General features: G+C 40.2%; 1 protein-coding gene across 1 annotated transcript; it reads right to left on the reverse strand.

Moving 5' to 3' along the window:
* Nucleotides 1-39,594: 39,594 nt before the first annotated feature.
* Nucleotides 39,595-41,079, reverse strand: LOC137265923 (dopamine receptor 2-like). Its single transcript, XM_067801403.1, has one exon. It carries the CDS (start codon nt 41,077-41,079, stop codon nt 39,595-39,597), a length of 1,485 nt encoding a protein of 494 aa, XP_067657504.1.
* Nucleotides 41,080-60,948: the final 19,869 nt, after the last annotated feature.

Genomic DNA, 60,948 nt, shown 5'->3' on the forward strand with positions numbered 1-60,948 from the left:
ATTCGGCTTGGCATTGATAATAAGAAGCTTGCAGTTTTGGTACTTCTTGATTTATAAGCAGTCCGTTTGAAACCATCGACCGCTGTAAACTCCTGGAAAGTCTGGGATTGGAATTTCCCATCGAAGGCACAACTTTAGAGTGGTTTAAATCGTACCTGTCCGATAAATGTCAGTGATCCACAGATCCATAGAGTCAAGGCCACCACAGCGCTCCGAGGAAACCTAGCACACGTTTAGAGCACATCAAGGCGTGTATGTATTACAACAAGCTGAAACTAAATAGTGAAAAGACAGAATGCAATGTCCCGGGGCCACAGAAAAGGAGATCACAGTGTGGTCTTAACGAGTTGGGTAATACAAACTTCCATATTACTAACAAGGCCAAGGACCTTGCTGTGATCATCGTCTCAGACATATCGACTATGTTTTCCAACTAATTCAGAGCTGGCGTTGGACATATCTGACCATTTCTCACAACCGTATCTGCCACCACTCTTATCTTGACTCCAGTCATGAGCCGAATAGATTACTGTAACTGTGTTCTCGCTGGTGCTACTAAGACTCATGAAACTACAGCGCATACAGAACGCTGCTGCACGTGCAGTGATAGCCACGCAAATCTGATGTTGCTCTTCCTATCCGTAATTCTTTACACTGGCTGCCCATTCACTAGAAGATTCAATTTTAGCTTTTGTGCTTCATTTTCCGTTGCTCCATCGTACCTGGCCCAGTCACACAGCACCTCCCATTTCACTTTCTACGTTCTCAGGATAAACATCTCTTCATTATGCCCACTGTGAGGACTTCGCATATGGTGAAAGGCCCTTTTCGTATGCAGCCTCTACAACCTGGAATCTGCTACCTCAGTATCTACGTGACTGTACAGAACTTTCTGCTTTTAAATCCTTACTTATGAACTATTACTTTAGATTAGACTATTAGTGTCTCTTTTGTATATATACTTCTGTCTTGCGCTTTGAGTATATTATACATGATGATAGCGCATTACAAACATGCTGTTATAATCTTTCACAGAATATTAGTATTATTTAGTATTGAAATGCAGCAGAGAGGGTTCGTGTGATCCTGGCACAGTCAGGCCGCTAAAGCTCATCATCAGCTCACTGCCCCCGCCCCCTCTACACGCAGCCCAGACAACGAATGGGCCGTCTCCCATGAAACGCTACCTAGTTTAACCCACCAAGAACTTTCCGGAGAATGTGGAGGCTCCCCAACACAGCAGCCATCTGCATTACCCAGACTGCCAGAAGGGCTGTGCTCTCAGTGGAGAACCCGGGCACTCTCCTGATCTGCGCCAAGCGATCAGGAGGAACCAAACCAAGGGGACCGAGAAAAATGGGGAGCCTGACGACAGTGTACTTAGGATGCAAGCGAGACATTTCAAAGACGAGGTCCGCATATTTATCATGCTTTTCCTGAATCTGGCCAATCACATTGTCGTCAAAAGGGACAGAAAATTCAATGATATAAATAATTTCATTGGCTTTATCATAAAGGACAAGATCAGGTTTGTTGGCAGGATTTTTTCTTAGGCTGTATATTGGCCTATTCCATTGAAGTTTAAAACTGTCATTTTCCAGGACGCCCTGGATATGTTCAGGGTCGTGCCGTGGATGGACCTCGGGATCAAAACCACAGGCATGGCGGAACGATGGTTAAAGCAGCGAGCCATGCCATCATGCCTTGTAGGATGTGCTGTTTGTGCCAAGGAAGGGCATCCGCTGACAAGGTGTTGGACAGTCTCTGTAAATTCTTTGCATAATCGACATTTCATGTTAACATTTTGATTAAGAATCACACTCTGGCGATTGCGGGTGGAACGTGACTGGTCCTGGCCAGCAAAAGGGAAGCCCTCAGTTTCACATTTGAGACCAGTCGACTTCATCCAGGCGAAGGAGTCGGTTGGATTCCTGTTCTGTTCCACACACTGCATGTACACATGATGCAATGGTTTCTCAGATAGCTTTCCCACAAAGGACCGACTCTGGGCAGACTTGGTAAAGGACTTCACCTGGTTACTCCCATCGCTCCACCGTCCAGCAGTACATCGCCATCAACAAAATCAACCTGACATTTCAGATTGTGTTCAACAAAATTAGCACGTTTAAAATAGCTTTGGAATTCCTTGCTTTCATCTTGAGTCTTGACGTGCATCGCCAGAGGATCATCCAAAAAATAAATATGTGCAAAAGTACACAATAAAATTCTAAAATTCATGGTGAGCCTCTACATTAATCAAAACCCGACCTCCAGAATTGATTGGCATATATAAACGATTAAGAGAGGAACGGGGGTGGTGTGCTCTGTTATCAGACATGATCCTTCTGGTCAGGCGGTCAAGACTCTGGATGTCCTGTTTTGTCCAATCCACTACCCCAAAGGAATAGGAGAGGACTGACACAGCAAAAGTATTGGTGGCTTTGACCTTGTTTCGAGCATTTAGCTCTGAACTCCAGATTTTCTTTAAACGATATTTATACTCGACCCGAAGTTTATCTTGAATCTAGGCATTCTGGAACTTGTGTAGGTGTAGGCCTGATCTTCCACGAGATGCTCAATAACTCCCCCCAACCCCCAACCCCCACCCCCACCCCCTCTTGTAATATGGCCGATCCATCATTGGTTACCTTGCAACGTTTTAAATGAAGAGTATTACAATTTTTTAGTCCAAATGTGATGCCAATATCAGTAGAAAAGGACTCGACAAGGAGTACCTGCTCTTTCAAATTGGTATCTCCCTTAGCTCGATGTCATCCTTGTAGAGGAGATGAGTAAGAGGTGTTGGGGATCTGTTCTGAAGAGGCACGGGATGGTAGCCCTCCTCCTTATTGAGCAGAAAGCTGAAAGGATTTAAGGACAGACAAAAAAGCAAAAGACTGAAGGAGTCTTCCTGAAATATTCCACATCTGATTGGAATAGATTCCGAAGTCTGCACCTGCCCTTGCGAGTACATCTCAGGTTGAGTCGATCAGCAACTCAATAAAGACTTAAGTAAATCAAGTAGTCAATCAGGGAGGTCAACACACTGAAGAGACTTCAGAATCCATTCGTGAGTTACAGAATTATATGCTTTCTTGTAGTCAATCCAGCACATGGAGAGGTTGCGGTAGTACGTTTTAGCATCGTCCAAAATCATTTTCTGTACAAGAAGTTGATCCTTGCACCCCCAACACTACTTTCTCACGTCCTTCTACTCTCTGTAAATTGTTTCATTAGAAGAGCAGTAAGATGACACGAGGTTTGTCAAACACCCTGTGAATAATTTGCATTGTGTATTTCAAGTGATAGGGCGGTGATAGTTTTTGGGATCAGTCAAGTCTCATTTTTGGGGAAGGAGTATCGTGCGATCTTTGCAGAGCCATGGAGGAACATCGTCCACAAGAGAAATCAATCAGTGAAGTAATGGTGTCTGGACACATGGGAACAGTTTCCAATACCGTTTTTGAATGCCACCAGGCCCTGGAGCTGTGTCAGATTTAGATTTCTTTTTACCTTTCTTCAGGCAATCGGGTGAGATGTAGCAGACAAACGACCTGGTTACTTTATCGTGCATTGAATGGTCATAATCACTTATCCATGGTGCCTCCAGGTTACAATTGCCGGGTATAGACCACATCTGTTTCCAAAACCTGTCATTAATATCCATGGAAGGTCTCTTACCTTGCTCACCACCACTCTCTGTTATCAGTTGCCGGTAAAACGGTTTTTCATTATTTCTAAAACGTTTATTCTGTTTGATGAATTTATTTCTCTTTCCCCATTTTTTTCTTCCGTTCAGTCCAAACCTTTACTTTGTCCTTGAGGGAATCGACAATTTGGAGAAGAACCTGTTCTTTTGTTGTCTTTTTTTTTGTCTATTGTTCTTAGTATTGGATGATTATTCTTTGGAAACTGTGTGAAGTTCCTCCAAAGTTCTAGCAATGAACAGTCCGCGGAAAGTTTCATAGAATTTCATATGTAATAAAAGATATATTTGCTCGTTTGATTGGCCTCCGTTTTTCTAAAGGTATAGCAGATATTTCATTACAAATAGAATGAAACAAAACATACACAGGATTTTCAGAAAGATCTGCAACTGAAGAGGAGGAAAAGTGAGGGTCCAAAATTTCGGGGCCAATTGGCTCTATGACAGACGAGTTGTTTCGGGAAGAGGAAAGAGGTTGACGCGGACGTCCATCAGAAGTTTTGGATCTGCTGCCACTTGAGCATCCTCATGCAAAGGTTCCTTACGATCACTAGTTGTGGGTTGAAATGGCTCACGGGGCATGAGATGTTTAAGCCGCCGGAGTTAATCTTGGAGATTTTGCTCTGTCAGGTAAGCAGACATGGACATGGAGCTGTCCCAATGCAGCTTCGGCGACAGCGACTTGCCATTGGTACGTTGGTTATCAGGCCACCCTGTCGCCTTCGCACATTCAGGTAGTGTGGACTTTAGATATTTTAACCACAAAATTCTTGGTCGCATTCTGTGCCTTCTGTCCCATCTCCAGGAAGGTTGTTTTGACTACCAGAGGAAGGCTGACTGGGTTGACGAAGTGAAAGATTCAGCTCTTCTTGTCTATTTGGAACCCAGTAGTAAAATCAGCTTCGGAGGGTCTGTCCTACCTGGGTAGATTCTGTTGCAGATGATCAATTCTTGAATCTCCAGCGGACTGTATATCGAATGGTTGTTGTGGTTTGTATTTTGCTAAGCCCTAAAACTGTTGTGTTCGGACGACATGACGGAGTCAAACTCCTTCGCGAATCCACTGGTGTGACGTGACGCCAGGACACACAATCTTCGTAACGTACAACACACACGCACACACACACGTACATGCATACGCGATATGTGTAAGGACTGCCACCTGAGGATTTGCATACCATGCCAAATGGGGACTCGACTTTCCAAAATCAACTTCTGAATTGGGGATATCAAATACACACTGCCACATGAGGACTTGGAGTACACACATCCAAGTGAGACCTAACAGCCAACTGATATACAATGCCCACTGAAGATTTTACATACGCAAGTCCCAAACAAGCAAATAATGAAGGCCCGTGGTTGTCCCGTATGTAGTATAGACATTAAGTAGTCCCGAAAAGAGGTAGTCGGAATTCTGTCCTCTTACTGCGTCCAGAGGCACAACAGGCCTGTCTGAAATCTACAAGTGATCCAAAGATTGTCGAACAACACCTGAATAGAAAACACGTCTTCCCGCCTAAAAACTCCAGTCACAATGACTGGGGAAGGAAATCGGGAACTCTAAATTAATGCAAGGCACTTGTTTCTACGTGGCATCTAAACTCACTCATTCGGGGAGATGATATACAATTAACAATTAGGTATAAATAATGATTGAAACGTACACAAATTTGAAAATCTATTGAATTTATGGAGGATATAATGATCCGGCCAGAACAGAACAGAGCATTTATTGCTTTAAGGCCACCATATGAAGTTCAAGGCGCAATAAATATTACTCTGGAAAACAAAAAACAAAACAAACACGCATGGCGGTAGGGCTACAGGTGCGTTCTATTAATAGTATATGATTCCATCTGCCTTGTTTAACTGACAATAAGCCGGTGGGGTAGCTCAGTGCTTAAGGCGTTCATTCGTCACGCCGAAGATAAGGGTTCGATTCCTTACATGGGTACATTGTGCAAAGTTCACTCCCGGCTCAGCCGTGATGTTACTAGAATATTGCTAAAAGTGGATTAAAACCCAACTCAGTCACTCACCCCACTGAACTAGTAATCACATAATCACTCAGGAGTAACATACACTCATTACTTTGTCGCAGACAGTCACCCAAGCATAACATACCTACGTCACCTAATCCGGAACAATCACCCAGACATAACATACCTACGTCACCTAATCCAGAATAATCACCCAAGCAAAACATACCTACGTCACCTAATCCGGAACAATCACCCAGACATAACATACCTACGTCACCTAATCCAGAATAATCACCCAGACATAACATACCTTCGTCACCTAATCCGGAACAATCATCCAGGCATAACATACCTACGTCACCTAATCCGGAACAATCACCCATACATAACATACCTACGTCACCTAATCCGGAACAATCACCCAGACATAACATACCTACGTCACCTAATCCGGAACAATCACCCAGACATAACATACCTACGTCACCTAATCCGGAACAATCATCCAGAGATAACATACCTACGTCACCTAATCCGGAACAATCACCCATACATAACATACCTACGTCACCTAATCCGGAACAATCATCCAGACATAACATACTTACGTCACCTAATCCGGAACAATCACCCATACATAACATACTTACGTCACCTAATCCGGAACAATCATCCAGACATAACATACCTACGTCACCTAATCCGGAACAATCACCCATACATAACATACTTACGTCACCTAATCCGGAACAATCACCCAGACATAACATACCTACGTCACCTAATCCGGAACAATCATCCAGACATAACATACTTACGTCACCTAATCCGGAACAATCACCCATACATAACATACTTACGTCACCTAATCCGGAACAATCACCCAGACATAACATACCTACGTCACCTAATCCAGAATAATCACCCAGAGATAACATACCTACGTCACCTAATCCGTACAGGTGAGGCACATGTTGTCATCAATACACAGTCCATTAAACGCCAGGACTCTCACTCAGCCTGAGTCTCTCATACAACAAGTACATGAAATTTAACCCACAATACACTACTAGGTGAAAGAGCGCAGCTATGCCACCCTGCTGCCAAACGACCTGTTTTATCTACATACTCCAAGTGTGATATCCCTGTTATTTAACACTGTTTTATTTAACAGCCATGTTCAAATGACATACATGGTTCCAAAACGTAAAGCCTTGCTTACTAATATTTAGATATCTAAGCTTAATTCTATAAATGAATTGACTCCTTGAAAATATATCTAAGCTTACGGGCGATCATATTTTGTCCAGGTAGATCTTTTTGACTAAATTAAGCGACGGCGAAACTTACCCCTTCAGTGATACAAAACAAGGTAGTCGTTTCAGTAAAGACCGATTTTTACTTTCTTCATATTTTATATGCTCTCAAGTGATTGTTACGAAAACACGAATTCATGATAACGAGCAAAACGAAATTTAACCTCCATCTGCCTGGACATTTTCTGTTTTAAAACGTGAACGTTACGGGTGAAGGTCAAGGCTAAACCTTCATGTTTAAGATTAGGTCGCATGATCCGTGCGCCTAGCTGGCCGAACTGAAATTATTTACACTCCGGTCACGTTTCGGCGGCATTAGACGTACACGTTTACATCATAGTTTACAACATAAAGAACATAAATGGAACATAAAGTTGTCATGTATACATATAGCGGGTGAGTGAAGGAAAGATACATTGTCCATTCAGTCAAGATCGGTTTTGTTGATCAGTGAATAACTGTAACTGTATATGAAATGAATACACTCTACGGGAGATACTGGGCACGGATCGAGAGTACTGATGAATCTTCGTGCTATAGGGTAGGTCCATTCCCCATGTACAAGACACGTGACCCTGGTACTTCTGCCTCGATGGTACTTACAAGGGCATAACACAGTCATGATGACACCGTGTTGTGCAGAGGACGAATAACAAGATAAACCGTTTTAGCGGAGTTTTAGCCGAGTGCAGAATCAGGTTTTCTATTTCAGTCACTCACCAGAAGCATGTGCTGTCAGGCTGAGATCCTGTCCAAGTTCTGGTGTGGAGATTCTGCTGCTATTCATGCCACGAAGGAGGCGATTACTGCATTGCGTGTGCTTCATTTCCAGTCATTTCCGGCTGTTCGTTGCAACGTCCTAATTCCGGCCTCATATACTGACTGGAAACAAGTGGAAGAACGATTTAAATTGTGCCCAGAGTTAGTAAAAAGAAAAATTCTTTCTCCATCACAAGCATTTCAAACATACAGCTTCCATGACTTTGTGATATTATCTACCTTCAGCATGGGCAATATATGTAAATCGAGGTAGGTTAAAATATTATATTAAATTTTTTTTTACTCAAACACACACTTGCTCGTCACCACGTATATGTGATTTTCTGCCAACATTGAAGAGCAATGTCAACATATACATTTTTTTTCACTCCACTGGAACTACACTTGACATTATATAGAAACGGTTGAAGGTTCTGACTGAGATCCTCCTCCAGCCAGTGTTCGCGCTACCCTACACCTTGTTATACAGGCGCATATTACCACACATGCAGGAGTTGGGAACGTACATCTGTCTGAAGACAAGTCTCTTTCTTGTGACGTACTACATGGGACTATGGTCCAGTATCATTCACACTAACACGTTACTTTACATGTTCAACGCATGTTCACAACAGTCTACTCTATCTGCCCTGCTTCACAAATGAAACTGAAAGTTGACCCTCAAGCTCATTCCTGTGAAGGCATCTTCACATTATTTGTTTTGTTGAATATCAGAAAGTTTATCTCGTACTTAGAGTAGTTTCTATTCTCGACCCCCGCCGGGTATAACTGGGCAGGAATGTACAAGGATATTGAATGTTGTTCAAAGAACCATGCTGGGCGGTGGGGTAATCCAGTGGTTAAAGCGTTCGTAGGACAAGCCGAAGATCCGGGTTAGATTTCCTACATGGGTACATTGTCTGAAGGCCATTTCTGTGTCCCCCGATGTGATGCTGCTGAAATAGTGTTAAAAGAGGAGTAACACTTAACTCACTCACTCACTCATTCAAGGAATCATGTTTTCCAAATGAGGATTTTTCTTTTGTATTGCGAAAGTTTGGGTATTTCACTCTTGCAATGTAAAACCAGAAATCAGATTTCATGAATGTCCGAGTGAATGTGTTGCAGGTAAGTTTACCCGTGCGTGTATCAAGACACGTCCGGATGTCTCGTAACATAGCAACTCTTTTCACACCCTGCACAGTTTATATAAGGAGTCTAGATAGTGGAAAAAGAAAATGAACAACACGCAATTTTGTCTATTTTGAAAACATGTCCATATTTAGTATTCATTAGCTTATCCAACCGAAATCTCCGTACTGGTGTTGTGAATGTTTGCAAACTATTGAAAATGACAGACTGAGCAATAATACTTCGTATTCTCATCGATTTGAGAACGTCCAGACATCGTCTAAGGTCCAGTTCAAGTAGTTGCGATAGTAACACAGAGAGATGGGCCATAATCATTACTATGATGAAACCATGTTTCTCTGTTTGAAGGCCACCACGGTGACGGAGTGAGCAAGTACATTACAGCAGCGTTCCAAGCGTGAAACATGGGATATAGCACTTGAGCTGTTACGAGTACTACAGTATATGAAAACCGAGAAGAATAACAAACGCACTGATGACGCAATACCTACCCAGAGTCTGTGAGATCTGCGCGGGTAGGAGGCATATACCAGTGACTTATAACCATTGTATGATCAGAGTCAAAGACAGTTTTACGGCACATAATATCTGGACGACGAACGTATTTGCAAAGTCATATGCACGTTCACCTATTATACCATATCGCAGCTCATATTTCCGATAGCTACAATTGGATTTGCTGATTATAAACCTCGGACTTTACGGGACTACTTTTGCTACACTCAATCCTTGATACTTCTCTTAAGATATCATCGAGGAAAACGAACTCATGCTATTTGTGGTATGATGTTATCAAACGCAGAAACACTTTGGCAGAAGAAGAATTTCTCATCAGTCCAGGACTATTAAGTTTCCCTGGAGTTGGGGAAGTCATGTGTTTCCTTTGAGACTTGTAGCCCTATTTCGGTGTCTTGTAAAGAAGGAGTTAGAAAGACGAAACTTAATAATTCATATTGGTTTTCTTAAAATATCAATGTTGATATATGTATACGAGCGTTTCAGTGCTACAGACATTCCTCATATCTGGCGATTATATATCACTGAGTAACCTGCTTTGCACCCCAAATGTCGTTAGGAGCAATCTCAGATGCGTTGCGTTAAATGCCCCTTTGTCTGAGGTGCTAGTCAGTTACAGGTTATATCACATATGGTGGTGACACCTCTCAGTACATACTCAAAAAACACGTGGCAAATCACAAGTAATATAACTAAACAGTCGCTACAGGTGGCTATTGAGAAGGGTTCAACTATTGCGATAGTCCATTATTTTACTACTATCGAAGCATCGATCGTTTCTGCCATCGATTAATTACTATCGTAGACTCAACAATTGCAGTCCATCGATAGTTCCATGCATCATTACATCCCCACGTCAGTAGCAACTTTTATACAAAGCAGAGAATCGTTTGTTTCGTTGGTTCTTCTTCAGAATTCATTCATTGCAATAACAAGAATCAACATTGCTCTATTCGCTGAATTTGATACTACGTCAATGCGCTTCGTGAGTTCGCCACAGGTATGGATTGTTTTAAGCCCACAGGAATGATGTCTGTTGTGTGTGAGAAAGACAACTGTCAAATTCTGTCTGAAAAGTAATCGGTCAACATGCCCTCGAATATATCATGACCACAACCTGACAGAAGACCTTTTCAGCCGCAAAACCATTCCTGGTGATCACGAGTTTTGTCTGACCTGTATGTTTCTTTGACTCAATAAAAAACCAAACCCGGCAAAACGATTGGAATACATGTTGATTTTGTTTTGATACTTGCTCATTTTTTTTAAAAAAAGAAAGAAAAAAACAAAAAACAAATGATTTCACACAAAACCACGTCTGCACAAGTATGGTCCTGTCTGGAATGTTTAATGTTGAATTTATTGGTAAATGTGTTCTTTTCAAAATGTCATTTTGAGTGTCTTACACGACTCAACGTCAGTACCGAATGTTACAATTGTACCTCCATGTGACAGCCAGCACTCTCCTCATAACCCCATCAGCCTCCTGATCCTCTGAAGAGGCAGTGTAGGACATTCGACGTGTAGAGCAGTTTCCAAATGAGCCAGGTTATGTACAGGAGGATCCCTTTGTTACAAACGACATCCAGTCATGTTCTAGATATCTAGATATTCCCCTCTTCAATCGGGGTTCATTCAATCGCGAGATATGTCAATGGCATCTTTCCAAAAAACATTGACAGGGACACAGATAAATGTCAACTATTCACAGTCATTTACACAACGAACATAAACACCAGCAGATGTAGAAACATAGTAATATTAGGTGGCTAAGCACATCATATTACTATCCTGTCAACTTTTAAATGATTTCAGCAACAGGCGTGAATCCAGGCGCAACGCTGTGGCTATTATAATGTCTGCGCCATAAATTGTTACGAACTTATGGCATATTTAAGTGTTAATGGGCCACTAATGTCAAGGAATCGTATTCTGTTCACTCAGATAATAAGAACATTGCACGGGTAGTTCAGTTCAATCTCAGATATGTTTTGTTTCGTTTCAACGAGGATGACAGAGAATGTTTGCAGCGCAGTAGTCGGGCAGCTACAGAAGGACTGTTACAGAGCACAAAGTTACAGGGCAGAATACATGTCTACACACATGCATATATTCACATCCCTTGCTGTGTGCATGTAGATAATCGAATCCAGATTAGTCAAAATCAGTGGTTGATATTATGTCACCAATGTCACGTTTAGCCAGCTCAATCAGTCATCGTACATTGGCAAAATGTGATCCGCGTCTGTCCTGGGAGGAAGATTTACAGTGGAATCTGCAGGTCAATGAAAGGATCATCATCTCAGGTTTTATTGACTCCAGACCTATATATTAGATTAACTGAAACACTCCAAGTAGTCTTAACGGATGCAAGAAATCAGTTTCGCACATGTCCTCCATACGTTGCACGTTGAGATAAGGCCCAAACAGGAATACATGCACACAAGTTTATTATCTAATTTCACCAAGTGGCATCTGAAAGGGTATTACTTCAGACGTGCAACATCGTCATCATCGCAGTTTATTTTGCCTGTATTGATTTATTTTAGAAACTTAAGCTTGTTTAGATCCATTCATCGTGTGCCAAATGTCTTTTTGTGTTGTATTGACGACAGCTTTGATAGTCTATTGGCAACATTATGTCGCCGCATGATATCAATCACGTTCGTTTAGTGTGTTATTGTGACTAAAATTCCCAATGTAATGTTTAACAATATCGCTGGGGTATATGTGGGACGTGTGTTTAAAGTACGGATTATACTACAGTGCGTTCTGGGACATATGTACATATTGGGTTGAGAGAAATCGTGTAGACACGTCATTACGCTCAACGTCCGAAAACCTCGGTTTGGTCAGGAACACTGTGATATGGTGAATTTGCATCCCATGAGGCGCTCGGGAAAAACAAATATTTGATCTCTCCCTTTTCGGAGAAATCGTTTGGGCGTGCATACCGTGTGGTAGACTGTAGACACACCAACACACTGTCTTGGACAGCTCGCTGACACAGCGCTGGAACTGCAATCCTAATCACGCATGAAGGATTGACGGGAATCTGTGGATCCCTTCAATGGAGTCTTGACTTTGGGCCGAGTCCGGACTGTTGACTTGATATCAACACAGCTCGGCTAGATAATTAAAATGGCTGTTTGAGTGCACATCATGGTGAAGTTTCTTATAACTGTACAGTGGAATATAAGTGTAGCGTGTTATCGCGTTGCCTTATATCATTTGTGTTGACAACGGTGTAAGGGACATGTTTTTTACCAGTTCCAGATCGAATACCAATAGCTCGTGTACACTGTGGATTTAGCAGTATTCATTCTGCAAGATTTGATAGCTGTCTTTATGTATTATTTTTCAATACCGACTGCCGCCGTGTCGTAAAGTGGGTGTCACGTGGTATTCTTGTAATGTAGTTCTTAACTGGCACCTTCAAGTGTTTCTCAGCTTTGTTAGGCCGTCCCCACAATACACTTTAGACACCACCCTCGTGTGACCCCACAATACACAGGCTGTAAGTTCTGCACCGACATCGAGTGACCCCAGAGAACAGATTGTCCGCTGGCTAAATTCTAAGTTTCCGTGTTATTTGAAGCACCGAATTAGCTATAAAATATTGGGTAAAAATGGAAACTGGCTGATAATCAGATTATATTAATACATCGTTTAGTTATGAACAGTCCTTGATGATTAAATATTATCACGATCTATTTTTGTCTTTTGTTTAGACAACTTTTAGCGCTATTCTATTCTGAATAACGGTGGGAATACCAGTGCCTGACATTTCATTGACTGGTATTATACTTTATAATAACAGCACAAACCTTCTTTCTGCCAAAATCAAAGATTCGAATCTTGAGATCTAGGTGAAAAGCCGCATGTTTTGCAGTAGCTTTTCGTGGCAACGGTCTCGTTGCCTCCCCATCTTCAAGACCGTTTGATCTTGACAGCTTGAAACCCTGGTAACACTGTCAAAGCCAGAATTGTTCAGATTCCATCATATCTGCAATGTTACATAAGTATTGAACTACTGATGTTCCTCACTAATAACGTCATATTAATAGTTCATGTGGTCATATTACTTATCAAATGAAGTTGCAAATCTTTCGGATTCAGTTATTTATCTGGTAAAGAAGTACAGACCACTGGCGCGTTCTGTAAACGCAATGTACACACGAGGCCTCAGTACCTAGATGTCATTGTGTCATATTAATGTGGAGCGTTGGTCATTGTACCAATCACTAGTTGATCTGACGCACTCACGTAACTTTCATAGATGTTACACTATATTCTCATCTCTTTCTCCTTTTGTACTGTTTGCACAGCATAGCGTATGAAACGATGTCCAGATATTCAGCTGTCTGTCTTGACTCAGGTGCAGTGAGTAAAGGAAGACATGCAGGCGCATAAAACAAAATTATTATTAGTTAATCTGTATCATTTCAAATTATATACGCTGGTTCTTCGTCATAATGTTTAACATTTTATTTCATATTAATTTGCTATAGATAAAAAAGGAATATACATGCCGTTTATTGTCACAACATTCCCCGTTTCGCGCATTACATACTTTCTTCACATTTCACCCACAGTACAAAAATATCCATACTTATATGCACCAGTATCACAGTATCACAACTAGGCGATCAAATTTATTAATGTTGAATCGGAATTTGTTCAGAAATCGACAATAATTGCCACAAATTCCCCGTAGACTGCAGACTAAGTGTGTGGTGTGTCCACAAAGACAACCATTGTAGCGTCAGAATTTAATTATTATAAAGAAGGAAATTTTTTGTTACAAATCTTTGGTGTAAGGACATTTAGGACCCGCTGATAAAGAATACCTTCCACGGGGGGAATCGACAACTACACATAGCACCCTAGTTTCGGATAGTTTACGGAGGAACATGGAAACAGGAAGCTCAAGTAGTTACGGATCTCTGTGTATGTAAACACATGAGGCAAAACTCGACGGTCGATAAAAACCGGTTTGATCGAAATATGACGGCAGCGAATATCAATGTTCAAATGTATGATAGATGAGGCCTTCAACATGTGTACGCAACATACCAGGACATATCACTTCGAAACTATTCCTGTATAGCACCTTTAAAGTCGACACGCATGTGTGCGTGCGTCCGTGAGCGTCCTGACCCAGATGCCATGTGGTACTTTAACATTCCGGTCCTTGTTTTGCCCCTGTCATTTGACAAGACACGCCCACATGTCCCCAGCACGATCCACTAATGACATTGTTACGACCTAGTGAGCCGTTTGATCTCATTATGCTGTGAAAAGAATTTTACCTCTTTACCTATATCACACAAAATACATGCATAGAAAAGCATAGTGTTGATTTTTATTAAACAAAAGCTGTATTAAATGTTAGAAGTGTCAGGACTGATGGGTTTCAGATTTTCATTTGTCACAGGAAAGGCTCTGGGTCTGGGTCTCTGTGCTTTCTCGTCACGTTATGGCTGAATTACTCACTCACTCACTCACTCACTCACTATATATATATCAGAGCTTGACTGTCATCAGGGACATCAGATGTGTTACTGAGGCCGGTACTGGAGGCCGTAATAGTTTACGTAGTACAACTACACCCAAAGGCGTCAGTTGGAAGCGGTGAATATGCTAAATATGGAGCTCGGACGCGAAAAGAGGAACAGTAAGTTTGTCATGGTAAAGTAACATACATGAAATACAAACAATATCTACAAATAGAAGCGATAAAGCCCTTTGCACATTCAGGAGAAATTGCTGCCAAAAGCAGAGTTGATTATGCAATTGTGACTGTAGAATACGCATAAATGTGCTTCAACAGTATTTAAGCTGCATGACGTTGTTTGTGAACAAATCGGGTCTGAACCAGAAAACGAGTTTGTATAAAGAAGTTTTCATCGATTGTACAAGTACGTACACGCCATAGAACAACTGCTATTTCAGACTTGCCAGTCTAGTGTAATGAATGTGTCAGGAATGTGACTGCACCTCCGTTCTGTGCATTCACAGCCCCACGTGGAGGGGCGACATGTCGCTCTGTATTGTACGCTTACAACAGTAGGAGCGTATGATAACACATGGCTGTATCGGGTGAAGAAATACGCATTGTTGTTACGTCGTACATATGTCAAGGAGTAATCAAGGATCCGTCCCATCAGTGGCGTTATTGAAAGCACCTGCTTACCTTAAACCAATGATATATTGCGGTGTTCAGGAAGAAAATCGATGACATTTTCTGTATACACACATCAGTCATAAAGGCAACATATTCACTAATCACTATTGCACTAATCACCACGACCTGCCGAGATAATGACCAATACTGGACACTGGTGTATCTGTTGTCACACTCGGACACGCTGTAGTGATACACCTTGTACGGTATTTCACGTGTCGTTTTCTATCCTGCAAGATGCCTGTACACCCTAACGCTTTGTAAAGAATTTGAGATATTTATATTACAGGACATTTGAACCGCCCACGTGCGTTGTCAGAACGATGTGATTATGTCAATACGTGGAACAGAACCAGTCTGGCATAGTCGTATGTACGAATGTAGAGCTATGGTACCGATACATTTTATAACTTGATATAACTTGAATTTGAAACCGACTTCCCTTAATGGTATAGACTGCATATGTCACCCCCTTACAGAGTAGACATTGCGTTCATATATCACTACATATACTAGAGCTCTGCCGTCATATTTACAACTGTTTCTGAGAAAATTGTCTCAGAATGCAAGACAAAGCTACTTGAAATACACATGGAAGGTTTTGTTTCTGGAACTTTTGGGGTTGCTGCAGAGCAGTCCTTGCAAACATATCGAGTCAGGACCAAATCTCGTTCTACAATTGCGCGTGGCCACAAAGTACCAACATATGAAGCCATCGACAGCTCTTACAATATGTGTGGCGTTTATTTATCAGCGTCCTTGCCGTGTGAAACGTAAAACCATCTGTTTTCCATGTATGTCGAAAGTAGTAATGGTAGTGGGATTGGTTGTAAAATGTGGACAAACGGGGAATTTCTGTACTTGAGTAACTTGATATTCATCTCAGAGGTAAAGCGTCGAGTTGGTCATAACATCAACAAATATAGCAAGGAAAATACCGCGTATTGCCGACTAGACACTGCCAAGACTTCAATAACTACACAGAAGCTAACGGTACCATGTATTTTAGGAGCGCATCTCACACTCACCACTGATAGGTAATGGGCAGCAGTCTGGTTAATGGGCACGTCTATATCTTCATACGTTATGGGTTCGGCACATTTGGCAATAGTGCGACATGACATGTTTGGACATTGCAAACTCAGCATCAGTGTCAAGCGGTTTGCAAAATTAATAAGAAAATCCCAAGCTCAAACTTTGTAACACTGTCCAGTCTTTGGAGAAAGTTTGGAGAAAGTAGGGTTATCATTGGTCCTTTGCCTAAGCTTAGATCAGGTATCAGTACTCTGTTGTAATGTTTTTGTTCAGGTTATTATCAAGGATAGGGCATCAGGTAAGCATGATCATGTCGAACTAGGTTCACTTTATAGTTTGTTAAGCTGTTTGGAAAATTCTGAAAACACCACAGGATGAAATAAAAAGGTATGATGTAGAGAGACCTTTCAGTGCTTGCAAGTGAAGTTATGGTGTTTTCGCCAATCCGTGATTCACAATACTGTAAAAAGTCATATAATTATCATTGTGGTTGTGTATGTGCTTTTCATGGGACGTGGAGTGTATTGTTAAACAACATTCTATTATATTGTTTCAGTAGACGTCCATAACCTCTTGTCTGAACAATCGTTGATTATCAGAAAGGTATAACTATCTTAATTTAGGCAGTCATGGGGAAGCATAATTTAGATTTGGTGTCAAATGAAATATTCTATAACCACATAAACTAGTCGGACACAGACATAGAACATTTTGGAAGGTTTTCAACACTCTATAAAACGCAAGCCCATATGTCTTCTCTCATTACATTAATATTATCGATCGAAGATCGTATTTTCACACAGATCTGATCTGTACTGCCATTACCTCAGTTATTTGTACTGATTTGTAGACCTAGTTGATTTTATTATACCATTATTAACTGTTTATCATTTCCTTATTGCTTTTACACGGAATTCCAATGCATACAACTTGACACAGAAGAGAGTTATTGTCAGCATGCTGGTTGAATGATTAAATATGGTTGTATGCCGTTTAAACAAATCCATCAATATCAAGGCTCGAAACACCAGAAATGGACTTAACATATCGTATTACTGAACCATTGTTGGAACCGTGGAACCAAAAGGAACCGTGCCTTCGAAAACAGGATTCCCCACAGTCAAAAGAGATTCCCCATGGCCTCAGATTACAAGAGAGAGACATAGGTAAATGGCCAAAGTTGTCAACAGTTACTAGTACATACAGTACACAAAACACACACGATGACACGATTATACCTAGACCCTGGTACCAATGCAATCTCGTTTACAATTTCAAGAATATATCACGAATGTTTGACATACATCTTTAAAATGCAATTGTACAACATTAAATTGACTGATCACGTGAAGAGAATATACAGTGTTTGGGTTAAGGATATAGATTCACTAAAAAACTAGCGTGTGTTTGGCGCGGCCATGACTGTTTCTACCGCGTACGACCGTAATCAGAGTATTGTGGAGTTTCTGTTTTGTCACAGCCGAATATGTTTGTGGCAACAAGTACGATTTACACGACTAACATCGTTATGCATTAAATACGACATTGACATCGTGCCTGAAATGAAATGACTGTCTTTCTGGTTTTCAAAATACACCAGGAATTTGAACCTCTATTAGGCAGAGACGGGAAACGGAAACGGTTTGTAACATATACGAGGCGTTTCAGGAGTATATTTGGACTGGAAAAAAGCTTTAAAAACGATGAACACAAATCTGTTCTCAGTGCGAAGTACGCTTTTACAGTAAAACCCGAAAGACCTTTGCAGACTGTTAACCTTGGTGGGAATTGGCTGAACAATATATGTCTACGGTATGTTGATCAAACAATACAAAACAGTTCAAGACATACAAGAGCAGACACTGACGACTTATTATGAGAGTGGGATAACCCAGAATGAAAGGATGTAGTACCTTGTCATTCACTTGACATGGGTGTACGCATCGTGATGGTGTCTGAAGGAGGAGTTGAAATCAGCTGAAGTAGGTTTGTGTATGCACCTGATGCAATTCTGTTTGGGCCATGTGTCATGGTACGTTATTGGGTCTATGACTATAACAGTTCAGTCGATGAATATATAGAATTTCCCTGATTTCAGCTTTAATTATTGTTTGATACAACGTTACCGAACAGTTACTGTTCATTGGTTTTACGTAACGATGTTGCCAAAACAGGCTCAGGAACGTTGATATTAAGTCCAGCTTCTAATATTCCAATCAAGGAACAGTTCGATATGATGACTTTCGGAATGCAAGGTGCCGCTCGTACACGATTCACACTGGACGTGTTTACATGTTCAGGATTACAATGGCGGCAGGGATGTAGGGATTTTACATGCGCATCAGACATGAAAGAAGGCACGGATGACAATGGTTTTCATTCAGAAAGGTTGCATCATTTCGGTGTAGGCACAAGGTATTACCGGAGGTCCAATATCAGTAAACACATCACATAACCGCTTCTATGTCTCGAATTACAAAATGGTACAACTAGTACTCACTAAAAACATGTTAATTATATCTTCCAATACACACGGACAAACCGCCTGCCATTGACACTTGACTTCAAAGACACAATTCTGAAACTGATGAATTCTTCTTCAATTATCCTTGACCAAGGCTGTTAAGTCCATTGTGTAATGGACGAATTTTGATTGTAGATACGCCCCGAAGAGTTAACAGGCCATTTTGATGGAGGAATCCGTAACCTATCTATTGATCACTTGTCTCAGCTGCTCAGTGTTAACAGATGTCGCCATGCGCAAGAGGCTTACCCATGATTATTTGACTGAGCAAACTGTAACAGATAAATACTCCTTAAACACTGTTTTGTTATATTACCTGTATTCACATATACACGGTGAGCGCTGATATGTGAAACACAGCTTAATTGGTTGTTAGCGAACATTAGGGCCATACCGGCTGCGAAATGCTTGGATAACAGTTACTCTCTTCCGGGACTTGAATACCATCCGATGTTTCAGGTGATTAACAGGACGTTGTTTTGTTTTCTTATATTTCCACGCCACCAACTCCTTGTCGGTTTTCTTTTTTTATCATTGATGCTGAAACTGTTGAATTCACCTGTTTATCAGAACAAACACACACCTTCGTCTAAACATATTTGAAGTATTATTGCTGTACTTCCGCCTCGAGCAGATAAACATTATGTTTAATTCATTTCAAAATGTAAGTCACAGCGACAGAAACCCAGTAAATCATCTATCGCAATCAGATTTCTTCTGGAGAAGCCAACCAAGTCTCTTACTCTGCAGTGTCATCTAGGCATGTAAATTTACACACATGTTAAACTGCATACAGACTCCATTATATATAGGCCGCTTCCACATAGCTGAGATATCGCCAAGTGTCGTTAAACAGCACAGAAACACTCTGCAGTCGACTGTCGTCAATGATGTATAAGTGAAGGGAGATCACTCCCCAAACCCTTTCTGTGACTGACATAAAAGGGCTATGACGTTTGAGAGTTTGTACTCGTGGGTGCAGGAAAAGATGTGGCTTTGGAAAAAGACTAATCTGTTAAGGTAAAGATATCTACGCGACAGGAAACAGAAATAATTTCCCATCCAAAACATAGGAAGTTTTCATATTTGTCTACGAGTGTGAATTTAACGTTTGTGAGATCAGTAATAGCAATTTTGCTTCTTTAAACATACATCATATCTGTTCATGTCAAAGAAATCGTTTGAGTTGAAGAACGGTACCATTATAAAAAAGTATCGATCAGCAGTGGAAGATATTCGTCCCCTGCACAACACACGTGGCGGGTGAACTAGCAAACAGTTCCCATACTAATGTCATCGTAGATAAAGGGAACGCAGAATCAACGTCATTCCTTTTGTCTAAGAGATAACCAATGCAAACCACCAATGGTCAGTCATGAGACATAAATCGACCTTCCTCGTACCATGCCATAGAGACAAAATAAATCGCCCAATACGACCACAAAATGGTTCCACGTGTTTTTAACTGGTTGCGAGCATCGTGCGTGATGTCACTTAGATGTTCGCCTTTCGCATGAATGTGACCTGACGTAGGGTATTAAATCAATCTCTCTGCTGAGCAGGAAAGACGTTAAAGGCGCTGTGGGAAATCACTTTCAGATTGTATTCACATATACTGTTTCAGCTATTCTAACAGCTGAACGCTTGTTTCACTCGTCGATTATAGCAGCGGTGACAACAGATCACAGGCTTGGTGTATGACAAGCCCAAAATATTACTTTAAATATAACAAGAATAAACTGACTTGGTGAAACTTGCTTGCACGACAAGATAGCGCATTATCTAATTCGACGGGATTTGTTCAAATGTTTGCTTTTGAGAAGATACGCATCCGTGTTGGCAGAGAGGCCTAGTGTTGACACCCAGGGGGTTTTAGTGGTGACTGTCCTCCTATAATACTCTGTAACACCAACATCCGGAGCGAGTTTGTCATCATAATGTGCAGGATGACGATCGAGCTTGTGACAGTAAGGAGGACATATTTATGTTATGAGATATGTCGTAGAGAAACACTGATCATTCTAATGTCATCAAAGAGAAAGATAAGGCATATTCTGTTTGATGAGCTCAGTGAAATGAACCAGATTACATAATAACAATCCTCAGACTGCTAACTCAGATACAATCAAGGATCTTCAGACTGTTGTCTTATTTATCCTGCCGTTCCCACACTCTCTCTCTGCCATCATGGATCGGCCGTCGAGACGCAATACCGCCTTTCGGCTTTCTTCGCAGAAGACTACAGTTCGCTACTCCCTGTGACGCCAATTCCGATGACTTGCGGCCCACTGGAGTCCAGCACGACGATGTCGAGCAGTGAAGATCGGAACCCAGTAAGGCCTTCGACATCTGACGTTTCTCTTCCTCAAACGCCTCCGCACTGTGTCGGTGCTATTTGGCCTCTGGTGATTGCCAATGGTTGTCCATGCAGTTTCCGTAGCCCGAGCGAAAACAGGTGATGACGGACAATTTGCCGATTTTACGTCAAAGTTGTCAGCTGTTGACGGTCAGCAGCGCTTCCAATGGCTTGGACTCGTTGCTGCAGGCGGTGTATTGTTCGAACATGAAGAGAAAAATGAAGTGCAAGACGTCTTGCAGTCTGGCCAGCATTCAGTCTTCATAAAGTTTGATCTATCTGTTCCCTTGATAATCGTGGCACGTGGCTACTGTCGAACAGTGAATGATTCGGTGCATGTTGGGTTACTCATCTTATACAGATGGCACCTCGGGATGCACGTGCACTGTCATTTTCATGAATACGCACAAGAACCTTGTCCCATTATTACTTTCTTAACGTTTTGACATGTTTCTCAAATACAGAAACTGAAACCAATTTTTTTTAAACACAGACTACGAACCAGAGCCTGTTCAGAACTGCGAGCGCCCTCGAGCACTGAACGGACGCGAGCGCTAGGTTACATTAAACCATTCGTCACCAACTCGTGTTATTCCGGGACAAGCCGAATATCTTCTTGTTTTCTTGTTGGTCACGGAAAGTGGCGAGTGGTGACGAATGACATTGTTTTTCTTATCTTTCTTTGCTTTATTTTTTAATTTTTTTTTACATGTATGATGGCCATCCTGGTTGGCGAGGCAGCTTGTGAGGTTGGTTGTCCGGGCACAGGCGTTCAGCCTCGATATATAAAAAGTGAAAAAAAATTATTGAAATAAAGATGAAACATATCTGGCAATATTGTTGTAGTCGGGAGGCGTGTCTTTTGCGGTTCAGTATGTATACACTGATAATTATGTCATAAAATGGCCGCCATGTTTATGAGCCAAATTGTGTCACAGAAAAAGTGAAAATTACTTACCCACAAAATAAATTTTACATGCCTAATACTTTGTGATGTGACCTTTATTTATCCTCATATCTCTTATTCTTCTTGTAATTGATGAGTATGGGTGCCTGAACATGTTGCAAAGGTATTGACTGCCAAATCCTGAGAATCTGCTGAAAACGTTCCTCCTGTGATCTGATGGTGTGAGAAACTCTCTGTTGCCTGATTTTGATCAGCAACCAAATATTTTCTATGATGTTCAAGTCTGGTGAATGTGATGGCCACGATAAACATTTGATTTCATTAGTTTTCCAGTCTTTTGTAAAATGAGACGCATGACATGGGGCATTGTCATCTTAGAAACGATAATCACCTTTTGTGAAGCCTTTAGCAATGACAGGAAACAGATTTCGTCCAAAATAGATACGTACTTCTCACTGCTGATATTTCCATCAACTTGTACCAGCCCCATGGTAGGAAATCCACCCCCAAATCATCACAGATAGTCCTCCCTTTTGCTGAAAATCAGGGAACCTGCTGCCAACACAATATGGTCTGTACTCCTCACCCGCCGTTCTCCAAACAGAAACTTTTACCAAAAACTATTTGACTTTGATCACTGAATATTACTTTAGACCAATTTGTTAGAGTTTTCCAATGAAGATGTGTCCTACATTGATATTCTCATTGGTATGTTCACAGCACTTACGGCCAATTTCTTCCTTATTGGTCTTTTCCTGTAATTCAGCTTGTGGAGACAGATGTCTTTGAACAGTCCCCTTACGTACTTTAGATGGTAATGCCTCATTTACAAAGCTTGTAATATCACCAAGTGATTTTCTTGTTTTTGACAGTTCTCAAAAGTGTCGTATCTTCCCTCTCTGTCACAAAGGGGGACCTACCACGTCTGGGCATGTTCTTACTCTCTTTATGTAGTCTCTTTAAGAAGTGTGAAAGGGCGTTTTGATCCCTCTCGGCGGTATCTGCAATGTCTTACTGTATAAATCCACCTAAAATCAATCATCTCAAAAATGATTTTCTCTCTTTTGAGACCCCCATTGACACGCTTTCCCTTTTCTTCCCCCTTGAGCATTCCAAGCATTCAAAATTGACCCCCACATATTACTACTGCTAGCATTTTATGAAGTTACAGTAATCACACGCACGCACGCACGCACGCACGCACGCACGCACGCACGTACGTATGTATGTATGTATTGCAGATGATTGTGTCCTGCCTGGAAAGAGAGGTTTGAGCATAATGGTGTGGGGTTTTACTGTTTTCAACCTAGTCACAAACCAGGCCCTGTGATGTTCCAGAATATTGGTCCTAGTAGAGGATTGATTGAATGCAGTTCTACGCCTCATCCAGCAATATTCCAGCTATATGACGGCTGTCTGTTACTAATCTGGACCAGACAATCCAGTGATCAACAACATGAGCATCGATCGATCTGCGCAACTGGGAACCGATGACGCATGTCAACAAGTCAGCGAGCCTGATCACCCGATCCCGTTATATTAGTTGCCTCATGGGAAGCATGGGTTGCTGAAGACCGGAATTTCGCGTGTCTCCTGATAGAGGAAATGGTGTAACATCTGCCCGCTACATTGATCAAGCACTGAGACCCCTCGTCGTGCCACAGTTTGGTCGTCATTGAAATTACGTCTTCCAACAGGACAACGCGCGTGCCCATACTGCTAGGGCAACTAAAGATTTTCTCCGTCAACACGGCATACAAACTCTTCAGTGGCCTGCCCTGAGTCCAGACTTAAACCCGAGAGAACACTTGGACGGGAGACAGAGGAGGCTCAATGATGAGCCACCAAGGCCGACAATTGCAACTGCGAGTCTGGGCGCAGGTTCCTATGACCTTCATCAACCGTCTCATCCACCCCATGTAAAGACGATGCAACGCTGCAACCCTCAAGGAAGAAGGCCATACACGTTATTGACTTTCGGATCGCACTGGCGCGCCACCTGCCGTCATTTTCTGAAATGTTACTTTAAGTATTGATGATCAAGCATGTCAGTTTTTTGGTCAGTGTATATATGTAACTGGACCTCTGGTGTATTCTGCGACGAGGCTAGGTAGAGTTGGTACCACCTCTTGACGTAAGAGTGAGGGAGAGAGTTTAATTTTAAGCCGCACCCAGCAGTATTGCACCTATATCGCGGCGGTCTGTAAATAATCGAGTATGGACCAGACATTCCGGTGGTCGACAGCATGACCATCGATCTGCACAATTGGGAACCGATGACATGTGACAACCAAGTCAGCGAGCCTGACTACCCGATCCCGTTAGTCGCCTAGGCCTCTTACGACAAGCATAGTCTCATTTAACGCCAAGCATGCGACCTTCATGGGTCTCTTGACCTAAGAAATCACCAAATATTGCGCTGAATTGGGTGAGGTAATTTGTTTGTGAAATACACTCTGAACTGGGACGAAAGGGCACAAGCAAACGTTAAGCCACGACATGTGAATGTCATTAAGATGGAAAATAGTTCCCTGCTATTTATTGTTCATTTTATCTCTATATTGCTCTATATTTACAATATTGTGCCAAAAGGAAGCACGGCTTTGCAGTTCAGTTCTTAATTAGTCTCCTTGTGATCAGTCGCTTTCTAAGAATTAAGTTGTTTGGGTACAGCTAGGATCAGCTGGTTAACCTCTGTTACAATACTACAACAGACTCCATTTTCTTATGCTATGTAAACGATATTTAAGAAACATGCAAACAAAATGTGTTTCAAACCTTGTCACAAAACAACGTTGTATTCCATGGTGTTGGCTGAAGGGTGCTGTAATAGCACAGCTTTGTTGTTTCCTGCTTCCATTACCGGAGGTCAACCTGGTCAGTGATCACACGTCAGTCTGGATACACACTGAACACCGAAATGATGGTGCATGTATTCCTTTGGCAGAGTCATGTTTTGAATAGCATAAATGCATCCAAATGTATATCTTGTTTGACAAACCTACTGACCGAGAAAATTGCTTAGACGACAGAATTTGCCGTAAGTGAGAAAGCTGGCATGCCGTTTGAAAGACTGTGGAAATGGAAAGACTAAGAACATTTACATTGAGTTGTACTGTAATAAAATATGTGTGGTTTTATGTTGTTTAACCCCGTACTGCAAATAGGTCTATAAATAATTGAGACTACATCAGACGACCCAGTAACAGACAACCCTAGCATCGATCTGTGTATGATGGAAGTGAGCAAGCCTGATCATCCGACCCGTAGTCGGACAAATATGAAACGTATGATGAAACCTCCCATTATATTTGGCTTGAATCATACTAAATATATTTTCATTTTATTTCATTGGTATTACAAGAAGATACAAACTGACATCGAAGTCTGCAAAGTCCTCTTGTTGCTGTCTATTTCTGTACATACAGTTGTAGTCATAGGGATTCAAAGAAAACAGCTAGAAACATTCATCAAGATATAATGATTTAAGTCAACTTAATTATGTTTGTGAATATGATGATTTTAAACGATAACATTTGGGACGTGACAGCAGTCTACCAGGAGTATTAATTTATGCAAAAATTGATTCATTGATTATTGTTAATATGATATATAATGAACTCTGAATGTGAAATATGAATCTCAGCATGATCAGCAATTACAGACCAGAGTATCTGTTAATGTGTTGAAACATGTTTGATACACTGAGGTAGTTTGGTTCTGATATGTGACGTATGGCGACTTGTACAAAGAAAGTTTGCACATACTCCACTTTACAAACACCTTTGTTACTTATACAAACGTCTGCAATAGATCCTACACTGAGATCTGTTTTAGGTGGGGATACGATGGAATGGAAATCAAACGGCAGCATTTATCTAATGCCTTTAGTAGGAGAAAAACAATAGATGACTTGATATGACGGATCTACCTACCAAGACTATGGTCACACCATATATACTCTCCACAAACGCACTGGATATTAGCAAGTAACAGGTATTATGGAAACACAGAGGGGTATCATAGAGGAGTTAGAGGAAACGGAAGGACTTGGTAGGACGAAGACACATATGCGTTGCAAAGAAACCATACAGAGGGTTTATTGTAAATGTGCAAACAACCAACAAAGGCATCAGTGACGTACAGTGAAAAAATAGTCGAGATGACTTGATCGATAATCGTCATTGGGGAGGTATGGCTCCAATCAATCTCCCAATGACCATTTGAGGGAGTCTTATCCTCTCTCCTTGCAGCAGAATGCGTCTGGCTAACATTTATCGAATTGTTAACGGTGATACAACATTAAGTCAGCGACCTGAACTTCCACAGCCTGTGGCAAGTAAACTGGGTATGATTGTCTGTTTCAGCTGTAAAGGGCCTGCTTTATGACTATTCTATCCAGGCTCTGTTCCAGACGGATCATTAACGGATGTTTCTGCAACCCTTTCAGAAGTCGGCAAATCCTGGAATACGAGGCACTGAACATGTGGGCTACCTCTCCCTGTCATTGCAGTCATTTCGTATAAGGTCCCTGTGTATAATCAATCCTGCATTAAGCACTTCATCAACTTCGATGACAAATTCTAGAAGACAGAGGAACAAACTTCTCATGAGTGATCATAATTCAAACCTATTTTGAAGGGACTCCACTTTATAGAAAATCCCATGGTACCTAATGGCGTCCAGACATCACTCATTTAGTGAAAGACGAAGTGTCTCCCAAATGATCCACAATCGGCATACTATGCCGCATGGTCGGAGGTGACCCAATAAAGCCGCTGATCGCCTCCACCTTCAAGGCTCTCAATATTCAATTACACGCACGCCTTATTCATATCTAAGCAGGTATTTTTAAACACGAAAAGAGCGAATCCATGTGAGCCTTTGAGTCTGTTTAAAGAAGGTTGGAGTTGGGTATTTGACCGATTTCCGAACAGTGAACATCGGTCGTATGTTTTGGTTTACCAAGGATGTTTTGTTCAGCATAGTAATGATAACCAGAGATCATCAATATACAGTAACCCGTGAAGGTCCGGGTAGAATAGGCCTTCAGCGACCCATGTTTGCCATAAAAGGCGACTATGCTTGTCATAAGAGGCGACTAACGGGATCGGGTGGTCAGGTTCGCTGACTTGGTTGACACAAGTTGTCGGTTCAACATTACGCAGATCGATGCTCATGTTGTCGATCACTGGTCCATTATTTACAGACCGTCGCCATATAGGTGGAATGTTACTGAGTGCGGCGTAAAAACGAACTCATTCACTCAATATATGATTCTGCTGTAATGTATAGCTGACAGAAAAGAGATAAGTCTGACTAGCTTGGATCTTTCAACAATATTCGTTGAATACACAGTATAAGAAGAAGTGATTGGCATGATCTGAATTTCGATAAATACAATGAAAAGATCACAACCTGAAACACCGTCTTCTAAGATATCCTAGTTATATATAAATGCCAGTGCCAAAGAGAAAAAAACACTCGTCTCCAATAATTCCCATGCAAAATGACCAGCTTCAATTCATCTAAAAGTCGACCCGTGAAGGTCCCGGGGTAGAATAGGCCTTCAGCAACCCATGCTTGCCATAAAAGGTGACTATGCTTGTCGTAAGAGGCGACTAACGGGATCGGGTGGTCAGACTAGCTGACTTGGTTGACACATGTCATCGGTTCCCCATTGCGCAGATCGATGCTCATGTTGTTGATCACTGGATTGTCTGGTCCAGACTCGATTATTTACAGACCGTCGCCATATAGCTGGAATATTGCTAAGTGCGACGTAAAACTAAACTCACTCACTCACTCACTCATCTAAAAGTCTGAAACCACTTTTCTATTGTGTTTTATTACTTCTTCACAAAACTCCGAGACTGACAATATTACCGCTAATTTCTTTCTCTTAATGTCGTATTTTTGCATCGGGCTTTACATTAATCACTATTATTGATTTAAATTCCCTTAAAATAAACCTTAGCAGCATTAATATTTTTAGAAAACCAATGCTCCTTGAAGGACAAAATCAGACTTCAAGAACATTGTACAGGCTCATCTTCAGGATTAGTCACATGCTCACCATTCTATCTTGGCGGAACTCACCTCACACTTGGTATTACAGCTGCACTCGGACAAGATGGATAATATGGATATGTGATATCGACTTATTAAAGCCTGGATATACATGAAATAAATTGTTTGTGTGGCTCTGATCACAACAATGCCCAACTGTACGGATTCCAGGGGGTTTATCCATTATTCCTTTCTAACGCGGAAACTTTGAGGGGAGAAGGCTTTTCAGCGTGAAGTCATGTACTGGACGGGAACAAACAGGAATGTATGGGTTGGTAGGGAGAATATAAAATTAGAATTGCAACAGACTTTCAGTAGGTGATGAGAGACACTACTGCTGCTTGCTAAAGCAGGTGCGTAAGAACCAGGAACGACCTTGACAATGCGAGTGTCTAGTAGACGCAACAATTCTTTAGCCTCAGAGCAGTTCAAATGACAGTGTTTGTTTATACTTGTACAGACTAGACAGACTGGGTAACCATCACTATGAATACCACCGGACATACAATCACAATGTTCAGCATTATAATTCTGACCGTGGCTGGTCGAAATAAAAGTAGAATACGTGATGACACGAAGTGCGTGTCAGTGCGTACAGACGCATGAGGTTTGTTAAGTCTCAACGGAAGGATAGCGAGCCAGAACACCCGATCCCTTTTATGGGGTGTTTCTTTCCTTCCTAATAACTGGCATGCAAAACACAAAATCTAGTCACTTTTAGATTCTTCAGTATAAACGCTACGCTCAATGTCATATAACGCCACACAATTGACCTTAATGTCAGAAATACCAGAGTGATGTCCCGAAGCCTGCGAGAATTTATGATGTCTCTATACAACTCTATGCAAGATGGGGAGTAGAAATGTTTTTTCATCATGCTCAAACAATACTCCGCTTCTGACTGTCCACGTCCTCGCCAACAGCGCAGTCTTAACTGATCAAAACGTGAAATGACCTCGTGGATTTCAATCCTGGCACAGATTTGTTGTGATCGAGGTAGCTGATAAACAACTAATTAAGCTTAATTCATCTTCAAAGCTGTTTTGAAATTTGTGGAGATGTGGAGAACTGGACACATCTTTGGGGCGGTTCCTTTCTTGTTGAGTGTTCACTGGACAACAATCTGTCAAACCTTTATTATATACTACATTTGCAAGTTTTGATAAGTGAATCACGTGACATGAGCACAACTTTAATCGTCACGTGTCATGCATCATCACACTCTACCTGTGAGTCTAAGCTATTACGTTCAATGATTTACAGATTTTCACTCCTTTCAACAAATGGCAATGTGCATGCAAGAAAAGTATCGCATCACCACGCTGTACACATGGACATTTCAGCCGCTTCGACTTTTCAGTTGGCTGATATTTTATTTAACGGGTTCAGCAAACGATTGTGTCACAATGGATGACCTAAACGAGTATTTAAGAGTAAGGACACGGACCTTGTAGATTTTATTACTTGCAAAAATGTATGTATATTGCCCACAGACACCTTAACACCATCTGCGTGTGCGTGTGCGTGTGCGCGTGTGCTTGTGCCTGTGCGTGTAAGAATGTGAGGAAGGTTTCAGTTTTTGTTGGTCTAGCCCCCGTCTAAATACTATAATTTGGATCATAATGTCCTACAATGCCGTATTCAGCAGAACAATTAACAGACTGTTCAATATATGGAGTAACTCAGTTGATGAGTCATTATGGAGGTGTCGTGTCTTGTTGCAAACATATTCATACTCTAGGTAAACTACAGCTTTGCCTCAATAAAATTCAAAATATGTTTGAGAATGGTTTTCGGACAAATTGCGTACAAAAGTTGTTGAAGGCACATCCGCATATAGACCCGAAAGTATTTTGTTAAGCTGTACTCTTAGCAAGGTTGTTGAAGAGAACAAGGTCCTGGGGCGCATTTGTAACTACCACTTGGCGTTCTTAACTGTTGTTTAATATCTTGATCTTAAGTACTTGAACACTATTGATCTACTGAAAGCCATTACTAAGTGGACAGGGGATCAGACAACCCTACTTCACATGTATAGATTCAATCCAAACTAGACCTAGTTCAAGCATATGCTTCTTGAAGTACTTTAGATAAATTAGATAGCATACGCTATCAATGATTGAGGCTCTGTCTGAGGTTTTAGAAAATCCTTAGTACATAGTTTGCTTGCAGAGACTGATGGGCAATCACTTCACTATCAATTCACTATGTAACTAAATTATGCTCAAACCTATTAATCCAGCTTTTATCCTTTCACTTAGGAACCTTTTGAAGTAAGCCCAAGCTTGTACCATCTCTTGGGTTTTGGATCAAGCTTCAAGTAACAGATGTTGACATTGACTGAGAGATAAGACGGGAAGTCAGTTAAGCCTGAGGACATTTCTCTCTTTTCAAAAATCACTATTCAAATCCCGTCAACAGGATTATAACAGACAGACAGACAGTTTATTTGTATATGTGGCCCTAAGGCCAATAGTACCATCTGTGAAAAATCTTAACATTGCATATATGCGCTACCTGACATTTTGTTGTTGTTACAGGATGAATCTATAGACACTCATTTGTAATTTACATTACTTTCTCTGAATCTAAGTATGTGGTACAACACAAGCGCTACCTTAAACAATAGGTCCGTATCTTCTGTGCGGAGCAGCATACAGAATTTTTGCCTCGATGGTTGGTTATGAAAGAATTTAGGCAGTTTTCTTCCTCTAATTTCTGAGTATTGCGGGCATATAAGTAGTACATGGTTTTCATCCTCTTGCGATAGATTACAGAATGGGCACTGCGTATCTATTGTATTTACAGTTTTGGCAAATCGTACGGCTTGAACTTTAAAATTGTGGGCATTACATCTAAATTTAGTGAGCGCACGCTTAAGTTGTAGTGACTTAATCTTTGAAAAGTAAATTTCTGTATTAATACAATATTTATATTCTGTATAAAGGTTTACATACGTAGATGAAGTTATTTCATTGTGCCAGTCTTGTTGATAAATATCTTTGCATCTCTGCTTGAATACTTCGATGAAATATTCTGCATTGTTTACATTTTGCGCGAGCCATACATTTCCAAAGCCATGACTAAAAAGAATAGTTCTGACGAAAGAAACCCAATTAGTATCTCCTGTATCATCTAATGTTTTAAGTATTTCATAACTACATCGTGAATATCGTGAAATTGGTTGTCTCATCAATCTTAGAAGATATGATATAACCCAACAGCGGGCGTTAATAAATAGTGGAAAACGTCCACATTCAGCTAAAATAACCTTGTTCGCAGTTCTATAACCAACAAGTAACAGGAACGTATGTTGTGCCACCACAAACGTACAGAACTTTGAATGTACCTTTTCAATATTCTTATTTATCCTAGTGCCCCATATATCAGAACCGTGCAGCAAAATTGGTTGAATGTTCCCATCAAACAGTTTAAGACGTGGATCGGCAGTTCTTTGTATTTACATATGAATTTCTTTATGTAGGACTCGTTCGGCTTGCATAGATAATGTTTCACGGGCTCTGGAAAATATATTTCTACCAGAAAATATGATACCTTAATATTTATAATATGATACCACCTCCAATGTTTGGCCGTTGAGGAACCATTTTTCACTATTGGAACTTTTACCTCCATTTTTGAAAACCATTACTTTAGTTTTACTCATATTTATCTCGAGGCCCCATTTCAGACAATATTCATTTAGAGTATCTATCTTACATTGTAACTGGACAACAGAATCAGCAAGGATCACGACATCATCTGCAAATAGCAACACTACAAGATCTCTGGTATGTTCGTTACTAAATAGACCTCTCGTTTCATTTGATAACAGTTCCTTAACGAATTCTTCGACATATAACAAGAAAAGAACCGGTGATAGAATGCAACCTTGCCTGACTCCCGCATTTATATGACTCCCGCAATATATATGCAACAGGATTATGCATCGCTACCAACAATAATTTTAGTTACGACACTATGTCCACTCAGTCTTTTGTCAGTAACCAAACTATGTTCACCCAGTCTTTAATTGGTAACCAAACTATGTCCACTCAATCTGTTGTTGACAGCCAAACTTTATTCACTCATTTTTCAGTTGTTGTAGCCAAACTATGTCTACTCAGTTTAGTTGGCTACCAAGGGATGAATTGCTTTTGTTGGTAAACAAGCTAATAGCGTCCAGTCTTCTGTTTGTAACCAAACTATGTCCACTCAGTCAGTGTGTTGGTAACCAAACTATGTCGACTCATTCTTTCGTTGATGACCAAACTACGTCCACTCAGTCTTTTGATGGCTACCAAACTATGTCTACTAAGTTAGTTGGTTACCAAGGGATGTATCGCTTTTGGTGGTAACCAATCTATGTCCACACAAACTGTTGTTGGTTACCAATCTATGTCCACTCAGGATTTGGTTGGCTATACTATATACCAAAATTGGTTGTTTTAAATTGATAGTTTGGTTACCATTGATCTGTCTTTAATGCCTGAACGTTACTATTTCTCTTTAAGTTTTACTGTCCTTTGGCGACAGGTAGATAATGGTGACTAACTTGTTCCCATCTCATAACCGATAAAGCAGTACCAATGCAATGTAAAATATTGAGCGGATATTAACCCTAAAGCATGGTGTAAAGATATAAAGGTGTTTGGCGGGGGATGCCAGGGACATTGTTGAAGGATGTCACAAGTAGTAACAGGGGCGCAGTCTAAGCTGACAACAACTGCAGAGAAAGGTGACTCGCATCTTCAATAGAAATGTGAATCTTTGACGAGGTCTTTAAGTTCTAAAACGGCTAGTCAAAGGGTAGTCATGAAAGACAGACAGCCCCAAAACACCGGCCGACAGAAAGGCGACCAGTGTGAGCTGCAATTACAACTGATAGCATTGGTATCAAGTGAACATTTGCAGTTGTTCTAGCAGTATGGTGGTAATTACAGGTTGCTGTTTAAAACTTGTGATTGTTCGATCTGATAACTAAGCAGTCAATGAGTTCTTTTACAAACGGTTTTTTTTTGCAGTATCCTTCTAATTATAAATGAATGCGCTAAGATACCCGTGGTGTCTAAGAAAAACACTTACATTTTCTGTTACTACTGAGCTGGCACAGTTCACCAGAATGTATTTTGCGATTCCTTGCAACAAAACAAATTATCATTTTTTTCTTATTTCGTAATTGTCATGTCACATGTCAAATGGTTTCCTCTTTCGCACAGCTCTGCATGTTAGCTGCGCGGTTCTGAAGCATGACGTTCTAGTCAAGGCTGAGACGAGTCAACGAATCGGACGTATAAGTTTCAAATAGACTGCGACCTTAAACTCTCCTGATCGTGTGTCTGAAGAGGCTGTTCCGATAGGTTTTGAAGCAGTTGTACTTTATATCGCTTATTTGGTTGACTGCAATCAATATCCTACGGTGCCTCTGTTTCTGCGAGCGGTGGCTAATTTGCATAAAGTGAATAACCTGCCCGACCCTTTTACTGCAGATTGGCAGTTGGTCATTTGTTAAAATGAGCTCCGCGTGAGCCAGGGGACGCTCAGTCAGGGTTCTCCCATTACTCCTAAGCATCGTTGAGCACTCAAAGAGTATTTAGATTTAGATTGCTTAATTGGACAGTGCGTAGGCTGCGAGTCTGCTGAGTTTGTCGGGCCGCTGCGACTTGGCAACATTTGGTGTGGTTCGAGTTTAACACAAGTACAAACACAGCTATTGTTCCAAGTATAGCTGATCACTCTCATGACCCTGCCTACGCTGCGTATGTATGTGTTGCTTAAATTTCATAGTGTGTAACCACAAAAGAAAGCTTTATCCTATGCTGTGCTAATGGTTGTGGCGGGACAATCCAGTAGGGAATCCATGCATCATGAATGTGTCAGGACACCCCATCCACGGAGGAGCGTTTTATGCCTTTCTAATTAAACTGCAGTCAGTTTACCAGATCCGCAAACATGTAAGAGTTTGACACACGAACCCTGTTATCTTTTACAAAATGCATTCAAAACTATACTTGACCCTCCTCATCTGTGTACCACATGATGTTTGGCTCAGGCAGTGATGAACAGGAAGTAGGACCACTTGTGATACAAACATGTTGTTCAAGTGCCCTGCTCATCCGATGTGTCGAATAACAACTCTTCTTCAGTTTGGAACGAATAAATTTAGCTGGGCATCAGAATTTGCCAGTGGTTGAAATTAATTTAAACGTTAGAGAAACAGGCCGTTAGAATAGGCCGCCAAAGGTAAAGTACATTGGGTTGGTAAAATCTCTGAGAGTTTGGACATTGTGTTTATCACAGTCCTAGATATGTAAAATATTTGTGGAAGGAGCTAGGGAACGTCTCGCTGTATGGTAGAGGTGGTGGTGTCTGACGGGAGTAAGGTCCCTTCTAAATTCCAAATGACAATGGCCTACAGCCCATGAAGGTCAGTGTTGAAAAGTTGCAGTCGAGTATAACCAAAACAGAATATGGGAAAATCTGACAAAATCTACTAAAGTTCACAAAACAATATGATGACTCATAGAAATCTGTGTATTGACAGACAGGGTAATGTCACTCACTAGTAATTCTTTGCTCGTGAATGACTGGGCCCTTGCAGAGCTTATCGAATAAGCGCTTTGAAATATAAGGTGCATATTTGAAGAACGCAGAAAAAATGATGAGATGATTTGTTATATCGCAAGTGCCTGTGGTATTAGTTTGATGTACCTTGTCCATTCTGTGAGTTGAGATCCATTTATCTTTCCTTGATGTTACAGATCTCCAAAACACAGCATAGGGAATCTCAGTCTGACAGAAGATTTCGATGCACGTTTTGCCACTGGCATAAAAGGTTGGCTGATTATTTAAGGCCGTACTCGGCAATATTTCAGTAAAATGGTGTAAATTCACTGCATGTGTTCACAATGCTGACAATCCATCAAGCGGAATCAAGCCATCTTGCGCGCTGATAACATTGAGAATGCCTTCAATGTATACAAATGTGTGTCTCGCCACAAGTCTAAATTACTTGTTTGTTTGTTGTTTAATGGCACACGACAGTGCTTTAACCGTAAATACATGAAGCGTGCACAAGACAGTATAGTGTGTGTTGTCATGGATCATTCAATTTGGATATGATGACATGCATCAACAAAGTCTGCCAAGAGGCACGTGTGCAGTCTTAACCTTGAGCCACCGGATATCGGAGGGCCAGTGTACACAACATCAAACGTCATTTTTCAGCACGACACTGCCGCAGACAGGGTAAGCAATTGCCTGCAGAGCGTCTCGTCAACAGTGGAGACGGTTTGTGTTCTGCTATAAAGGTCTTTTCCGCATTTTCCTGTTGCGTTCGTATACGCGATTAAAGTGCCCAAATGAATGTGATGTGCAGACTGATGCATGTGGTGGTGTTATTAGGGTTATGATTGTGGCAGGTAGGTGTCTTCCAGAATACTAGGCCAGGACATGGAAATGTTGTAATGTTGAAGGTTACATCGACCTGATCCTGATCGACCAGGCTGTTTCATCTCTGCAACATTCCTGCTTTACATACCTCTGTATGCTGCAAGTAGTATTTATACTTTAGCCCAACTTGTACAATCCTCCTGGAAAGACTTCTACACGTCACGGTTATGGTGATTTCTTTTCATAACGTGTTGTTGCTTCAAATTCCTATTTTGCGGTGAAGGAACAAAATTAATGTAGTTTCATGATATATGTAAAATGAACCATCCATGAATTGCATCAATATTGTTGGAACGAAAGTATGTCTTGTGTATGTGCAGCGGTTTATGAATGACCAGTGGGAGAGGGTAGGTGGGTCATTGGCAGCTGTGTAGATTGTACGTCAAATGTGAGGAAACATTTAATGACGATTGATGGTCTTCAATCCATTCAAGTTTCATGTCGAAATGTTTTCGTGCACGCACGCTTGGTTAATACACAAATCTGTGCTCTTACCACTTAAACTATCTTTCCAGGAAACATTCATAAGATTAAAAGTTAATTGGTGTTGCTTTTGGGGCTATCCAATCATTTCCAGTTAGCCCATCTACTGATTGGTATAGACGCGCTCGGCTGACTTCAATACCTCAACTGTCAACCTCTTAATACAAGCTGACTCGTCGGCACCTTCACTGAAGTATTTGCTTGTTAATAAGGTAATGGAGGTTCGAGAACATGGCTCTTTCGACCTCGAAGGGCACGGTATCCGGTACAGTATCCATTTCATAAAATATGTATTGATCGTGTTATGGCATAATTACTGAAAACATTGGCCATGAAGTGGGATTTATGTCCCTGGTGCTGCGTCACAATGAACCATGTTGCCTATAGGAGCCTTGTGTCATGTGTGTATATGCGTCACAATGAACCTTATCGCCCATAGAAACCTTTTGTCATGCGTGTATGTGCGTCAGAATGAACCATATGGCCTATAGATTCTATAGCCTTGTGCCATGTGTGTATATGCGTCACAATGAACCTTATCGCCCATAGAAACCTTTTGTCATGCGTGTATGTGCGTCAGAATGAACCACATGGCCTTTAGAAGTCTTGTGCGATGTTGTATATGCACCAGAATGAACCATATAGCCTATATAAGTTGAATGGGCATATGTACATACTTCCAGTTATCTGAATACAACTAAACCATAATTGTATAAACAAAAAAGAAAAGTGTTTCTGCCTGCCTGCTTATGCATAGCTTACCGCTAAAACAACGTACTAGGATAATACATGCTACATTATGGTGCATGATCACATCAAAGTAAACATTTGTATAAACAATGAATACCCCAGCGAGATTTGACCTACATGTACGCACTGATGACAGCACGGATCAACTAGTGCTTCTTACCACCGGCAGTTCACTTCTGTAGCTGCATCTCTAATGGACAATAATTGTACTGTATCCACTTTCTGCAGCAGTAACCATATCTAATACGTGGCAGCTTCATGAAAAAGACTGTGCTGTCAGTAAACAGTATTAACCCAGTGTGTAAATGTGTTGTAAATGTGCATTTAATATATACGTATTTCCCGATATATTCCCTGAAACACATGAAGCTATCGGGTGATTTTTCAATAAATCCATGTTAAGGACATAACGTCTCACCTAAGTAACCAAAATAACTGACAAAAGTTGGGAAACCACGCGAGTAACTTAACACTTCACAGATACATTAGGAGCATTACATATATTTCCTCTAGGGTACCTCACTGGGGGGCCGAGCTATCATACTCTTGGGACTGAATATTTTGGCTTTCCATACACAATGTTACACTTCATAAGTTCATAGCAATTCAATCGAGGTAGGTATGACTGAATATTGCTAAGAAACACCGAATGGCTATTACATATTATATAACAGGTTCAGCTTAAATATTAATTTGGTACTATAAAAAGTGTACTGAATTACTAAAAAGTCTACTCTTTATCTTCAGTCCAAAATGTCACTCCCTGTGAATACCATGCTACTTCATATAAACCTTCCGAGAACAAACAGGACTGCCAGTGAACATATTAATGCCTGATGGGGAGGCAGATAACTTTGTCTTAACTGTTTTTAAGTGGTAAGACGCCATATTATATAAAGTATGCCAAGTACTGGATGGACCGTTGAATGTGGGATTTCATTCACCTGAAAACTTCAAATATAGGCTCTATTTTAATAATAGAAGTATCTCTTGATTTTTTTAAATGTCAAAGATTTTATCCATACAAAAATAGAAATTACGACTCCGTTTACAACATGTGTCAAACCTTATCCTTTTCAACATCAATCACATCACAACACTCCCAGTAAACACTAACAATTCGGCTTGGCTGATTTTATTGTTTTAAGAAATGTTGGGAAACCGGGAGCACCCCGCTGAATCTTCATGGACTTCGTTATTGACCGGTTTTTAGACTGGAGAAAAATTCTTTGTATCAGAAAGTTGTAATAAGATTAAAGCATTTCCAAGATGAGAATATTTTGGTTCAATAGTTTTCTTAACGCGGAGAGAAATCCACACAATTCAAATTCATTTATGTCACAGTATTTGGTTTTGATGATGAAACTAAGAATTATTCGTTGTGGATAATGTTTTTAGATTTCAGAAAGATTCTGAAAGCAAACACTTTCTGGAACAGCATGCTCATTCACATCATTATTCATTTCAATACCCATCAACATAAAGAATTATTCTCAATACATTAGTGTACCAAGCAGGCTGACATTTCTAATGTTCAAATCTGCCTCTTTAATTACCATATTCAGAGACTTTTGGTAAACTTGGGTATTTGCATTATCCTTACATATGTCGACGTGGATTTCGTCTGCCACGCACTAATTGACGAAAGCAAATTACTCGTACTTGTCGATGATTAGGCTGTTTTCTGATTTTTATTTGAATTCATTCCATTATTTGAAAAAACATATGAATTAACCGCACATGATAAACATTTATCTCGTCCACAGTATTCTCGTCTTCTTGAAAATTAATTCGATCAGATAAAAATACATTCACATTATCAAGTTATTGCTGTCATAGGTTAACTACAAATCAAAGACTACTGGTTGATGTGTGCTAGTGAGAATTGAGGTTCGTCCCTCAGCACACATCAACGCTCCCGTGCAAGCACTTGTTATGTTGAGCTGAACACACTGGCTAGCGATCGCTGTCTCTTCGTCATTGTCTAAACTCGCGTCTAACTACTATTATCAACAGCAATGAAATCTATACATTATGGGTTGTTAGAGGTCGATAGGTGGGGAAATGTGGGAGATAAGTATTCCCCTGCGACTTCTTAAGTGACTTATGAATCCGTTCTTACAGCAGGAAGTTAATGGTAAAAACTATTGTTAAAGCAACTGTTCAACAAAACTTCTCTCATAATAAGCACATTGGTTATATAATACGTGAACAATATAATTATTCATCCCTTCGTCATTGAGCAATTGAAACACGTTTTGAAACAGACAGCTATATATCTATAAGGATATGAATTATGTAATGTATGTCAAACATTCGTGTATTACTTCTAACGGTTTATTCAGTCCAACTTATTCTTACCATACACAACTATTTACACAGAAATACACAAACCCGTTAAATTTTGAGAGCCACACAGCGGTCCCCACAATTGACAGAAAAGCTTGAAGTTGACATACTGTTATGGTGATATTGTCGTTTACGGTTTCTATAACGGTATTTTGGACAACAAATGAATATGAGTTTACCAAATGCTCGCCTAAAATCGCGCATAGATAATGCATATATGATTGGGTTCATGCCGGAGTTGATGTATCCTAGCCAAGTAAATACTGGAAAAAGTATCTCCGGCGACCGTACACAATCAGTATGGCAAAGTCCAAACAAGACGTTAGTTACAAAAAACGGCAGCCAACACATTGTGAACACACCAACTACTATACCAAGAGTTTTGGCAGCTTTTTGTTCGCGTGCCAGCTTGGTTAATTTTTTGCTGATTGCAAAATGGCGAAGTCGTTTGGTGATGAATTTCGGCTGTCTGTGTGTCCCATGATGGGATTCTGAGTTATTCGGATGACGTAACATATGAGAAGGACTATCGCTCTCACTGTCACTGGTTGAACGTTCTATTTGCATTGGCTCATCGTGGAGACGTCTGGCACCTCCCCTATGAATTCGAAGGGTCATCACTTCTCCATCTCGAAGTCCATTTGATGTTGTCTTGCTCCCTTCTTTTAATCCTTTAGATTGCTCAACTGCAGCTAAGTATATTCTGCAATACACGAACATCATCACTATTGTTGGGGCGTAGAAAGAAACGATGGAAGAAAATATTAGATATGCACTGTCATCTGTGAAAATACATTCATTTTTTGAGAGATCTGCAGGCATCACTGCTTTCCACCAAGCAATGGCTGGGAATGAAATTCCCGCTGAACAGAGCCACACAAACGTGATCAATAGACACACTTTACATGTTGACATTTTACTCGGATAAGCTATTGGATCTGTTATAGCCCAATATCTATCCAGCGAAATAACACATAGATTTAGGATGGAAGCTGTACTTGCCAGAACGTCTAAGGAGTGCCATAGGTCACACCATTCAGCTCCGTATAGCCACACCTGATTGGTCATCTCGTGGCTGATGCTGAACGGCATCACAACTCCGCCAACCATCATATCAGCCACAGCAAGAGACACTATAAAATAATTGGTCACAGTACGGAGATATATCTCTTTTGAAACTGCAACTATGACCAGAATATTACCAGCTATAGTAATGAATGAAAAGCATGACAGAAATACACCAACAGCAGGGTGTTTCATTCTCATATCAGTACAGTTAAGGAACGTTTCATTTTCCATAGCATTATGCTCCAGAACAGAACATTCCGTGGAATTAAGCTGCAGGTAGATCATGTACTTATGTTTGCAGTGTCCTAAATACACATCAACCAAATTTTTAGCAACTCGTCGAATTGCAGGGATCCAGTGATAATGCACATATGTCATCAATTCATTACAAACGACGGTAGTCAACGGATAGATCAAACCAGAATACGCTTGCACTTTGGTTTGGATGAAGAGAAACAAAAGCATATCAAAGACAGGCTGCGTGCTTTCATATTTTCCCAATCCTAGGCACAATGTTTCTTTAGAGAAGCACGTTAGGGAAGATGTCAAAACACCTATTTGACGGATAATATCGCCGGGAAGATATCGATCCTCATATTCAGATGGAACTCAGAAGAAGCTTTTGGTCGGAATCTCAAACTCGATGCACTAATAATTTCGACAGGAAACAACTGCTGGGTATTCCGGATAGTTTACCTTCATTAAGAATCACTTACATCCAATTCAGCACGACACCATCCTTCTGAACTTTGCTTAAAAGGGATGCTGTAAAATAGTATTATATCCCGGAGGCTCGCTTCTCTGTTGTGTATATATCCCATCTGCAGAACGCGAACACCAGAACAGACAAGGGCGGTGCGAGACGTTTTCTCTCGTCGATGTCGGGAGCCAAACCTCCTTCAGTTAAATCGTCCGTGTAATACTGCCCCAAGTGTAGCAGAAGGAAGAATTAAGCTAGGGCCTGAGAGAAGAAGGTATCGACTTCGATGCACACTGTAGCCATTTCATCATCATCTGATTTGATGCAACGTTATGAAAAACTGTAGGTCTTGTATTAGCTACGACACACGCATTGCTTGTGTCCCGTCCTGGTTATCACATACTCCAAGTTAACACAATGGAGAACACCAAATTGTTTCATGATACACACGCAACTGTTACCATGCGGTGATGCCCACATTCGTTCAGAGGTCTTCCAGCTCGATCTGAAACGGTAGAAATCGATGAGAGCTCTCACTTGTATCTAACTAAGGAGTGTCTGTATTCATGGCGGGAAATGGCATTAACAGCGTTTCTACTTGCTGAACAATATTTCTTATAATAGAGAAAAGAATGATTTAGTGATGCTACTCGAAGAACAATGGATGCGATCCTAAAACATCAGGGATGTTTTTGATAAATATATCCCAAATATTGTATGTTGCTTTCTGTGGCCCATTTGCACCAAGTTTTAAAGCCAGAAAGACCCACTGTAATAGACACATTAAATCGCAATCCAACATCTCAAGAAGAAGGAATCGTAAATCTAACGTGTACCACAAACAGAACAAATGCAGAATATATAGGGAATCTTTCAAGCATGGCAAATCTTTAGTCTGAATTAAAGTGTGCACTTGTGTGTGTGCGTGCGTATGTGTGTACGTGCGTTTACACGTTTGGGGAAAATAAATGTTCTTATCCTAATCTGTCTGCTCTCGTGAAACAATGACCTTTCAGGCCTTGGAATACCGACAGAATTTATATTTTGGTGTATATCCGATAACAGCTGTTAAATTGCCTTTTGGTTCACACATAAGCATACGAATATGGAATACATTGAAGACATTAAAATGGAAACAGGACAGTAGCGATGACAATTACAAATTTCCTTAGAGAAAAGATGTTTTTTCAGTTTTAAAAAGCACAACTTCACAATTCCTTAGATTTACCATATTATATGCAGCTCGTGACGTCAGGGTCTGAGCTAGGGAAGCGATAGATATTGAGCTGATGCGTGAAATGTTTGCTTCACGCTAAAGAATAGTTACTTCATTCATTACCGCCTTCGGTTTGCTGATCTATCTCACCTTCACTTTGGGGCACACGGTCAGCAAACCTGTACATTTGTTTTGTTGGTTGGTTTAACGTTGCACTCTGCAATATCACAGCTGTATGGCGTCGGTCTGTAAATAATCGAGTCTGGACCAGTCAATCTAGTGATCATGGGCATCGATGTACGAAGCTAAGTTACGATGACATGTGTCAACCAAGTCAGCGTTAACCGCCTCTTACGACAAGCATGGATTGGTGAATAATGAACATAGGAAGAATGTATTTGTGTCAAACACGGTGTAAAAGGTCACACGTAGCGTTTTCATTAGATCCGCTTAAATTCACCTTCTGTTGACTGTAAACACAAACAATCGCTGTGGTATATGGGTAGGCAGCTTACCAAGTTACTTCGTACCAGTATGAAACCAAAACGTTGTATACGTTGTATACACCTCGAGCATGCCATTGATGAAAACCTTTATTGATTTAACCTTTCATTCATGTCAGGCTACTGTAATGGTGGATGTTGCTTCACAATTACCTCAGCCAATCAGAGAGAGGTGCATTCAGATTGCGAAAACATATTTGTAGTATCTATTTAACAATCATTTAATTCATCCAGCGACGATTATTTAGAGATACTGAATGAACATGTACACTGTGTGCTGTATCATTTCCTCACAAACATTTCGCATCCGCCCAGATCCAAGAATAGGATGCAGCTTTGAAATATATGTTAAAGGGGTTTCACATAAAGCATAATCTACACATTCTTATACAGCACCTTTTAAATAGAAGTCTATGAAAAATGCAAACCGTGTCACATCAGTTGGAATACATGTTTAATCCATTTCTACTGGCTTGGTAGTTTTACGTTTCTAGGCCCCTATTCTCGAAAGGATCCTAGCCCTAGATATCTTTGATCTTTGATCCTAGAGTCTAGGATAGGTGTCCTACCTTATTCTTGAAAGATATCCTAACTTAGGACAGATACTAGAATAGGTTCTGGCTTGTCCATCTCAGTGGAAATAAACATGGTGTGGTACTGGGTGCCTATTCTCAAAAGTGTCCCAGTTAAGACTAATCCTTACTAGTTAGGACAGGAGTTAGGACATCCTACTGTTAAGATAAGATCCATTCTCGAAACGATCTTATCCTTGTCCTAAGTTGAGTAACGGATCCAACTAGGATAGCGAGCTCTTCAGTAGGTGAGATAGAAAAAAACCTTCATCAGGTTCACCTAAATATTATCTATTATTAATTGCATCAAAAACATATAGGGCAGCAACCATCTCGTTACAAGATAAATGGTGAGGCTAGAAACAGAAGTTAAAGGTTTGAAAGTGGTGACATTCAGTTTTTGGTGGACTTACTTTATCTGTAATTAATTATATTTATAATAAACATTCATACCTTGTATCCAGAAAAATAGAGTGAACTTGTACTCGAATATTTCCTAGGTGAATTTTCACTTAGTGATGTGACGCATAATGATAATTATTAGAAAAATTAGAAAAATCAAATGAAAATATTTTTTGCACGTCTTAATTCTCTTTCTGGCAGACTTTAAAAATCTGTCGACAAATGTTATGTCCTAGTTTAACAAATAAATGTGATGTGATAGAAATATCGAATATGTTGCAATAGTTAGATCTGATAAAAATATTTTAGATCTATTTGAGTACAAGTTCACTCTATTTTTCTGGATACAAGATATATATTTCGAATATGACTATAATTAATTACAATTTCTTCCAAATCAAGTAAGTCCACCAAAAGCTGAATTTCACAACTTTCAAACCGTTTACTTCTATTTCTAGTCTCACCATTTGTCTTGTAAACGAGATTGTAGCTGCCCTTACAAATGTGTTTTTCATGCAATGAAATATGGATAATATTTAGGTGAACTTAATGAAGGTTTTTACTGAAGAGCTCGTTATCCTAGCTAGGATCTGTTACTCAACTTAGGACATGGATAAGATCGTTTCGAGAATGAGTCTTATCTTAACAGTAGGATGTCATAACTCCTGTCCTAACTAGTTAGGATCCGTCTTAGCCGGGACACTTTAGAGAATAGGCACCCTGGATCGGAAATATAGGTGCAGCTATCCAAACTTCACAAGAACTTCGTCCTAATAATGACAACAAAACGATTTCCTCTGAGGGTTTCGAATACCATTTTCAACACGACCGCTAGGGTAGCTAAGGAAGAAGGGTCACACTTGTGTATAGTAAATCATCCTTTCGTGCTGTGAACTAGTTTCAGCAACAAACTTAGCTTGGCAGGAATAATGCAGTTTTATAAGTGAAAAGGTTCAGATGTGTAAATGATGCAATTAGATATTTCAGGAGAGATGTACTCTGGGCACTCACCTTGTTCATCACTACTTCGAATGTATACACGTTACATATCACGTGGCCTGATGATGACTTTAATAAGATCACTAGTTCCACCCTGTCACAGCAGATATAATGTTGCCATTGCATTTGTACTGCGCCTCGTTGAAGTGATTTGTATACTTATTTAGACCACGTCTCTTTGCTGTTTCTTACAGGGAAAACACATAATTAACGGCTTCAGCATGGGTATCAACACGTAACAACATGAATACAGAGACAAACTAGGAGCACGCAGCATGAGGAAGACTTCTCCTTGACCATAGAGGTAGAGGTTTGACAAGACGGGGGAAAACGGGTTCTGAGGTATAACATTAGCATTTGCTTCTTTTTCTTTCGTGGTGTTTGATCTAGTAGCTACAAATCACAACATCAAAGTTAAATGTTTCTGAGAATGTAATTTTAACATGTGTCTCAGATAGAGGCAAATATAATGGATTAGGAACTCCCCTGTCTTATTGTCAATATTCCATACCTCCATACAAATGTGTCATATGAAGGAATATCGCATTTTCCTATGAATATATTTATTAAGCCAGACCTTATTTATTTCTTCATAAACGAACGATGGAACAGATCACGGTTAGGTCGAACCACCAACGGCAGGCCATTTGTAAGTGCTCGTGATAGCATGAAAAGATATGCATGGTGTTGACAAAATCTTGTCAGCGAAACAAATCATCCTTTAAACAATTTGTTTACCTGACATGACAGTCCATGTGAGTTTACAATAGCACTGGAAGACATTGCGTCGATTATAAATACTTTCTACACATTGTATGAGTGGTGGCATCACAATCACAGATGTTTGGGCAGTTAGTCTGGGGTTCACGGGTAAATTTAGGCATTTTGGTATTTGGTTTATTGGCATGACGTCACAGAGAATCCGTATTCCAACCGATTATATGACCCCGTGCTAAGGATTTATTCCTAGCTTCAATATATAGTTAGGGGTGAACACGGATGTGAAAATCCAGGGATTTACTTCTTTTCTTCATCAGAATAATGCCATTTAGTTACGGTAAAGACAATGAGCTTCTTACGTATATTTTGAGTTGCGCTGAGATCGATACCTTAGCTATAATAGGCTTCCCTCATTAGCAGCCAACAAAGTCGATATCGTTTACCGATGGAGCGAGAACAATGATGTGGAAGAAGTGTCAATATTAACATGGTTCTACAGGATATAGATGTATACAGCAACTGGTGATCACGTGCAGTCAGTGTCTACATCCCTGTATACATACATAAGTCTGTCTATCCAACGTGTTTACCAATCCGAAGGATCCGGTACAGATGGCACCCAACTCGTCTGTATATCGTTCTTTTATCATTTTCTTTTAGGGAAAAGAATGATCCGTAACGTTTTAACATAAAGAAGCTTCACGCCATCAGGAGCTGGTGGCTAGCTGGGTTAAACATAGAGCAGCTTCTCACTTGGATGTTGTGAAAACTCTGAACCTATATTAACAAAACCACTGATAAGAAATATTCGTACAGTTGGAATGGGACATCCAGGAATATTGAGAACAGGGGAAATGACGTTTATTGTGATAGGGATTATTGTGGCCAAACCATCGATGCCGTATACCCATCACACTATTACTGTTTAGATTTTTCAACAAAACTGTCCACTTCCACACCCACACAATTAATGTTATTAAAATGTGTATTTTAACTACTTATAAGTTTCTATTCTATATCACCAGTTCTTGTTCCAATGTCGCAAACTGCACAGGCAATATTGTTTGAATGTACAATTTGGCCTGACTAAAACAGACTTAGCTCTAAATTACCACATTGCTGTTGCGAGTCCCAAGTCCTGATCACACTTTCTTTTGCGTATTTGATGCACTATGCACTGCATACGTTGCAATTTAGTCTTAGTGATAAAGTATCAATATATGCACTGGCATTAAATCGATTTTGCTGTAAAAGATCCTAGAAAGACACGTTCTGTTCAGATACTGTCAATACTTTAGCGTTTGTGCTTGTCATAGGCTACCCTTAGACATCCTGTACATGCAGAAGAAGCATAGAAAGCGGACGGTCATATTTCTACATTGCAACCACGCGTCCTTTAGCCACCGAACTAGAAGCCAGATAGCAACTGAGCCATGTGTCCGCTTTCAGGAATATTTTAACAATGCATGAAAGCATTAAGAAATGCCATCGAGTATTTGAGGATAAAATGAGCGATTTGTGTTCTCGTACAGTTATATAACACAAACATGAGGTCAGCAGGAGGAGGACTGTTTATCAACATAAACAGGTGCAGGACGATTCCGGTGGCTAAAAGTGACCTTTGTCATTGGGTCTGAAGAAACATCACTGTAACGACGAGGTATGACAGGGAATTCCTATGCTCTATCAGGGTAAAAGAGTAGACCTACATGTATGTTACGAGCACACATGTTTCATCTTAGGAAACAATGCGAGATTTACTGTGTCAAAGTTATGTATTGCGTTGCATCCCCATTCACAAGAGTAGATAGCTGTTCACTGTGTCAACATGTAATCTATAATCGATTAATTGTAATGGGATAAACTATTGATGATAATTCTGTATGTTAACGGGATACGGATAATACATTCTTCGTAAAAGAAGTTCGCTGCCCCTATAGTTATGTGTGGCATTCGGAGAGAGGGAATGCTGAAGAAGAAAAGAATGATAATTGTTTAATTAACTGTGTACATTAATCATGGACATCTTCTCAGGGACAGCACGTTGAACGGTATTCGGAATATTTCTTGTCAAATCAAAGTGTTGTGGCGCTCTGATTATAGCACGTGATGATTCATCTTTTTCTACATTTTCCGCATGTTCAATAAATTCAATGAGGATTCAGTGTTCGAGGATTGTGGTGAAACCCCAGACACAACGATCATTCCTTTCAGTGTGGGGGAGATTCACGAGGTTGTGTTGTCACACATACAAGGATACTGACGTTTTTTGAAAGTACTCTTTGCATGCCAATCGAATTAGTTCTTTATTTTTGTCTGAAAGTGATTATTGTTAAATTTAGTTCTTTCCTGTCAAAAAGACAACGGTAACACAATTAATGATTAATAAATAATCTATACTGGTCATGCGCATGTTATACGCAGCTACATCCAGTCTCTTTCTACGTCACCAACTTCGTCTGCTTGACCTACCTTCTCAAGTATAGTCACCTGGGGTAGTATAGGCCTTCAGCAACCCATGCTTGCCATAACAGGCGACTGTAATGTCGTAAGAGGTGACCAACGGGATCGGGTGGTCAGGGTCGCTGACTTGGTTGACACGTGTCATCGGTTCCCACTTGCGCAGATCGATGCTCATGTTGTTGATCACTGGATTGTCTGTCCAGACTCGATTATTTACAGATTGCCGCCACATAGCTGGAATATTACTGAGTGCGGCGTAAAAAAACTAAACTCACTCACTAACTCACTCTCAAATATAGTAGCCACATCGCCTTTCCTCTTGACCTCCACTCCACTCTTTTTAAGCTTGTAATGCCTACAACACTGAGTTTGGCGGAACAATTCAAATATTTTCGCGCGAGTGTCCGTATGCATTGTTTATACATCTGTATACAAAACTATTTAAGAGCATCGATTTAAACTGGACAAAGAATATATATTTGTATTTTGTATCCATTCTGTTTTAAATTATATGAGGAAAGCACGTTATTTAAGTAAAACGTACAGCAGAACGTGCCAACTCTGAACCAGCTTCCATTAGTCTCGATTCTCACACAGTGGTTTATGAAAGAAAAACACGGTTTATTTATCGGTGCTTCACAGACATATTGCTGGCATATGACAGCATTTAAGCTGGAATAGTTTTTGTATGGGATATGTTATGCTATGTTTGCACTCTATTGGTGGAATCACCCATGGCACTTATGGGTCAGTGAGTTTTGAAATACGTCCACGGTCAGTCCATGAAAAGAAAATTGTTGTTTTTTTTAAGTTCAACGAGAAGTTTTTTGGTATGAACTAAGACAGTATAAGATATCCACAGTACCTTAGGCACCTTTGACTTCTAACTTATACAGTGAATATTTCAGAACAATATGAGTGAACCATCGTGCATTATCAGTAACTGGCTCAAGCATCGACTGACTCAACACCCGGCTGTAGCACAGTCCGCATTCCACAGTAATATGACTTGCATGAGATCAGTCTAGGATTCTAACACTAGCAAATACGTTCACTTCATTTCCGTTCACCCACTGATCGCTTTTATACAATATTTTATCAGTTTAAAACGATTAAACATGCAATATCGATGCTGAGGCCATATTGGTAGCACATATCCTGGCTGTGTCTCATATGTCGTAACGAAATAGTCATGTTTAATGAAAAGGTGCCGAGTAACTGCACAACAAAACGTACACTGTGCCTGGATAAATATACTGGAATAGTGTTTGTAATTCCATTCAAATCCCACAGCAGCCCCTTCGCCGCCTTTGCAGACAACACGAGGAATCATTACATTCACCACCACGCAGGGGGAACAGTTGATCCCTCTTGGCTACGTGAACTATGGTCAGTGAACACTGTGGAAACTCCACACATGTCTAGTGTGGTACCATTCATGGTACGTCTTGAAACTTCATCACTGCACGTTTACCACGTGGTCAACGTTTGTGTAAAGTTAAAAGACGTCTGAACAGTAATAAAGGATAGAAGAACCTATGTATCATGTTGATTCATGTCTCTGTAAACATTATCCTAGCTGTATAACGATATTGGACCAGACAAGCCAGTGACCGAAATCATTCGTATCGTCCAAAGTCGTCGGGTACTACGAACGTGACCTGAGAAGTCATTGCTTACGTGATTTTTAGATACAGCGTGATACAAATACAATGCCTTCTACATATCACCTCTCGGTATTGCTTGTATGTTTGTTCATCTAGAATGAATTTACGAATTTTGACTTGAAATCTTGAGATTTCTTCAAGTCGCACGCTTACTGACACAATAATGTCTTGGTAGAAGGCTGCTTGATATGAAATATTACAAATATTTGACATGTTCATGTATCCTCCAACGTAACACACGGGCACGTTTACCTGACCAGCACGATACAAATGCTACATATTCGTTTCTTCGGTATTTCGTATATTAACAAAGTCGATAGCTTATAAACGGTTGTATCAGTTTTGTTATTTGCGTTATGTATGATGGATGCTTACACTCTGAGCAGCATGAAATCCGAAACATTTCAAATCGTGTAATGCTGTGTAGTACACAGGTCGGATTGCTTTTACAGACGCGGGTAAGCCTACACCAGTACAAGCATATGTAAACATCCGTGTTTGTGTGTGGATGTTTGGCCAAGGTAATCACATGTGTGAATGTCATAAGACTCTTGCATTTAATACAGTTACTTATGGAAATGCACTACAGAGAATGTTAAACTGTTGGTATGTGCTCCTCTTTCAGTACTACTGTTCAAGCCACGCCTGTGCTGGACCCTGAAGAACACATTCAAGATGAGCTCTGTAACTATGGATTAACTTAGCAGTTTTCAGTCATACAGTAACAACGAGTAATACGATTTAGGATTAGACTGGCTCTATATAATGATTACTGGTACTGTGAGAGTTTCGGGTAATTCACATTACAATCCCATCCATCTTGACCACATTAACAACGTATTGTGAATACATTTGTCATTTCAAAACTGGGTTCCTCCTCTTACCAGTCTTGATAACAAGACACTGGAACAACTGAAAATCGATATCTTTCCAGATGTATATTAATAAGTTATAAGTTTCAGTGTCAATGATTTACGTGTACTTTGTGTCCCTTTTCCATGACGTGATTACCATATGCCATGTAATTGCGATAGTAATTAGTTTTGTTCGCATCTTCTTCAAAATTCATGCGGGTCTCCAATCTGTTCTACGCTGAATATCTTATCAATCGTCTAGAAAACGTCTTCAAGACTGTTGTTGTTCTATCTCTACTGTTAAGCAAATCCGCTGACATGTAACAAATGACATTCATTCATAACCTACCTTTGAATTGCAGTCACATGTGGGGCAGCTCAGATAAAACACTTCAGCCAAAGTACGCATGCGCTTGGAAGCCTCTACATCGACAGTAACTTTGAGCTAATTGATGGAATTAGAAGGTATTGAGACTGGATGAATAGGCTGCGGTGCGTGATCCACGCGAGCGAGGCTTGTAGCCGGTCTCAGCCGGTTGGCAGCCGCCAGGAGAGGGAGCATAAACGAGATGATGTCAATTACTGAAATCGACTGATAGAAAGTTTTTCTTTGCTCTCGTCAAACATCGACTCAGAAGATTGTTCTCTTAAAATTTTACTGCTGGCCACAATATCGAAATATTCGGCCATCATTCAACGCGTGGCTGGAAATTGATCTTGCTTCCGAGCAGAGTATTGAAAAGGTTCACAGCACTTGCATTGAAATTACCCCCTTGAAATGTTTACAGAGCTCCAACATTCTGGTTTTCGTTGCCTCAGTCAAATAATTCTATCAAAATTGGTTTCTTGGTAGTTTTCTGGGACGAACGAATTAGCTTTCCCAAACATATTTCTTCGTTACTGGCAAGGCGAATACAACCCTGGTGGGATTCCCTTTTATGGGACGGGAATATACATAGTCCTGGATCAAGCGGTAAATGCTTTCTCTATCAAACATGACTGTCTCCTTTCCGCGTAGGCTTATATGTGAGGAATGTGTAACACTAGAACCTTATTCTTATAAACACGGTTGGTCATTATCCTTGTAACTCGGTACCCCAAGTTATATTTTCGTATCTGCAATCATCAGGCACTTGGTGCCTCTAATCATTAAGAATGATGTCGGAAATGGAGATCGCTGGGTCGATGCGGAGGTTAATACAAATCACTCTATCTTGTTGGCGGCGATCGATTAGTTAAATGGATTTGAACACGTCCTGTCAGCTAGAGTGAAAAGTGATAGACACTCGGTCTACAAAGATGTCCAGTTCTTGTCACAAAGAAAGTTACACAAATTCAGGTAGTCAATGGGACTGGGGAGGCCACTGGTGGATGAGTGCACTAAGCTAAAGGCAGAATGGTCATAACGCATCACAGCGAGAATTAAAGGTGAAGATCCGTTCGTGCTGGAACCTGTGCACAGTTTCCGTAACTTCTGAATTATTTCACCACTGTGCTGTGTGGTATTCTTATCACAATAAATTTGTCCAAATGTAGGCAATTGGTGAACAGTTTGATGAAAAATGTGGCAGAAAATGGATCGGATAATACTACAACTCTAAAATTTCAAGCTGCATGTCGTTGGAGAGAAACTGACCACGCATGATAAATGAGGCAATATCTATTTTCATATTAATTGTTAGTTATTGAGATGTAACTAGAGTATGTTCCATTAGCTATATATTTCGACTTTCTCACAGTAACTGAAACAGTTTTCAGATAATGAAGTTGAGAAATTAATCAATATTTTCTCAAATATCAAAGGTCTAAGGATAATGAATAATTAAGTCGCACCAAACATATTTCTAGCACGGCACAGCGGGCGCCCAAGTCAGTGATCTGCTGTAAATACACATGTACACATGTTCTAAAATCTGCATTGCTGGTGTACCTCCGAGATATTGTTAACTTTTGAAATAATGTCATCATACCGGATAAATGGCTCTGAGTTAGACGAACGGGGAAGTCCCATGCTAATAATAGAATCGATGATGGTAGAGAAAAGTAATCATTCCCCATTCCCTTACACATTATTAGTTTATCTGCCGTGCCGGCCAGATTTGTCCCCAGTCTTTGTCGCCCATACATTTAAAGAGTTTCCACGTCTCATTCTATGAAATGACTCAATTATTCAACCTAATTTGAATCAACGAATGTGTGTGTCTCCGTGTGTGCGTGTGTGTGTGTGCGTGTGCGTGCGTGCGTGTGTGTGTGTGTGTCATCATGCGTCCACAACAACTGGAGAGTGGGGCTGGTTTCTGAAGGAGTGTCGGTGTGTCTTTTGCTTGGACACTTCCTCCTGGAAAGCTATACCTTAGAATGTATTCCTTAACCGATGAGTCAAATCTAACCAACCAAAATTTGAAACTAGGCATGATCTTACTGTGGGACAAAAGCTCAGGTGAGACTGGTTGGAGTATTGGATTAGATTCTGCACTTTGGAGCGACAACTGTGTTCCTTACGCCATCTTAAGTTTGCATTGTGCACTGGTCTGATGAGACACATTCTTACAAGATTAACACGTTTAATTGTGTAAATGAAAGCTAATAAAACAGAAGGAAATCAAAATACCACGGTACATACTATACTCAAATAAAGTTTTAAAATGTGAAAATATATCTTTTCTGAAAATCCATTTAAAAAAATTAAATATGGTCTTAAATCATATGTTATATTTGGGAGTAAACTGTAAAAAATACAGATTCTTGTACTTCCGTTGGACTGTGTGGCATCCGAGATTCGAACCCACACCTTCAGAGTCAGGCACCTAAATTTTCAAAAGTGCCCCTAAAATGGCCTAGTGTAATCAGAACCTAATTTGTTAAAATATAATAAAAGAAATATCTAAGAGATTAACGTGATAAGGGTATTTTAGAAGCATGTAATCTACTGGCATTCCGGAAACTGCAGAGAGAAACTGACTTGACTTCATAGCCGAGACTGAACCCTCAGACGACCACTGTTTCCGTGTTTGGTACCCTACTGGCGTTCACCACAGTAGTTTCCGACACTGCCAACGATACAAATGTTGGATTTTACCGCAGTGACCATAAATATAGTATAGTCCATATCAATATCAGTCTAAATAGACCCGATGACAGTGAGGAAAATCGAAACATCATAAGTCAGGATGGAATGACTGATGGGTCTATTATTAAACGCGATGGCGCCATGTCTTAATATGAATGATCTTGGTCTAATTTATAAAATGTGACATTTATTCTTGTATAAAACGAGCCAAGTGTAGATTGACGCTTGCTATTGTCACCACATTGATCACAGCGTTGTTTATATGCGAAACAATTAGCAACTGGCTAAAGCTAAATTTGTAAACAAATGCATGCTGTGTTAATTGTCAAGTGTTGATTGGTTTAGTTGCTGCTGCTGTTTTTAACACTTGTAATGACAAGCAATTCAATGGTCAGTGTTGGAATATTAGTGGCTGTCAGCATACCACATGCCCTTGTACCCTGACCCATCCTGATTACATACTCGTTCATATCGTTACATAAAGACACTGTAAACAAACAGTGAGTGAAATAAACACAGATAATGTATTTAACACAGAAAACTGGTGAACACATTACCATGTATCTAAACGTGTGTACCACATTCAAACTACTGTAAAATACACTCATTATACTTCCATTGTTGTCTATAAATATGCTAATATGGGAAAACCGGACAAAGTTTAACCAATATTTTATAACGGTGCCGACCATTCATACCTAAATTCAGAATGTTCACGTCGTTTAGATCATGCATAGTTCTCAAGTGCTAAATATTGTGCGGGCCAATTTCTTGTGTCTTGTTTTAGGAAAGAGGCACATCCTCACTATTCTGATTGCTCAGTCACTTAAGCTACATCAACATCTTGCTGCCTTTGAATTTACCTTTCACGGACTAACAACAATCTGTAGCATTCGCCAGTTGTGTTTGCATGTCAATGTATATGATGTTTTAAATTTTTAAAGGATATGGAGATACTATTAACATCGGAAAATTGGACAAAGTTGTACCAATATTTCATAAGGGTATGTGTTATTGAAAACTGGAAATTTACAAACCACCTGACCACGTTCCTCAATGTTAAACCTCTCAAGGGTCACAGTGATAACGAGCATCGGACTTAATCCGTGACCAGTATCTCAAATCACGTGCGTGCCACGTATACCTTCTACCACGTGTACTCAGGACTGGCCACCGGCGCCTTGGTCCACCTACATGACAATCTAACAACGTTATAGTAAGTTTAATCTGTAAACGCGATTATCTGCCATTACTGGAATAGATATATAATACGGATGACAGTCACAAATCAGGGAGTGGCTGTCTAGTAAATTTTATCTATTGTATTACATTGTGAATATTATGTGGTTTTGTAAGCGTGTACAGCGTAGAATGTATAAACATTCTCGGGCTTGATGTATAGCGTATTTGACTATGACATTACGTTGTGTTCTTTTGAATGTGCTTCGTGATTAATGCAGAATGTATAACGAATCTACGTAATGTTTATTTACTTTGAAAGCTGATTAATTAGTATAATTGTAAATCATGCTATTATCGAATGATAAGGCACAAATCATCCTGTGACTGTCGTGTTAAAAACGCCTTGCTTATTTTACTCAGATGTTATGTTGTATGAGGATTGGTAAAGTCATACCTCTTGCAAAGCGAGCAATTCCCCGAACTCGCGATTTAATAAATATGAGAGGTTCTCGGATATAATTATTAAGTTAACCTAAACATGAGTGGAATCGAAATATTCATAACGTTTCCGTCACAATATATATACAAGTAAATCCAAAAGTGGATGTTTATTGTAAAACTGAACACAACCAGATATCTCGAAACTCACATGCAACCCCTTTCACTATATATTTCACGTATATTTGAGGATGTAAGAAAACGGCGGGCCCTGTTTGTTCGTAATGTCAATACACGAGGTCCACGGTCTGAAGGGAGAATGCAATGTTCCCAAAATAGAACATGAGCCGGGTCTCATAGAAGTTAGTTTGTGTTTTTGATAATGTGCTGCTCATACAAATAGCCTATACTTTCCAAAGGTGGACCAATTATTTTTGATGAAGTAGTAAGATTACGATTTTTACTTCCTCTAAATGATCAAGTCCGACCGTCTTCCCAGCCCTCCGTGTGTCCGCCGAAACGAGCGTCGGGGACCAGTCCGGGGATCTCAGAAAACCTTTCAATTGGTAGTAGCCACGGGCGGTGTGTGCAAAGGACAGTGATGAAGTAAGAAGAATTCTGAGCAATTTGTTTTTGTTTTGAACAGACAGGTTCCCATACCAGCATAGAAAATTAAAAGTTAGAACAGCCTGGATAAAGTTTCTACGAAAAAGCACCATAATCGTTTGGTCTAACTTGATGTGTTTTAATCTCCAAAGAAAATGTAATCGCTGCTTGCATGTTTTGTATGTACTGATATTGATAGAATTCCATGATAATTTTGAGTCTGAGCTAGTGCCGTGATATTTGTATTCCTCAACTACTTCAGAGTCCTTGTCATTTATGTTTACTGGTGAGTTAGATAATTTACTTTCCAGAAAGCTATATTATCATTTACAATTTTTTGTTTTAACTTTACCAAATGAGAGGCTGTGTCTGCATATTCCATAGTCGGCTTCTCCACTGAGGGTACCTTGTCTTCCATAAGACAAATGCTGCTACTCATGCAACATCCAACATATTGTAAAACATGACAAGTGGCCATTGTTTTGTTTTCCTCTTGGTAGTGTACTGATGAACCATTTGGTCCAGAGAGTCGACTCCGCCTTTTGTTGAGTTGTAGTGGAGAACTATCTCTGGCTTCTGCTTTGCAGTGTTGTCGACATCTTTTCTAGCATGCATCGTGCTCAGCAGACAAACGCATCTGTTCTTTTTTGCACTGATAAGAAACATTCGATGCTCGTGCATTAAATCCAAACAGGGTGCAGCACACGGGTCTTCCAGCCTTTTTGACAAACTCTGGTGGCATAAAACGCTTGTTTTGTCTGACTGTGCCCACAGTGGCTATCCCATTTGACAAGAGCCATATCGGTGAAAAAGTTGTCAGTAGTAACATTTCTGTTTGTACGAAAGAAAGGTCTACTTAAGTCCAAAGTTATCCGTCTTCCCAAATTCATCTGCCTGTCCTTGTCCTCCTTTCCAAGATAGTGATTTTACCCACTCAGATCCATTCCCTGAGTCTACGATCCAAAATAATTTTAAACCATATTTGGCTGTCTTCATTGGCGTGTACTGGATAAAAGAGCATCTGCCTCTATAGGACACCAGTTGTTCGTCTACCGTTAGATTGGCTCCAGGAGAATAGTAACGCATCAGTGATAACTGAAATACTTCCCACGCATCACGGATTGCTGCCAGTTTATCTGTGTCTTTGCACTGAGATCTAGTTGTCTTGTCATCAAAAGGGAGAGCGGTTAATAACTCCTGTAACCTCCTTCTTGACATTTTAGCCTTGATGATAGTAATGCCATAAGTCCTGCTCCAGAGAACATCAGTATCCAGCATGTTCTGCTTCATGATGCCCAGTGTGAGAAGCATTCCAATAAGAGCATGAATTTCAATCGCATTTGTGTCTCTCCAATGTCGCTTCCTGGCTTAGAAAAGTCGCTTCCCTTCAGCATTTGTGTGCTGTACTATCTGGTCAATGACAGACTTAGAAAGGTACAGGTTAAAGGCATCCACTTCCTGTGTGACATGATCACAATTGGTGCTTTTCTGCAAAGGACCTGTGAGGATATCACGTGATTGTGTGCGTGATTGGGGCGGCGATATTGGTGACCAGACTGTTCCATCTTTACCTACGTACTGCTCACCGCCGGTGTCAGTAGAAATATCTTCTTCACTATCAGAACAGTCACTGCTGTCACTAACACTTTCTTGAGAGGGAGGATCAAACTTTGATCAAAATCTGATCCACTGTCAGAAGGTACTGCATCATCATCCTCTGCAGCAGATGGTTGTGGCAAAATATCGCGGGAATGGCTTCTCAAACTTGCTCGATTCATCTTTGACTGGCAGTAACTATGCAATGTATTCATAAGGTAGCTTTACCAAGTGGTGTTGACTGAAAACTAAGGAGGTGACCGGGCCTCAGAGGCCCGGCATAGCAGTTACTGTACAAATATTTGCTTTTTAAAATTACTGGTAATTGTTTCAAAATAATTAAATTGACATTTTTTCACCCAAATCACCATTGTACTTTTCAGGAATACAAGGAAGGTACACTGAACTCATATATACAGGAATAAAGTTTTGACATACCATCAAATTGCAGTCCTGGCCTCAAATGACCCACTTGGTAGGATAAGGGTTAAAAATGGGTAGACGGCAGGGTATTGTAACACCCCGAGCCTGGGGCGTTTGTAAATGAGAGACCAAGTCGGGATTTAACAACAAATGTAAACCTTTAATGAATATCCAGAAGTGGTCCTTTCTTACAGTATGTATGCACTTGTTATCAGAAGTGTGACATGTCAGGATTCCTAATAAAGCTCAGTGATCGGCATAACAACTTGCTTCAATGGACCAATAATGCAAATAAAATAATAATAATATCCTATATTAGCAATTGAATTCCCCAAGGAGAATGGTATATATGATAATGTATTCTCCTAAAATTAATATTCCTGTTTAGTCCTTTTAATATTCTGTGACTTTGTGTTTGGGCCTAAAGGTGTCGACAAGATCAGCTATTACACAAGTAGTGCTTCTGAGGAGGTCTGATCAAGTCCCTGTTCGAAATTCGCGCCGAGCTTATATAGATTCCTGACATGTCATGTCACTAGATATTAGCCAATCAGAATCGACGTAGATGACTGGCTTGTTTACACTGGAAATAAATTTACAACAATACAAATGTACATGAGGTTGTCCTTTCAATGGCCGTTTTGTCCGAATTTTACAAGGAAAATTATGGTATGATTTGTTTTATGATAGACAGTAACATTATAAAACGGACAAGCAAAAAGTTTACTGAGCCGATGCCGTGACATGACGGTAATGATGACCTCGCATAGGTAAGGTAAATACATGAAAATATATTTAACCAGATGATCTTAAGTTGTCCGTATTACTTTATATAAGTCCGCTTTATCGCTGAAAATAATTATGGAGTTAAATATTTCATAAGACAAACATTAAGAAAACGGACAGGAATTTTTGATGTCAAAGTTATGATATTACCGTAATGGCAGCTTTTTGATGTTACATTTCTGTAACCATTTTTTGTAGAACACTTAATCACAGAGTTTCCATGAAATGGATTTAGTGTCCAAAATGGTTTTAAGAACTGAATTCATCATAACTAGGACCTAACTGTAAATACAAAAGAAACGGACAAGACACTAATGTCAAAGCGACCTACACCATTACGCTATAGCTAGTGACAGGTCATGGTAACATGTCAAAACGTCACACGACGCAATCGCGTGATCAGGTCGTACAATAAGACACATTAAAATATCAGGAAACACTCTTGTTGTGTCCTGTTGCAAAAAAATGTTTGCAAGGATAATTTATACCAATTTAAGACCAAATATTAAGTTTAGTTTGATCTTAACAAATTCAATTTACCGTAATCACAATAGAATGGAGAAGGATCTAGAAACTAGTTCCATTGTGGTAGCATAGTCATTAAGCGAAATAACAATTATTCGTGCGCATGAATGACACAGTTATGCTGGTCACATGGAAAAGACTTATTTCTGAACACCTTTCCCCCAAATAGTGATTAAATATAGAAGGTAAACATATAAACATATATCAGGATATCAGGGTAGGCGTTAAGGCAACAGGATAGGCATTAGGGTATCAGGGTAGGTGTCGGGGTATCTAGACAGGCGTTTGTGTTATGTCAGTTGGTGAGTGAAAGGCCTAGGATGGGTGGGAATAATTTCAAAATGATCCAGTGGATGACAGTTGGTATGGAGGTGATCTACGGTTTCAGTAACAGGAACCAGACGAATACAGGATTATGTGTAATGGGTTATTTCTTCTGTGATAACCAATGGATTACAAAGAAAAACCAAAGAGTGCAAGAGACTGTCTAAAAGGAAGCCGTCCTCCATGTTTTCTTAGACCTCTGATATTACGGTTGTTCCACTTATATAGACAGTCATTACTGTTATTGTTGAGATCTTAAGACTAGTTTGAATCTATTTTACTGCTGACTAACTACCATTCTGTATAACTGAAATATTACACAGCGTTTTAGGTAAGACAATACAATATGTTTGTTTTTGCAAGAAAGAAACCTTGACTGAATGCAGTCTTTAAGCTTCTCAACAGCACAGCCTGTCTATAAAACATGTCATCTAGACCGGCAATTCAACAATTAATGAGACATGTCAAAATGTTGATATGGCTAATTACCACTTTAACATGTCTTCTTGTAGCCTACTTTACAACATAAGAGCCTTTCTGCTCAGTTCGAGAACTGCTGTTGTGCGTGAAATTACGCAAAAAGAGAGAAACTGTTTTCTTGTAAATGTCATCTAAAGTGATAATGAAAAGTAATGTAGATATCTGTTGACAATGCGCGTTTGACAGTTTTGTGGAAATATACCACATCACTGACATGATAACGGGGTCAGCAACAACACCACATAGTGGTATCTATTGCAGTAAAGAAATTGATAATCCATTAAACTTGTTCCTATTCATGATACCCAATCATAAATGCTACTTATTGACCGTTACTAAAAGCAGCAACTGTGGTATGCTTCTGTTCAATGGATAACACAAATGGCTGTCCTCAACTGCACAGTAATTATTACAATTAACTGTACACGATAGTAAATCATGCTATTTCCTGTCAGATGTTGACTTCATGTATGTGAGCGAGTGGGTGGGTGAATGAGTGACAGATAGAGTGTGTGTGTGTGTGTGTGTGTGTGTGTGTGTGTGTGTGTGTGTGTGTGTGTGTAACTGACTGAATACTATGTAAAACAGTGTTTGTATTGTTGTGTAATGTGAAGCGAAGGAGGCATCGAAAAAGAGGCATCCGTACCTTCTTCATTTTTGTAATGAGATATGTTTGAATAGAGGCTCTAGCATGATTGAGAGAATCTTTTATACTGTGATGATGGAGGAATGGACATTCTGTTTTAAAGTTGTCTTGCTTTCCCAGCAGTAAAGTCATTAAGCTGGAAATAATACCTGTCCCACATTG

The sequence above is a fragment of the Haliotis asinina genome, chromosome 15, assembly GCF_037392515.1.
Source record: "Haliotis asinina isolate JCU_RB_2024 chromosome 15, JCU_Hal_asi_v2, whole genome shotgun sequence".
NCBI classification, from domain to species: domain Eukaryota; kingdom Metazoa; phylum Mollusca; class Gastropoda; order Lepetellida; family Haliotidae; genus Haliotis; species Haliotis asinina.

Coding starts and splice junctions, on each gene's coding strand:
- LOC137265923 (XM_067801403.1), bottom strand. CDS start 41,079: ATGCTTTTGTTTCTCTTCATCCAAACCAAAGTGCAAGCGTATTCTGGT.